The sequence below is a fragment of the Vitis riparia genome, chromosome 19 (assembly GCF_004353265.1).
Source record: "Vitis riparia cultivar Riparia Gloire de Montpellier isolate 1030 chromosome 19, EGFV_Vit.rip_1.0, whole genome shotgun sequence".
Classification (NCBI taxonomy): domain Eukaryota; kingdom Viridiplantae; phylum Streptophyta; class Magnoliopsida; order Vitales; family Vitaceae; genus Vitis; species Vitis riparia.
The window spans coordinates 12,701,414-12,772,545 of NC_048449.1; the positions used below are offsets into that span (position 1 = coordinate 12,701,414).

At 32.1% G+C, this 71,132-nt stretch overlaps 1 pseudogene; it reads right to left on the reverse strand.

The window, feature by feature from the left end:
* Nucleotides 1–5,668: 5,668 nt before the first annotated feature.
* LOC117908223 lies at nt 5,669–27,465 on the reverse strand (annotated as a pseudogene).
* Nucleotides 27,466–71,132: the final 43,667 nt, after the last annotated feature.

The following is a 71,132-nucleotide window of genomic DNA, read 5'->3' on the forward strand; positions in this document are numbered from 1 at the left end:
CCTCTTGCCATCCATTTAGTGTATTGACATTGATTTGAGCATTTAGCTCATATCTCTTACATTATTACATGACTTAGGTGCATTAGGAGTTGCACACAAGATACAAGTCATGAGTTCCTTATAAGTACATAAGTTGTCCACAATTGGTTGATGGATTTGGTCAATCCCATAAAGATTGTGGTGCACCACCTCCTAATTGAAGGGATGACTTATCTTAGCCATTAGGATGAGTTTTCCATGATGAGTGCACTAGTTTATTGATGCACATTGGACTGGACCTATGGTGAATGATGATGTAAGGCTATTAAATGTCATGATTCACCAAGCTATTATGTTGCATGGACTCTTAACCTTGAGAGAATATTGAGCCTATGTTGAAATCAATAGAAGGATTTGACATATGGGAGAGACTCTAAAGTGGTCATATATCCTTATGGATTAGGTCACTGTTAATGGAGGCTAGTGACAGTAGTTATTCTTAATAGAGGCACCTTGATATCTCATGGAATTGAGACAGTGTATCCCCTTGGGTGATCCAAAGGGCATGTGATCATGAAATTTGTGGTCACAATAATTCCTTTAGTGGAATTTGACTTATGCTTCTTGGAGTTGGAGCTAGAGTATGTCAGTTAATCATAGAATAAGTGGGATCTATAACTTAAGGATTGGAGAGGTAATCTTGATCGGTTATTAACTGACATACTCCTCATGACATCCTACTATCCACTGCATGTAAACTCCCTATGAATTGGTATTCATAATCTAACAAGGTAGTGCGATAGATTTACAAATGCCTAAGGATGGATACATGCACCCTATGAGATCCAAGGTATGGGAACGAAGTATTAATCCAAGGTTCCCAAGTGATAAGAATAGTAAGATCTTAGGATCGAACCTAGCACTAATTAAACATTTGGTATTTAGACCTAGGTCATATTAATCTAAATAGGATCCAAAGATTGGTAAAGTCTGGACTCTTTGATTCCAAAAGATTTTCTAGTTTATGAATCCTATATAGATGGTAAAATGATCAGGAGGACTAGAGCTAAGGAATATTTGGAGTTAGTGCATAATAACATGTATGGAACTTTTAGTGTTTATGCATGGGAAGGGTATGGGTATTTCATCACTTTTAGTAATGATAACTTTAGGTTTGGATATGTACATAGGAAATCTGATGCCTTGGATACATTCATTGAATTTAAGGTGGGATCGAATAACCTATTAGGTATACATACCAAATCATTTCAATTATATCAAGTTGATATGTCTAGTAAGTTTGATTCTTTTTGTTGGAGCATAGGATTATTTTCTAGTTATGTTCATCAAGGTCTCTATTGCAAAATGAATAAGTGGAAAGAAGATATCAAACTTAGATGTACATAGTAAGATTATGGATAGGTTTCTCATATTTTCTCAAATTCTTTTGGGGATATGTTTTATAGCCTGTGTAATTACTTTTTTTTTTCTTAAGAGGTGTATTAGTTTATAGGATATCTAAAAGGATTTTTGGGTTATTACCTTGATAGTCAAGATCATCAAAAGATATTTGTTAACATAAATGTCCCATTTTTTATGAAGATTATATGATAAGGAAGAAGACAGAGAGTGATATAGATTGGAGGATATATTAGAAGATAGTCCCATATTGCATAGGATACTATGGATCCAAAGGGTTAAAGACATACCATTCCTATGATTTCTAGTAAACCAATACCTCATCATAGTGGGAAGTTTATATCCCACAGATAATGATGAAGCAGTGAGTGTTTATGCTCACTTAAGGCAAGGATGTGTGATCATGAAATCTATGAACCTATAATAATTCCTTTAGTGAAATTTGAGATATGCTCTTAGTGAGTTAGAGTATGTTATTTAATCACAAAATAAGATGATCTATAACTTAAAGATTGTAGAGGTAGTCTTGAAAGGTTGATAACTTTCACCTTGTTAGACTACGAACAACCAATTCATAGGAAGATTGTATACAATAGATAGCAAGTCATGAACTTGAGCACTTGATGTCTCGTTATAAATACATAGGGTGCCATAGTACAATTAACTCTCTATAGTGGGATATTGAGTCAACTTTAGAATTGGATTCTAAGGGATATAGTACTGTCCTATGGGTTCCATGGTCTTTACTAAAACTCATCTTCCTTGATAGCATGGTTTATGAGAGTTGGATGGGTTTTTAGTTCACTTGTATGCATAAAGGCATTTTGGTAATTACATAAGGCTACACAAAGGTAACTGTGCAGTATCTTGGAACTTGGCTAATTGATTAATTGAAGCCTTATTGTGTTAATTAATCAATTAGCAACCTCTTTGAGCTAAATTAAGTGACCCACGCCCATAGTGGGCTCAAGTCACTTAAGCATGGTAGGAAACCTACAAATACCCTTCTCAAGGGTTTGGGTTTCTAATTCAATCTTGTCATTTTCTCCCTACAGTCCAGAGAGAGAACCCTAGTCTTCAACCTTGAGATTTCCACCATCTCAGTGCCTAGACTTAAGGAGGAGTCATTGAGTGGATGATTATGGGTTTGCAAGATCTTTCTTAAATTTAGAGCTTTCTATACTAATAAAAATTGATTTGGGAACATCAGAATAATACATATAACACTTTTCTCTAGATCCATGATATGTTTTTGTTTTTTAAATACCAAAGTTTTCAACTATGCTTAGATCTAGAAAGCATAAGATAGGATTACATGAACCCTAATGATCCAAGGCCTAAGAATAGAGCGATCTAAGGTTTCCTAACAAATATAACCCAATAAGTAAGAATGATTTATAAGAACTAAAATTTCTTTCAAAAAGAAAAAAAGTTTATTGGAGTAAGATAGGTATACAAGAGAAGGAAAAATGCAAAAGGAGTAGAAAAATACAAAGCAACATTGGTGCAAAGGATTACAAGCAAGAATAATGCACCAATAAGAGGAGGGTATTTTCTCTCATTGTTCTTTTAGTAACTATAAGATTAATAATCTCTCTGGTAGCTCAAAATAGTTGAAAATTTTCAAATGGATGTGAAATCCAATTTTTTGAATTGACATCTTGAAGAAGAAGTGCATGTAGAACAAACCATAGTTGGTATATATATATATGGGCATGAGAATAAAGTTCCAAAATTGAAAATAGCCTTGTACGGAATAAAACAAACACTAAGAGCATGGAATAATAGAATTGACCAATATTTTCATGATAATAATTTTGTTTGATACCTTTATGAACATGCTCTTTGCAGAAAAGTGAATGAAAAAAGTGATATATTACTTGTTTGTTTGGATGTGAATTGTTTGATCTTTATTGGAACTAATCCAATCATGTTTAGTGAGTTCAAAGAAGTAATAGGATAAAAGTTTGAGATGATTGGATTAGTCTCATATCATACTCTCTTGGCATAGACTTGAAGCTAATTGAAAAGTATACTTTTTATTTCTCAAGAAGACCATGCAAAATAAATTTTTAGAAAGTTTAACTTGAATATGTGTAATATGGTAAACATAAAAATATAATGCAAAGCTAAATTATCAAAGACCTGCAGAGGAAGAAAAAGTGGATTCAACATAACATAAAATCTTAGTTGGAACCATACACTATTTGACTCGTACAAGTTTAAACATTCTCTTTGAAGTTGGATTTGTCCGTCATTATACAGAAGCACTAATGATTATTTACACTAAGACCCCCTAGTGAATTTTTCACTACATCAACGACACATTTGATTATGACTTATATTATTCACCTTTAACAATTTTAGACTTGGATGATACAAAGAGAACAAATAGCTTTATATTCCTCATGGGAGAGATACCACATTCACTTGGACTTCAAAGAAGCAACCTATTGTGAAACTTTCAACCTATGAAGTGGAATTTGTATTGGCATCATGACATAGGTCACGAAATTTGGCTTAGAAATTTCTTGAAGGAATTTAATTTACCACACAGGAAACCAATAATGATCTATATGGATATAAAACCAACAATTACCTTATGAAAAAAATCTAATTCTCCATGATAGAAGCAAGTACATTGATACAAAATATCATTTATTGAATAGTATATGAAATATGGAGTGCAATTAAAATTTACAAAATCTCATAATCAAATTATGAAAATGTTTACAAAGTCTCTCAAGTTTAATGATTTTAGAAAGCTAATGATGCTACTTTAAAAAATCAAGTTGAAGGCATGAGTGAATATGTTGACAAAGTTTAAAATTTTAGAAAACTAAGGATGTTATTTTTACAAACCAAGTTGAAGGGAGGATGTTAGTTAAACTGGATTTAGGAAGTTTCTAAAAATTAGAATTTGAGTTAGATTCTAAAATGCTTGATTTAGTTTGTATATTTTGCTATTACAAGAATTTATATTTTACCATTATGAGTATCTATATTTTTTTAGGTGTTAATATCAATAAATAAGATGCTATGTAATAGTTGAACAAGAGCGGTGGAAGACAATAAATTTTTTCTTAATCATCTCAATTATTTAAATATCTCCCTTTACATATGTAATTACTTATGTGTGTTTTCAACCATATTACTACAACATATGTGAATCTGTTGGTTGGTCTATGAAAATTCATATAAGTTGTTCAACCTATTAAATTTTGTTAGGCTTGTGTAACAGTATTTAGATCATAGCATCTTTCCCTAAGCCCACATTTTTCTAAATATATAATTAAAATTGTTGTGTTTGCAATTTTAATGAAATATAGCATTGGATACTTAACTACATCCCACAAAATGACAAAAAAATGGTGGCGATTTCATGGAGGCTAACCATTCACCTGCCTTTAGTCAAGGATGCCCTAGGTTTTCAATAGTAAAGTAATTATCTCAATCAAAACACAAAATTTGGTTTTCTAAACAATTATTGTTCTTGGAAAACATGCAAGGAACTTAAGCATCATAAGGTACTTAAGCAATCCTAGTTGGACGTTCAGTATCTAGATCTTTTCATTAATTGGTTTTTCTCTTTTTGTGCCAACATCTATTCTCTCTCTCTCTCGAGCATGCAAGCGTAAGTGGTAGGCACCTCTTTTATGCTTTAAATTAATTGAATACTTGATCTTATTCCGCCATTCTTTTGGGTCTAACCCAAAAATTCATTTACCATGCCTTCTTTTCATGTCCTCAACTTACTCAAGAGCTCATTAGTCCCATTGGATATGATGTATTGAGTTTTAGATTTTTGAAGTAAAATTATCAACATCATCTAGCATATATACTAATAGGTTATACTCTTTTCAACAGTTTAAATTGTTTTTGTTAATAGATTATATGGAAGTTTTAACACTCAGAGAAATTGAAATGAAGCCAAATATGCAGAAAAAAGAAATGGTTGTGACCAATAGTTATATTTGTTCTCTTTAATTTCTATTGATACTCAAATTTTTAGGGATAGAGCATCAACAATCCTTGTGATGAGTTAATAATGTTGAGAAAAGTCAATGACTACACAATGTAGCTTAAAACCAAATATGTCATCAAAGAAGACATCAATAATAACCCCACACAATGATATGTTGTATAATTCATTACTTGCATCAAACACAAATTTCCTTCAATATGTGTCTATGAATAAAAGAGAGTTCTTGGTTTATATTTGACATACACGCTATATAGGCCATGCTAATAGCAATTGATAACAAGAATCTCAACACTGAAGTCCACGTAGAATCAAGTGTGCACCATATTGGGGTTGCATAGTTAGGATACTGAAAGAAGCATGAGCATAGGATGGCGAAAGTTCAAATGAGAAGTGTTGTAAGATCATTGCCAAAGCTATTTTTGCCTCCATCATTGCAAAATTTTGTCCAATGCATACTCGAGGACCCTAACCAAATGGGAAAAATGAAACTTGGTTTTTTTGTTGCCTTAAAAACTCCTTTTACAAACCTCTCTGGATTAAACTCCTTTGCATCATCCCCCCAAATTTCATGATCATGGTGAACTAGGATGGTGGGCAACACGACCTGCACTCTAGCTGGAAAACACATGTCTCCCACTTGAGTGTCCTTATAAACAACTCTAGGAAGCATTGCTACTAGTGGGTATAACCTACGAACCTCATGAAAATCATGGTAACCTATGGTAGAGAAACTTTAGAAGTTGTTGCATGAGAATCCTTACTAAAATACATTCTAAATCATTATGAAGGACACTGAAGGATAAAGCAATTTCTTAAAATAGTGATGCAGAAGAGAAAATGTTCTAAATCATGCATGACAAAATATCAAGTATGCAAAGGACATTGCATATCCCATGGATATAATAACTTAAGAACCTCATGAAAAATCATCATAATCTAGTAGAGAAATTTGAAATCGTGGCATGAGAACCCGTTCTTGAGCTACTAAGTGAAAGAAAATGTTAAGTATAAGATATAAAAACTTAAGAGAAATGTGTTTTCAATTTTACTCCAATTATGGGGAAAAAAACCAGAGTACTATACGATTTTAGTGAGAATCACTAAACTGAAGATTGGATCAAGTACTCACAATTTTTAGGTGATTTAATCCATTAGCTTCCCCTTTTTTATTCCCAAAAACCTGTAAAACCTTTTCTCTTGCACGAGCTTGCCAGTTTTGATGCTCGCTTAGCAGGACCATTGTCCATACAAGCAAAACTGAGGTTGTCTTTTGGCCAACAAGATAGAATAGCTTACACTCTTCAATGACATCTTTGACACTCATTCCAATCTTCTTGTTATTTTGATGTTCTTGAATTTCTCTAAAATTGGATTCCATTAGTATACCTAATAAGTCACTATTAGCAGTTTCGCCAGCCTTCATTGCCTTCTCTCTTTTGTTAACGATACCCCTCAACAATGCATATACTTCTTTGCTTATTTGCTTCATCCTCCTGTTCGTCTTTGTGGGTAAAAACCTGTGCGCATGTTAGTAATTCTAGTAAATAAAACATCACATGAAACAAACAGACATTAATTCTTATTTTCATCCATGCCTTCTACTTCTCCATTAATTTTTTGAAGCTTGTATAAGGCTTCAAAGGTAGAAACTATCAAGACAATAACTGGTTTCATCTACACATGTGTTGCAGTGGTATCTCATCATCTTGATACAATATCCTATGAACATAAGATTGAGGATACTAAACATCAATTAGTGAAACATACTACTTTCTAAGTGTTATACAAAAGAAGTAATTCGCTAAAAAGGGATGAAATGATCTCAGAGTTGTAAATCTAACATCTCTTATGCTTGACTTGAAAAGTAATCCATTTTGAACATAAATTCCCTTCAACCTTGTTAACCAAACACACACTTGAGCATTGTGAAACTTTCAACCTATGAAGCAAAATTTGTGTTGGCATCATTTGTAGGTCATGAAATTTGTTCAAGAAACTTAATTTACCACATAAGAGACTGATAAAGATCTATATGGATATAAAATCAACAATTACCTTATGAGAAAAATCTAGTTCTCCATGATGGTGTTGAGTTTTGAATTTTGCTTTAGTATCTGCTGGAATTTGAATTTTGAAGTTAAATTTTACAACTAGAGTCTTGCACAAAATTTGCAACATCCAAATATTTTCTTGTTTTTATTTGGTCAAGATTTGGTTTCTATTTTATAGGAAGTAGTTGTTCATCACCTAGTAGCTTGCTTTTCTGCTATTCTAATGTTATTTCAGTTACAAGCTCATGTATAAATTCAGCACTCTTCATCAATAAAATGTGTGTTCAACAGTCCAAAAATATATATTTTGCATAAGTGTTTTAATCTAAGATCAACAGAAGGAAGCCAATAATGCATGCCCCCACGATTTAAAGTATATTAAATTAAGCACCTTTCCTGTGATTCAAAGGTTGCATGCCCCCTCAACAATTGAACTCAACAAGAGCACTCAAATTGTGCATGTCTGTAACATCTTAATTGCACTTTTCCCTACCACTATAGTAGCATATCCCTTAGGTCACTCACCATGCACTGTCACGCCCCAAAACTCACTCCAAGGGCATGACGATCGTTTCACACCTCAAGCCCAATGGGTCAAAGTGGAAATGACACAAACATTCATGTTGTAACTGAAACTTTACCAATTACCAAATTCCTATTCAAGGTAGTAGGACAAAATTATAAAATCTCCAAGTATCAACTTTAAAAAAAAAACTAATACATTAACCAAGGTGTTATTGTCCAAATAACTTCAAACTCAAAATAATTCAAACTAGAATTAAGTTTTAACATTTAAACAATGTCCAAAATAAAGAGAGTTTAAACAAATGTCCTAATAAAGCCAAATTTCCTTCCTAATGGCCACTTCTCGCCCGAACTGAGGTTGACTAAAAGATTATCAACAAAGGGGGATGAGCTCAAAGCCCAATAAGAAACATTAATATAATTTCATGGATCAAACATTTTCAATTATGCTTGCAAATAGGAGATATAACATATACTTATTTTCATAAAAACTTTTGAGTTCAAAATGCTAATACATTCAAACTTTTCAACAAAACTTTCTCATATCCATTTCAAAACATTTTCTCATCAAACCAAATCGAATACATTCAAAATATCTTTACTCTGGTTATCGTATGACAAATGGTACCCAATTAGGAGGGACTTCACAATTGAGTAACTAGTTTCAAATTTGTTCCATTTAAGGTGAACAAACCCAAATGTCAACAATTATAACCCGTTGACTAAGGCCATAAAGTCAACTATTATAACCCGTTGACTTGGGTCATAAGGTCAACTATTATAACCCGTTGACTAGGATCATATAACATCAACAATTATAACCCGTTGACTAGGGCCATATAATCTAGAGTCAAATACTTTATTTCATTAATTCAAACTTACAAAACATAACATCATATCTCCTCAATTTTTCATTTTTCATAAACAAAGAAAATACTCAAATATACTTTCCATACAAAACATATATTTGATCCATGCTTAAATATAAAAATAATATTTTTACACATTTCAAAATACAATATAAAAAGAAAATTATGCTCTTTTACAAAAATCTGCATTAATTTCCCTTACATTGAAAAAACACTCAAAATCTTGAAGTATTTAACTTTGAAGGATTTCCTCCTCACTTAACATAATATTATACATAATATTGATTATTGATTATTTATCTAAATGTATAAATTTGACAATCCTAAAAATATTTTATTTAGTATTAGGGATCCTAATTAATTTCTTTTGTTAATATTATTACCATCCAATATTATTTTCAACTTCCTAAACAATAATTTATTTATCTTTTCTAACTTATCTAAATTAAATATTTAAGAATATTTATTTGCATTAAACTATTATTACTATTATTTAAATCTCCTATTGAAACTTAACAAATACCCCATGCAATTCTATTTTTGTTCCCAACAACTCCACACCAACTCCATTCATTATTATTATTTCTTTTATTATTATTATTATTATTATTAATTTCAATACCCAACAACACCTTAATCTATTTCTCTTCCAAGCCATCAACGCCCTTTTCTTCCTCATTGTTTACCAAAATACTATTTACTTCCTTTCCTAGGTCAACGTGCTGGCCATTTCCTGGTTTTTTTTTTTTTTTTCAACATGCCAAATCCTTCCTACTTACACACATCTTTCATCAATTTTTTTTCCTCCTCTCTAAAGTCAAAACTTTTAACCTCCATACTCACAAATTTTATATACTTTTCACATCCGAAACTATATATATATTTGTCTAGATCTATTCGTTTGAGTAATCAAAATTTGTCGATCTCCATTAATAAATCAAACCATGTTCATAAATTTTTAATAGTTTTTTATTTAGAAATTAATTAAACGAACTCTAATCAAAATCGAGATATTCCAAATAATATCTAAAGTGTTCAAAACTAATTAACGAATATAAAATATTAATTTAAAGATTAAAAATCTTACTTGAAAAATTGATCTTCAAACTCTGAACCTCCAAATCTTCAATCGTATACTCTCTAATCTTTCTGATCTCTATGTAAAAGGGTTTTATGAATAGAGAGGATGGGAAAAATCTAATTTATACCTAAGGGTTTTAAATACCAAAAGACTTTTTTACCCTTATTAAATTATTTAATTAATTATTAATTTCTAAATTATGATTTTACCCCTATATTGGGTTTGGGGCATTACATGCACACTATTCCAACTCTTGCAAAGGTTGCGCTCCTAAGAAAACTTATTCCAATGATTTGTACACTCACCAAAGTAATGCAAGCATCTAAGCCTTAAGTCATCATCTATACTATCAATTCTCCCATACAGATTGCATTGAAAGTCAAGTGCAACCAGCAACTCCAAGCCGACAAGTCAAGTACAAGAAAGATGGCTAGTTGACTACATTGGCACATGATATGATCCCCAACATGGACAAGAGGCAGTTCTATGAGAATAGTTTGAGCAATAAGAATGGATTGCCTAAAGGGAAACCTATCTATAAATAGAGGATTGTTTGGGGGTGTGTGCATGCACACCCCCCCCCCCCCCCCCCCCCCCTCCCCCCTACACACACACACACACACATATATATATGTATGTATGTATGTATGTATGGGGAGAAAAAAAAAGGAATGTTGAAGAGTTTGAATCTTTAATGGAGATGATATAAACCTTTTTAGAATTTAGTTAGGAATTTATTTTGGTAATTAAAGGGATAATTAATTATTTGGATAGGATTTGTTAGGTAGTTTCCTATTTCTTTCTATATATTTTCCTTATTTTTGTAGGTTTCCTACAATTATATATATAAATGATATTTTCTCTTCTTTTCTCTATGAACGAATATATGACTAGGTAAAATTAAGCTACAGGTTTCTTAATGGTATCAAAGCCAACTTCTGATTACTAGGAATAATGGTTAAAATAGCAATGATAGGTGCTTCCAATTATGATAACAACTTGAAGGAGGCAGAAAGAAAACCTATCCCTCATTAGAATTTTGTGACCAATGGTCATGGTCACTCTTCTTAGCTAATTACCTCTCACAAATTAACTTAATGGAGAAAATTATCTTTAATGGTCTCAATTTGTCAAACCTTTCATTTGTGGGCATGGACAAATTGAATATTTTATTAAAGCAACATTAATACCACAAGGAACAATTCTCATCGAGACATAGGAAGTAAAGAATGCCATGATTATGTCATGGCTGATCAACTCAATGAAACTCAAGATTAGGAAGACAAACATGTTCATGCCCATAACTAGAGAGATCTAGGAGGTTACAAAGGAAACCTATTACAACTTGATAACTTGCCCAGGTCCACAAGATAGTCATACAAATAAAATTCCAAGCAAGGTAATATGAATGTAATTCGGTACTCTAATACACTCAAAACCCTTTGGTAAGAACTTAATTTGTTCTATGATTATGAATAACATTGTGCACAAATAGTGAAAATTTCTAAAAGATGATTGAGAAAGATCGAGTATTTGCATTCCTAGTGGGGTTTAAATAATAAATTAGATGAGGTTTAAAGTAGAATTCGTAGTTGTGAATAATTCTAGCAAAATCTGATACCTCTTTACTTATCACCACCCTAGCTATAAAAAATAGTAAGCTTCACATTTTGACCAATGATCCAAAATTCAAAAGGATCCATAGAAGGTCCTAGTGTGACCATCATCTCCTTTAAATGCTTCCAGAATTCAAAATATCCATTGACAAGTGATTAACCATCATCTTTTCCAAATGCATCTTTAGATGTCATATACCCAAAGGTGTTGAAATTAGTAAGATATTGACCAAGTCTAGATATTAAGAAGAAGGTATATCATCCTCTACCATTAGAAAGAAAAAGATACATTATCCTCTACTAGTGAAAGCACATATGCTATCATCTCAACAAATCAAGCATGCGTGCAAATCTGTCTTCTTGGTCTTTTAATTGTGGTCAAGAAAATATTAAGGAAGTACTAATTTCTTCATCATCTATAGTGGTTGTAGTTGCCAATCCAATAATTGTACTCCTTTGAAAGTGGTACAAATTATTCTTTTTTATTCCTTGCATCACCACAAGTTTACTTGGCATAACTTTCAAAATCTCATCTTTTATAGTGACAATATTGAACCCTATGGGTTCTAATACTCCCATTGAGATGAGACACTTATTCATACTAGGAACATACCAAACATCATCAAATGGATGGTATCTATTATTGTTATCTCACAAGCATTATCATTCCCCATGTAAACAACTCTATCTTATAGTTCTTCAAAGCAAGAAAACATCTCCTTGTAGGAATGCATGTGAAGGTGGACCCAATATCCAAAATCCATTCATCTAAGTTATAAAACAAGGATAAGCAAACCAAAGCAAAGTTTAACCCATCTTCTCCAAACTTAGCCACACAAGCATCAAATACTATTTCTTCTTTATTCTTCTTCTGTAGCTTAGGACAATCATTATTCTGACACTACCAAAATTAAGTATAGTTGATCTAGTTATATTTACTTTTACGACAGATTTAAGCTGACGCAGATTTCTAACACACCTATTCCACCGCAAATTGAATTGTCCATCGCTTATATGTAACTATTTACCAACGGTAATTGCAATAACAAATACCTGTAGGCAAAAATATTATTGCAAGGGATTTAAACTATTGCAAATGTTCAACTAATATACTTTGTCACAAAAGCAATTTACCTATTTTTTTTTTTTTTTAAAAGTGAAATTTCATAAATATTTTTTTCTATGAAAATTACTACTCACTAAAATAGTTTTATTATAGTGGATAATAATACCACACATAATTTGTTCCAAAAATAATTGTTGTCTTATGAATATAAAATATTTTCACCATAGTTCTATGATAAATATGATCTAGCTAGTGACAAAACAATTTTATGATTATTTTTTTAGGTTCATACAATATTTACATTTTTTTTTATCATAATAGTTTTAACATTTTTATATTTTTTAACTACTTTTTATTGTCCATTTTAGAAAGAAATAAATTAAAAATTATTGATATATATATATATATATATATATATATATATATATATATATATATATATATATGTTTGTATGTATGTATGTATGTATGTATGTATGTATGATATAATTTATGATATCGAATAATAATATTTAAAATTTAAAAATACATTTTATAGAGATTTATCTAATTTGAATGTATTCAATAACATAAAAAAAATGATAGTATATGTATAAGTATTTTTATTTTAAAATGTTGATAATTTTATTTATAAATTTATATTTATTCTATATTTAATTATTATACAAAATACACAAGAATCATAATTAATTAATTTATAATAATATATATATATATATATATATATATATATATATATATATATATATATATATATATATATATTAATTCATGTATGTATAATTTATATATAATATGTATTTATATATAGATAATATTTATAATATAAATGCATAAGGATAGAATATTTACATTTATGAATCTTATATGCATTCTTTATATTGCACATAACAAAGTTAACTTGGTGGCACAATTGCTTCCTTTCAAACTTGAGGTCAAGGGTTCAGTCTCGAGAAACAACATCCAAGCCAATATCCAAAACTAGCAAGGAGAGGAGTGTTCAAGATGCTCCATGTGAATGTAATGAAATCGAAATTTCATGACAACCTAAAATCTTTTATTATTTACATTTCTCAATCAACTTAATCCATTGGTAATAGTGATGGTCTAAATCCATTGGATAGTTTTTCACTAAATATTTTTTATTGGCAGCAAGAAATTCCCATCGATAAACTTTTTGCCTACACTCCTTTCCTTGACTACCATGCAAGGGGATTATCGGTTGGTAAATGTTTATTTAGACCATGTATATTAGTCGAGAAAAGTCAAATTTCTTGTAGTGTGATGACCCTTGTCATGAAAAAGCACACATTCATCTTTTGCAAGTATACATTTAAATTAAGAATTGTCTCATTTTCTAGGTTTTCAACTTTGAGATTAGGCATTAACTGTTAAAGCTTCCAATGATATATCTCTATGATCGTTTTGCAAGCTACTTTTGAGTTAACTATATTACAAGGTATATGTGCAACATTAGGTTGAATTAGGGCACAAGTAATGAGTACCACATGTATGCTAGGTGAAGTTTTAGAGTTTTGTTTTGTTTTGTTTTTGTTTTTGTTTTTGTTTTTTTGTTTTTATTTTTTGTCAAGGTTAAGGATTTGAGTAACTGAAGCCTCAATAAAGTCTTTGAGGTGAGCACAAGGAGTGTTGCATGGGGGCGTGGAAGAAGAATGTAAGTTACGTGTATCTTGTTTTTAGATTTAGTAGATTGTTTATGGTTGATAGACTGTTCATGGATTTTTACACCCAAAAGGTTTTAAGCTGTTTTTTCATGTTATATTTTGTGTCATATGTTTGATTAATTATTCTTATTCAAGGAATTGATGAAAACTTAATTATAATTGATATAGCTAGGTGTTTAGGAATGTTTCTATTTAAAGTACTTTTAATTGAATTATTTTTTTAGAAGCATTTTTTTAAAGAATCTCCTCTCAAGCACTTCTCCAAAAAGCATTACAAGTGATTTTTAACTTTTTAAAGAATGCTTTCTAAGTTTTTCCAAGCGTATAGTTTTTCTCTAAAAGAGTTTTTTTAAATACTATAAGCATTTTCTAAAAGTACTACTAACTGGACTCTTAATTTTTGAGGATATTTCACTTAGACAGCCCATTCATCCCTCTCTTTATATAGTTTTGTGTCTCAAGATTAAAAGCTCTCTCCTTTATTTTAACATAATCTTTGTTTGAAGAATTGTTCAAATTTTTACTTGACTTTTGTTTTTAATATGTCTTCCTAGGCTTTTAATGATCCCATAAATTGGTCAATGACTATAGAATCCAAATATTTAGGCTTTTCAATAACAAAAAAAATAAAAGATGAAAACTTTTTTTTTAGTTACACAAATACCATTAAACTTTCACCATTTATTTTTACTTAATTTACATATGTCAATATTTTTGAAAAATAATAAAAGATTCTCTTATATTTAAACTTTAAAATTCACTTTTAAAAGTATGAAATTGAACTTTAAAAAAAAAAAAAAACCTTATCAACACTTTTATATTTATTTGTGATATTTATGGTTGCACTTAAAATCATTTGAAAGGTGTCTACATCTATTTTCTTAATAAATGAACTTAAAAGCTTTCTTGTCTTTCTTTCTCTCTATTTAATTTTGGGATAGATTGGTTTTATCCTGTAGCTCCTTGTAGTTTTTCTCTACAATCTCTTATATATCTTGCAACCAAATAAAATCTTTGTCTTGATATTCAAATCATCAAAATTGTTAAAACTGTCTTTATTGAGTTAAGACCCTTAATTGAGTTATACGTCTTTTGAAAAATAAAATAAAATAAAAATCGTATTATACGCATAAATTTTGTGAAAGTCCTGCAACGTACAGGGGTAGGCCTCGAAGTTACAATGATAATTCATTCCACTAAAAAATTTGATCTCTACATTTATATCATTTTTATTTTTGGAGTAATATGGATAAATACACAAATAATAGTACTATTAAAAGAGATAAGTAGAGGAGGAAATTAAAAGAAATTTGTTGTGTTTATAAAACTTTAATTCAAGTATCATATACACAACTCCAATTACAATATGTTTTAATTCACTTTTAAAAACTGAATCAAATGTAATTTTTGGAAACTTCTCGAAACTCAAATTTAGATTTCAACATGTGATTGAATGATAGGGATGATAAAAAAAATAAGTAAATAAAATATATGTAATATTATTGTATATTATTAATTGCTTTCATACCGATGACATCTTGCTAAGAAGAATAACCACCAACAGTCCATTATAATAGTTTGTAGGTATAATTGAAGCCAGTACACGTACATGTGAGATACCATATTTTTTAAGAAAGACAAGTCGGTTTGCAATTGATGTTAATATCTTTCCAAGGCAGAGACATCATTTTGTAGGTATAATTGAATTTGTTAAACTTAAAGCCCAATTGACATTCTTTCAAGTAAAATCATTTTTAACCTATAATGCTCAACACTTTTATTATGAGAATCATAAAAGTATCAGAATCATAGAGAATAAGAGAAAGTGATTCTATACTGTTGTTGATAATATCTCACATGACCATAAAAATGTTTTTAATATTAGTAAATTATCAAAAAGGACATCAAATTTAATTACAACAAGGAAATATTATAATAAACTAATACTTTTTCATGATAAAAGAATATATAAATATCTATATTACTAACAAAAACTAAAAAATAATAGTTCTTGTGATTACAAGAAAATTTCATAAAATATTTACAACATGATTATGATTAATAAACAAACATCAATCATAATATAATCATTTTCAAAATAAAATAAATTATTTGATTATTTATTCACTTAAAAATAATAATTTTTTATTACTACAACAAAATTTTGAAAAATACTTACAAAAAATATAGATTAATAATTAAAAATTGAATAAAAACATATTAGTTTAGTTACTAAAAAAAAATAGTAATTAAAAGTAAATGAGAAGACAAATTTTCTCAGTAAAAAAAAGGAGAAAATTATATTCTTTTAATATTAGTGTTATAATAAAACATCAACAAGATATAAGAAGACTAGCAATTTGATCACATTCTTGAATGATAGAACTATCTTTCTCAACTCGTGAATCAACTCTACTTTCTTTTTTATTAAGCAAATGTAACCCTTAATCATCATCATAAGGTTTAAATTTCATATCTATTCTAACATTAATCATTATTAAGTTGTAAAAACCATCAAAGTAATAACAATGTTGACTTATTTTTTAAGAGGAAAAACTATGCATTTCTCATATTGTTCCACATCTATTCTTCAAAAAGGCAAATGTTCAATTGTTTTCCTCAAATATGTCTATGGTTAAATATTTCCTTCTTACCTCCTGGTAAACTACTCCATCGAAATCTAGAAGATGATAACACTCGCCCTCTAAGGGCCTAATTATATATCCACTCATTTAAGGATAACCAACATTGAGTAAATAATCTTTACCAACAAAACAAAAACAAAAAATTATATAAGTGTGGACCCCGCATTTCGCTCAATGAGTTCCCACTCGATGGAGTGACTCACTCTTTTATTTATCTGGTGAAAATTTTATTTTTCAAAAAAATACTTGGAGTTGCCACTTATTTTTGTTTTATTTTTTACGGGAAAACAAAATAAGAAAGAAAATTGACTCCTTATTTGGAAAAGACAGTCTGTGGAAAACCAAAGTCGGGTCCGGGGATCAGGTTACCTATTAGGAAGGTACAGTGGTGAGCCGTAGCACCCCTTTAAGTCCCTAAAAACGGGTCTCTACTAAATAAGGTGAAGCGAGTGTGGCAATTGATAAGGAAATCAATGGATACAAATGAAATGATCAAATAATAAAATGAATTACGCATAAGAACAAGCAAAGTGGGAGCAAGATTGTACCTTAGCAGCAAGTAATAGTGCGCTATCATGGAAATAAGGTTAGCTCAAATATAAAATTATCACATGCATATCAAAGAGCAAGACAAAGATCAAACAACATTCATTAAGCATAACAGTTGGCAATTAGAAGAGAAAACACATGTAGGGCCCCCACCAAAGCCCAATTTATCTTACATGAATTAGTTCTACAAATTCCATTATTTTGTAATTATGAAAATTGCATGTTCATGCTTATTTAAAAAATCAAGGAAAATGAAAAAAATTATTTTAAAATCAAAGAAAATTTGATAAAAGTGCTTACCTGAAAGGAAATGTAGAAAGTTTATTTAAAAATGAAATTTTTAGCAACTTAAAACCTTAACGAATGATGAGAAGTGGTAGAATTAAAAAAAAAATTGAAAATTGGAGTGAAATTAAAATTATTTGAAAGAAAACTAGAGTTTTGAAATTTATTTGAAAATTGAAGTCTCGAAAATCATTTGAAAATTGGAGTTTTGAAAATTAAATTTAAGAATTGGAATTTTGGAAATTAAATTTAAAAGAAATTGGACTTTTGAAAATTATTTGAGAATTAGAGTTTTGAAAGTTAAATTTAAGAATTGGAGTTTTGGAAATTAAATTTGAAAGAAATTGGAGTTTCAAAAATTATTTGAAAATTGGAGTTTTGAAAATTAAATTTAAGAATTGGAGTTTTGGAAATTAAATTTAAGAATTTGAATTTTGGAAATTAAATTTGAAAGAAATTGGAATTTTTAAAATTATTTGAGAATTGGAGTTTTGAAAATTAAATTTGAAAGAAATTAGAGTTTTGAAAATTAGTTTTAAGAATTGGAGTTTTGGAAATTAAATTTAAGAATTGGAATTTTGAAAATTAAATTTGAAAGAAATTGGAATTTTTAAAATTATTTGAGAATTGGAGTTTCAAAAATTAAATTTTGACGTATGAGGATAAAAAATAAAATAAAAAACAAAGAGGACGGTACGTGGTCAGTGGAATTCGCATGCCAAAGGTGACCATGCAATGTGTGCGCCTGGGATGGAATATCTTATAAATTAATAATAATAATAATAATAAAACAATCTCGACCTTACATGCTTTAATACTATTTACACATGAAATTCCATCACCACTATGCAACAACAATTCTTAAAATAACGTATTTAGTGAACTTTGGAAAATCTTATAACATAGTAATAATAATAATAATAATATAAAAGAAAATAACATACCTCAAAAGAATTGGTAATGATGTTATCAATTTAATCATGGTTGTGCCTGAGGTTGATGAGAACATGTGAGTGCTTCTCTTGTGCGTGCTAGAGATGCCTTAAAGTGGGTGCCACTGAGAGTTGACTATCTAACCTGTATTTCATTACATAGCATGAAGGGATTTAACATACCAAAAGTGAATAGAATTCTCACAACAGGGAATAATAGACACAAAAGTGACCACATTTGGCTGCATATTGGCTTGGAGCATTTACTGGAACATTTTAAAGGCTTCACTAGACTTTTGGTTCTAACCATAGGCAGAGATCATAGAGTTCCAGATAACAACATTCTTTTCTGCTGCAGAATCAAACAAGTTTGGCAATAAACAAATTCCTACCACCAACATACATTGAAATTAAAGTAGGCGTAAAAAATTCATCCGAAGAAAATTCATCAATTACCCTTATACAATTCTTAAAATATGGCCAATAACGACCAACATTTCTTATTTTATCAAGGATCTCCCTAAACTATGAATCACTTGATTTTATAATATCTATAGCTATAAGACAAACAACATCTAATATAATCTCAAACCATCTAAAAATAAATTCATTGGAGTGCTAAAATCTTTCTTAGGTCATCATGTTGCCAAGTGTATGACCTATTATAGTGAGAAACATTGCTAAAGCCTCTATTAAGGGAATATCTAAACCTTCTCTTAGACCATGTCTTTTAATAAGTGTTTCTAATAATTAATGCATACATGTTTTTCCATCTTAAATTGCTCAAAACTCTAATTTCAAAAAAGTTCTACAAGGTTTTTATTTTATTATTATTTTATTATTTTATTATTATTTATTTATTTATTATTATTATTATTATTATTTTTTTGTAGTTAGTATGTGTTACAGGTACACCAATTGATAAAAATCATTTCACCATTGCTTTCATCTTTAATATTATGATTGCAACTATTATTATAATTAGAAAACATATATACAAAAAATAAAAATAAGAAATACATTAAAAAAACCAATAATTTATATTTTATGTTAATATAGCCTAAACTTATGCATGTTTACTAAAATAAAAGGATTTTTTATTTAAAAATTTATTTGAACATGACAATTCAAGAGTAGTAGTAGTATGCAAAATAATAGCATTGAGAAGTAATAAGACCATAAATACATGTAATCATATAATTCTATTTTTCCAATAATAATAATAATAATAATCTAGCTCATGTGGATCACCCAAGGATAGGACTCCTCCCATAACACCCCTATTTTCAATCCATTTCTATTCTTAACAGTTTGACTAAACAAAATTTTAAATTCAAAAGTGTTGTGTTGAGAAATCAAATACATTATAAAGCTCATCTAATTAACAACTTGACTGAAACAAAATTTTAGATTCGAAAGTGTTGTGTTGCGAAATCAAATACATTATAAAGCTCATCTAAAGCTCACAACTTTTAGAGAAAGAAACAATTAAATATACCATGTGATAGGCATATTTGTCTTCCTCACTCCAAAAGTTCACTCAATACCAACATACAAATCTAATTTAAAACAATATTAGGTAAAAAAAAATATGTTTCAACATTAGAATAAGAAATAACTCAGATAGTCAAACATATTTCTACTTATGTCATGCAATTTGATCAATTGAGTTTTTTAATGCAAGAAACATCTCATTATTTTCCTTGACAACTTAAATAACTATGACTTTCATATACAACTTAAGGTCATTCTTCACTTCAAGCATGCCACATATAACTTTTATTATTTTAACAATGCTACAACCAGACTTATCTACTCTAGATGTAACTTTAAAAATGGGCTCTAACTGTATAGTAAAAATACAAGATTTGGTTCCATCTCTTATCTTCTTTCTTCTTCTCTCATTTTGCCATGAAATTTATTGCCTTGGGGTTCTCCAACAAAAGTATTCAATTTATTATATTTCATGACCAAAATATAAATTAACCAAATGAGCTTAGTAAATAAATAAAAATATATCTTCAATTTATTATCCCACCATTCATTTTTAGCATTAGTGGTTTGCCTCATAGGTTCCACCTAAGGCTAATCTCTTTATGAATCAAGGCATTCCAAAGTTGTCAATCTTTTTTTAAGAGAACTTAATATATTCTTAGGTTGCTTATATTGGTAGGTTCTTCTAGTTAGATTGTTGAATACCTTTATCACATTTTTCCATCCAATTTACTAAAGTAACTATTTGGTCTATTTTTAGCCAAAATCTTAGCAACACAAACTGATGCATTAACAACAATATCATTCAATTAATATACTTTGCTTTATTTATCATTTTCTTTACCACTTGTTTGTTGTAGTGGTCGAACAATACTGCTAGACATGTAATAACAATGTAAAGAACAAAGAAGTATTAAAAGAAAATGTTCTCAATGTACTTTTATATTTTATAGTTTAGACATCTAATGAGACCCATAAAAAAGTGAATCTTAAAGAAATGGGTCAACTAGAAGAAAATGAATCTTGGAATACTGAATTGGAAAGACTCACATTCATGGAATAAATTAATATACTATATCGTAATTTTATTAATTCTTTTCATTAGGTTGCTCAAAGTTGAAAAAGAATTCCTCATGAAATGGATTAAATAATTTCCTCATGAAAGAATCCAATCATGGCCTCATTATGAAGTACTGAATTAACTCAATGAACTTAAATATCATCTAATAAATTCTTTCATGGGTTTGTTTTTATAACTTTAATGTTACCAATATAGAAAGAAATGAAACATGTTTTAAATAATGTAAGAAACTATGGTAGAAAAGTGGAAAGATTTAAGGACAAGAGGCTTTATATGAACTTTAATATTGTTAGTAACAGAGAGGCAAATGAGATATCTCAATATTAAATTATGCATAATTAGTATAATTTTTTTAAACTAAATGAAATGGAATTCAGGAGGAAAATAAGTAATTAGAGTATGAGATAACATGAATGGTTAAAATTGTCAATCATTAAATTTAAGATAATTGTTAATATTTCACTACATTTTCCAACTCCATGAATTAAAGCAAATGGAGGAAATGAGTTGGATTTCTTAATAGTATTAAGTGTTGGATTGACAGAAAATTAGGGTGCTAGTGGACACTTGAAATGAGGACTAAGTAACAATTGCATATCGCATTTTACTTATCCAACATAGTTCAAATTTGCAAAACCCACTTCTTATTTAGTACTTTTATTGAATATGTGGGTATAGTTTAACTTCAAATCTAATATGAGTGTACTTTGAATTTCTTAAAGCTTACATATTTCTGCACATATTAAATCAAAGAGAAAATATTAATGTTTTTTACAATTACAATTTATCAAGGTTTAATTCCTAAACTTTTAAAGTGGGAAAAAAAAGGTGAGAGGGAGAAAAAGGGAAAAGAAAAAGAAAGAAAAAACAAAAAGAAGAAAAAACTATTAAAAGGCATTAGAAGCCTAAGATGGGCATATCCATGATTTGAGGTGCAAATGGGGGTGACAATTCATGTTGGTGGATCGTGTACGTGTTGTGTCAAATCCTAGGTATTCTACCACATAGCTCAACCCAACCCCGACACTACTAATAATCATGTCAAAAATATAAACCTAAATACTATATAATTATTAAACAAGTAAAACATTGTACAACCTGTTTGATCCATTTAATATTCAGGTCCTCTTATTTAATGATCAAGTTAAGTTAGGTCTTCTATATGTCTATATGATTAATGTCTTAAGAAAAGATGTTTTTGACTCAATTGACCTATCTATTTAAAAACAAATTTAAAATGAGTCAAATATGGGTCAAACATTTTAAAAATATAATTAAGTTAATAGCGGGATTATAAATAGTTTAATTTGGGTCAAATTCATGTTATGCAAGTTCACCAAAAAATTACTTATTTATTAAACGAGTTATGTATGTCAACACGAATTTTACCTAACTCATTTATACTTGACCTAAACCCATGAAAACATGTTAGGTTCATGTCGTGCTGGGAATCGTATCAAACTTTGTCATCCCTAGGTGTAAACAACTCCAAGACCCTATTTTTAAGGAGAATATATATACTTGAGATTGCTACATTATTCAGACTAATCCACACCTACTTATTAAGGGGAAAAAAAAAATAAAAGAGCACAAAGATAGGGCATAGGATGATAAGACAAGGCACAAAATGACAAGACGTAGAATGGTAGGACGTAGGATCATAAAAATCCACTTCAATTAATATTTCCATAAATCAAGAGTAATCAAATATTAAAATATTTTATTCTCCTAATTTAGGATATAATATTAATTCTAAATAAACAAGAGCAATCAAATATTAATAATATTTTATTCTTTTAATTTAAGAAATAATATTTATTTTCCTTAATTTTAGGATATTTATTATTTATTTCTTCTATAATTCACAATGCATTCTTGTATAAATTTATGAAAAGAAATAATAAAATTCATCGCTTCTATTGTCAAATTATCAAATTCTTCTTGGTATTAGAGTTAGGGGAGGAGGCTCAAACTTGGGTTTTCTCAAAAGATGGTTGAATACCCTAAAAGACTTGACCTATCCACACAAACCATGTCTTCCTTGTCATTCAAATTCAAAAAAATAAAAAATAAAAAATCCTTAGTGTTCTAGCTTTCCACCAATATTCTTTCTAATTTGATTTCAATCAAGCTAAACACAACAAATTTTCTACTACAGGGAAATCAAATCATCCTTTAGCTTGTGGATTCGGTGTTTGAACCTTTCATCAATGTTCTAACCTTTCATTGGTGTTATTTCTAGTTTGATGTCAATCAAGTTAAACACCACAAATTTTCTACTATGGTAAAATCAAATCATCCTCTTAGTTCATGGTGTGTTCTCCGACATCTCTTAGGTGGAGAAAGACATGCAAAAGAATTAAAGATGAGGAAAGCAAAAGTTTTATCCTACAATACTAGTGATCAATCAATAATAACATATTTGTTACTTCATGAGTTATTAGAACCATGACAAAAGACATTTTCATTATGATCCTTGGGGCAAACAAGATATATGAGGTATAAACTTCTCTTAATGAGTAATTGCTTCATGTTATAGTTGAGAAAAAAAAAAATCATCTCTTCAAGAATACTTAAGAGAATTCAAAAATATATATGATAATCTCACGGCAATCAAAAGCAAATTTTAGACCAAGACAAAGTTTGTTGATTCACTCGTGGTTTAGGATAATGGAATGATTTTTTTTTTTTTTTTTTAATATACTATGCTTTTCTAGCCAATTCATAGTAACTCTTTAGGGACATAAGCAATCACTCACTACAAAAGAGATGGAAAGAAAATTTTCCTAGAGTATGCACAAGTTTTTATTTGGACAACATAGTTATGGTCATAATGGTTGAAAAGGTAGAAATTTTAATTTGAGGCGAAGAAGCTTTACACTTCCTAGTGTTACAATTTATATATTTTTTTAAAATACTTTTATGATTTTATCAAGTTCTTGTCAAAGGATGTCTTCACCATGTTTGGAGATAAGTCGGGTGTGCATATTCATTCCCACTCCAACTTGAATGGGCATATTAAGGGAAAGAATAAAATAAGACAAAAAGAACATAGGATGACAAAAAGTAGGATGATAAAAATCCGCTTCAATTAATATATATTTCCATAAATCAAGAGTAATCAAATATTAAAATATTTTATTCTCCTAATTTAGGATATAATATTTATTTTAAATAAATAAAGAACAATCAAATTTTAATAATATTTTATTATCTTAATTTAGGAAATAATATTTATTCTCCTTAATTTTATGATACTTGTTATTTCTTTCTTTGTATAATTCACAATGCATTCTTATATAAATTTTCTAAAAGAAACAATAAAATTTCATTTTCATTGCTAAATTATTAAATCCTTTACTAATGACCTTATGATTAAAATCTTGTTTGTTTGGTAAGCTATGAATTTTAATGATATTCCATCATTTCTAGGCCTCTCAAACCTTCAATTTAGTAGGGTTACAAAACATAATTTCTCAAACAACATTCTTTCCATAGTCATATCTCTAGCCTTGCTATAACCTAAGACCATCAAGGACCAAGACATAACATTCTTGTCTGCCATCTTCTCAAACAACTCAAATGTTGTATTTATCTCTCCTACCGTAACATACCCATCAAATATTATATTCCAACTAATAACATCTCTATTTGGCATTTCATCAAAAGCCTTGCTCACCTTTTCTTGATCCACATGGGCATAAATCACTCTCAACTATTAACACAAACAACATAGAGTTTAGCTAATTACAAACCAAACTGATATATCACCCCTAGTAGTTGTAATTTCCTTCATTAATTGCCCTCCCATTTCCACATCTCTTTTTTGACACAACCCATAAAAAAAAAAGGTCATGATATTTGAGTCTAGGTAGGAGAATGCACAAATCTCAGTGCACAAAAATTTGATTTCAATTATTCACAAAAATTTAATTTTATTCATGGTAAAACATTATTACAGTAAAATAACAAATTGAGAAGAAATTCCTAAGAAAATATAATCAAAGGAAAACAAGGTAATCAAAAGACTCATATAATTTTTTACTTCCATTTTCTAAGTAACTAAATAGAAATGTGGAAAGGAAAGTACCTCCAACTATGGATGTAAAGAGTCATTGTTAATGAGAAATGGGTGAGAATTGGAATCATGAAAATAGTAGAAGAAGACTGCTTGGACTATGGAAAGTGAAGCCAAAAGAGAATGCTTGTTGAAAAGGAAAGAGTGGGTTATTGGGTAACACTTAGGGTTATATTAGGTATATTTGAAAATTTTAAAAGTACTTTTTAAATAATCACCTCTCAAGTGTTTTTTTCTTGTAAAGGTTTTTAGAAGTGTTTTTGAAAATCTTGCCAAACATCTATTTTTCACCCAAAAACCTCTCTTAATTATTAAAAATGCTAGACGCTCTTCTTTAAAATACTACTAAACAAGTTCTTAATAGGATTTTATTTATTATCACATGTTTCTTAGTCTTTAACCAAGGATATTATATACTATATAATAAAAGCAGGGATACAATTTTATTCTAACTATTTTTCAACCTTATTTTCTTTAATTATCTAATGAAATGTCATTTTATTATCGTTCATTGATTAACCCATTAAGAATGGAATTACTATGATTTCACCCCAACTCCAACTCTCTTTTCTAGAAAAAGGAAAACTATTTTTTTTGGGAATACGTATGGAAAGGTAATGGCATAGATGAAGTTGTTCATGGAGATTGATGGAAGTGATAGAAGCGAGATCATGCTAGGGTTTTAGAGCCAAAGAGGATCGGTTGGCAATGGTGTAGACCCTCCATTTTATCCCCCTAGCACACGCCCTATTAGGTGATCTTTTAGTATGCTATAGTAGTTCCTGGGTAGCCCACGTTACTCGTACAACTAACCTTTTTGAGTCACCTCGAAGACTCTGGTCAAGGGATTTATCCGACCCCTTATTGTGGCCTAGGATTTTCCTTTCTTTTTTGGACAACTCATTTAGATACACTTTTAGGATAACATATCTAGGCACACTCGGCCCATTTAGATGCACTTGGCCCACTTAGGCTCACTTAGGCCCACCTAAGCTCACTTGGGCCCATTTTGGCACGCCTTGATCCACTTAGGTTTACCTAGTCTTGCTTAGGCCACCTTTTAGATATGGTTGCATGGCTTGTATGACTAGCATGTGCTTGATTTTATTTTTTTTTATTAGTTTTATTCATTTACTTCTTCATTTTTTAGAAAATTGCATGAGAATTGAGATTTTAGTTTTTCCTAATTGCTTGAATTGATATTTCATATATATTTATATATTTAATTTATTCATTTACTTATTTTTGTAGGAAATTGCTTGAGCTTCATGATTTTAATTCTTTTAATGCGATTGATATTTTAGTTTTAATTACATAATTTTAATTTTTGATTTTCAATTACAAGATTTTTTTTTTATCCTACTTTTTAAGTTTTTCAAATTTTACTATTTTATTATTAATATATGGTTACTAACTTCTATTTTCTTTTGTTTTATAGAGAGGATGTCACTTTGAAAGGTGAACTTACCATTTTGAAAAGGAAAAGAACCCTATGAGCTTCTCTTTTAAAGAACATGATTCCATACATTGTTTGAGGATTAATTAAGTGGGCAGGTTGCATAATTCTCTGTAGACACATAGACCTAGACATTCTTTTTATTCTTATTATTTCCTTGATTTTCTACTCTTCCATATATTCTCTGCAGGCTGCCATGTAAAAATGGAAACATGTTGCATATAAGAGCAAGGTCAACACACAGCCAAAGGAAAGGGTGGCATACCTACCATACAGTAGGCATTCAGAATCACAATTGGTGGAATTTTTAGAAGGATGCTCAACTTGCCGTTCTGAATATGGCAGAACGCTAAAGTGAAATAAGGAATGAGATATTCGGTTAAGGAAGATTGAAGGATTTTGGAAGGCTGGTCAAAGGGACATTCAGGATGTTTTTGGAAGGAAGATTCTTCAAGCAAGATCCAGCAGCACACAATAATCAAGAGTGGGGTTTTATCTTTGGGAAAAGCACACAGCACACGCTGGATGGGGGGATTTTTCTCCAGCAGACACAATTGAAGATTTTCTTGAAGGTAGTATAGACACACTACCATTGGGGAATTTTCTGGTGGCACACATCATTGAGGCTTTTCCAACAGGCATGCACCATAAGTTTGCAAAATCGACCATGCTGCCAGATTTTTAGAGCAGCAACTGCACTGCCAGATTTTTAGAGCACGCACATGGGGTTAAAAAAATAAAATAAAATAAAATTCCCCACACAGACTAACCACCGAGAATTCATCTTCATTGGGACACACTTTCCACAGAAAAATAAATAGAACCAGTTGCCATCCACTTTGGAGAGGAAAGCGGCCTACACCTTTGGACTTCGAAACAGCCCCCATGCATTATTGAAAAAGGTAAGTTAAAGCTTTTTTATTTAATTTTTTGATGCGTGAATATTAATTCGTAATGGTTTTAGAATTTTAGTTTTTTTTATTTAATTAATTCCATGTCGATATTTTCCTCTGTGTGCTTTAGATTTTTTTATTTTAATTAATTCCATGTTGATATGTTGGTGTTTTCAAATTTTTAAGTTTAGTTTTTTTCAATTCGTCCCATTTAGTTCAAAAGTTTTTAGGTTTTGTTTTGTTTATTTATTTATTTATTAGGTTATTTGTTTTATAAGAAAACATGTGTGAACTTTAAGATTTCAATTAGGTATGTGAAATGTGGCAGATTATTAGATATGTTAGCGGCTTGAATTTAAAAATAAAAGAGTTAATAAGTGAATGTGAATTGTTGTGAGATGTTAACTTAGTGGTTTAACTAAAGAAAGAAAAATCAATGAATTGAAATAACACATGTTGCCATGGATTGATTGGTGTTGGTGGCCTAGTAAAATATAAAAACCAATGAACTGAAATAGTGCATGCCAACCTTGGATTTATTTGTGTTAGTGGTATTTGTTGAGTGAATAAAAAATAAAAATTTGTTTAGGAATGTTTGGTTAATTAATTTAGTGAATCTCATGTTTGTGTTTGTGTGTTTCCGAATTCGTTAATTTTGATTTTAATCCATTAATATTCAATTTTATGGTTGATTATAATTTTAGTTAGCTAATTGAGTTAATAAAATGTTATTATTTTCCTGTTTTAAGTTTAGTAATTTTAATTTTGATCTATTAATATTTAGTTTGAGTGTATTAGAGTTTTAGTCAATTAATTTAGTTAGTCACATGTGATTATTTTCATGTTTTAAGTATGGTAATTTTGGTTTTGATCTATTAATATTTAGTGTGAGCTTTCTGTAATTTTAGCTAATCAATCTAGTTAATTACATATTATTGTTTTCATATTTTCAAGTTTGTCAAACTTTGGTTTTTGATTCATCATATTTTGTTTGAGTGTTAATTTACTTTAATTGATCCTATGTTATTATCTCCAGATATTAAGTTTGTTGGTTTTAATCCTTGATTGGTTTTTATCTTAGTTCATGCACTTCTTGAATTCTAGATGTTAGTCTTGATTAATATTTTTGTTAGTTTGTTTGATTTGGAAGTCATTAATTTATTGTCTTAGTGATTGTTAGTCGAATCCTTTTTTTGAAGGCCATTGGAAACCCATGAAGTGTGGAGCAGTATTTTTCACGTTCGTCCCCACTCGAACAACGAGACTTGCTTTTATTTGTGCAAAATTAATTTTTGGAAAAGTCGAAGTCACCAATTATTTTATTTTTATTTTAAAGTGAAAATAAAACAAGAAAGAAAACCCTAAAAGGTGACTCCATAATTTTTGGAAAAAGTGTCTTTGAAAAACTCAAGTCTAGGTCTGGGGATCAGGTTACCTATTGGGAAAATACCTCTAAAAGGTAGCACCCCTCTAAGCCCTATAAAGGTCTCTACTAACTACGTTGAGGGAAATATGGCAATTAACTGGTTAATCATGGATAGCTAGGTGATTTTGAAAAATAGCATGCTTAACAGGAAAAACAATCACAATCATGAAGAAGATTTAGGGTGTGTACCTGGACTGTTTCTTAAGCGCTATCACAAGACATCAAAGTTAGTTCAAGTAGTATATCATCCAACACATGCGTTTTATTAGAAATAATCGAACAATGAAACATGTATATCAAAACACTAAAGCACTATCAAACATAGGCATAATTCACAATGACAAGCATATTCACAGAATCTAGAAAGTGGGTGATAGGGGACATACTTGGATAGCATAGATAACTCGTTATACGCTTCCTCATGACATAAGGGGTTCAATAATAAATAATAAAATAAGAAATCCTAGCATGCTTAATATCTAATTAGCATAACCAAAATTATCATAGTATACAAAATCATCAATTATCACTTACATCTTGAATATAATTCCTAAAAATAAATAGACATGATTACAACAAATAGCAAGAGTGGTAGCAAAAATAAGTTTTGAAAAGATTTTCTTATGTAGGGGTCTCACCAATTCCCAAATCGATATACACGAATTTAGCCTAAAATTATCCCATTCATTTGGGACCACAAGCTTTGATTTGTGTTTTGTTCAAAACATAAATTTTTATTGAAAACCGAGAAGGATGAAAACCGATCAAAATATGGTTGCATATTTTATTTTTATTTTTTAAAAAGAGATTTTGATTCTATAGACTCAAAATGAATTTTCTTTTTGAATAGATTTTTTAAAAGGGATTTTTTGAGAAAAAGTGTTTTGTTTTAAAATAAAAGAAATTAATTTTTAAAATAACAAAACATAGAAAACAAAATACCAACCCAAACAAAAGGAAACGAAATCACAAAATAAAGATTTAGACAATATGCCAATTAAAATAGTGAGAGTAAGGCTAACCTTCATGGGTTTCTAGTAGCCTTCAAAAAAAGAATTTGACTAATAATCACTAAGGCAACGAACTAATGACTTCCTAATCAAACAAACCAACAAAAATATTATCCAAAACTAACATCTAGATTTCAAGAAACACATAATAAAAAAAGAACAATCTAGGATTAAAGTCAACAAACTTAGCATATGGAGATAATACTATAGGGTCAATTAAGGTGAATTAACATTCTAACAAAATATGATAAATCAAAGACCAAAGTTTAGCAATCTTGAAAATATGAAAACAATAACATGCAATTAACTAGATTGACTATCCAAAATTCCTAAAAACTCGAACTAAATATTAATAGATCAAAACCAAAATATGTCATACTCAAAATATGAAAAATAATAACATGTGATTGACTAAATTAATTAACCGAAACTCTAAAAACACTAAAACTAAATATTGATGGATCAAAATTAAAATTATCATATTTAAGACATGAAAATAATAACACATGATTAACTAAGTTAATTAACTAAAATTATAATCAACTACAAAATTGGATATAAATGGATTAAAATCAAAATTAACGAAATCGAAAAAAACACAAACACATTCAAACTAAAAAAAAAAAATTAATACTAGATTAAATTAGAACTAAAAACATCAACATCATCTAATAAGATTGGTTAAACTATCAAATAGAAATTGCAAATACATTTAAACTAGAACAAATAAATAAATCAGCAAATTACAACTAAACTAAAATTAGAATTAAAAATATGGAATTCACTTAAGAGGATTAATCAAATAATTAAATTAAAATCATAAATGCATTCAAATTATAAAATATTAAAATTAAACTAAATTGAAATTAAGCTCTATCTAATAAGACTATTTAAACTAATGAATTAAAATCAACAAATACATTTAAGCTAAAAACATATTAAAACCAAACCAACTAGGATTAAAAACACAAACTTTATTTGACACGATTATTTAAACTAATGAATTAAGATCAGTAAATGCATTTAAACTAAAAACAAATTAAGATCAAACTAACAAGAATAAAAAAACGCAAACTTTATTTGACACAATTATTTGAACTAAAGAATTAATATCAACAGATGCATTTAAACTAAAAACAAATTAAAATCAAACTAATTGGAATTAAAAACATAAACTTTATTTAACATGATTATTTAAACTAAAGAATTAAGATTAACAAATGCATTTAAACTAAAAACAAATTAAAATAAAACTAATTGGAATTAAAAACACAAACTTTATTTGACATGATTATTTAAACTAAAGGATTAAGATCAACAAATGCATTTAAACTAAAAACAATATAAAATCAAACTAATTGGAATTAAAAACACAAACTTTATTTAACATGATTATTTAAAGAATTAAGATCAACAAATGCATTTAAACCAAAAAAAAAATTAAAATAAAACTAATTGGAATTAAAAACACAAACTTTTGTTTGACATGTTTATTTAAACTAAAGGATTAAGATCAACAAATGCATTTAAACTAAAAACAATATAAAATCAAACTAATTGGAATTAAAAAACAAACTTTATTTAACATGATTATTTAAACTAAAGAATTAAGATCAACAAATGCATTTAAACTAAAAACAAATTAAAATCAAACTAATTGGAATTAAAAACACAAACTTTATTTAAATTATCATATAAATTAAGATAAATTAGGATGAAACTAATGAACTGCAATCACAAAAAGAAGACATCTAATTTAAGAAAAATAAAAAAAATTATACGAATTGATATTCAAAAGAATTTATCACAAAAAAAATTGATTAAACTAACGAACTAAAATCTAAACTAAAAAATGCTCTATCGAAAACGAAAACTAACCTGTGTTGTGTCTGAAAAAATAGTCTCTTGATGATTAAAGTAGCAGCCCGATCTCCTTCTGAAGTCCTTTGCTCTCCTCCAAAATTCTGTGTGTTCTCTCTAAAAAAGTTCCCTCGCATGTTCTCTCTATCTCAAAAATTCTCTTGTGCGTGTCCTCTCTTTTAAAAAAATATCTACATGTTCTCTCTACCAAAAAACTCCTCACTCTAGAATTCCTTCGTGTGTCCTCTCTAAAAAAATTGCTCTTGTGTGTCGATCTCCAAAAAAATCTCCCATCTCTTCCATTCCTTCTATCTTATTTATATAGCAGCCCACCCTATGGAATATTTTATTTCCTTTTTGGAGATGTACTTCTAACCTTAAAGGAGACCCAACTTTCTAAACTTCTAATGGCACTTTCTATTTCAACTAACTTAATAAAAGAAACATGCCAACCCAATGAATGTTGTCTGATGGGCCCTTGGTCATATTCCCCTTCTCTCTTCCAACCAACAACACTTGTAACTTGTAAAGTTGCATTGGGGACTGGTTTATCTGAAAGCTTGGATGAGAATGGAGACCGAACTCCTTCTTAGGTAATGTAGAGCTTCAAAATTTCTAGAGAAAGATTTTGTGGATAACCAAAGTCCATGATTTCATCCAATAGCTCATAAATTAGAACAAAGTTGTTACGAATAGCATCTTCATCGAAAGCCCCACCGAAATAAGATTTGAACAATGCAACAGGCTTAGCAATAAACTTGAATGCACAAGTTACATTGGCATTGTTGCTGACCACAATCATAATGTACACATTGTTGATTCTTTTATAAAAGGAGTAACCTCCAATCTACCGCATAGGACATGTGCTAAGTTCTTTTGTTTGCATTATATGGATTCGAAAGGCATCCACCATGTTTCCCTTAACATCGTCGTGATATAGGTAATTGATGAGGACATCGCTCCAGAGATTCAAGAAATAGATAGCGGAAATAGCCACCAACATCTCCGATCCAGTGGATCCGATGCCAAACAGATCAAAGAATGGGATTCAGATATGCGATGGTTGAGGCCTTGTTTCAACGACGTCGTTTTGATTGGGTTAAATCTCAAGCTTTGGAGATGACGAACTCAAATCTCCCAAATGAGAGTTGCAGTCAATGCTATTGATCTTGTGTTCTAAATGCAGTGTGGGCAATAACCCCGACGGATCTGTAATAGCATTTAGGGTTCCAATGCGGGTGAGGTGGAGAAAGGGATGACGACTGTGGCAGGGATTCACAATGGGGGGAGAGGAAAGAGTGGTAAGAATGTTCTTACTGGAGATATCGAGGCGGGAGAGAAGAGCTCGAGGGGAAGGATCACGGTCAATGAAGGAGGTGAGGATATGGGTACCGTCCTCGACTACAGCGCGGAAGGAGAAGAAGAGATTATGTATGAAGGTCAAGTAGTAAAGGTGGAGGCAGAGGATTGGTCATGGCGTGAGATGGAGCTACGAGGCGAGTCTTCCGTTTCTATCTTCTCTGCGAGTGTATATGGGTCCCCCACCTTGTAGGCTGCTTCTCTTCAGCAGTGACTCCCTTCTCCTTGATCGCTCCAAGTGACATGCAAAATTAAAAAAATAAAATTGGAATAAGAAAATCCTATGATTGGAAATAGAATAAAATAAAATAAAAAATCAAATCATATGCCATAAAAAATCTAAGATGTCAATTCATGGAATTAAAGAATGTATAAATAAGTGAGTAAATAAAGAAATAAATTGATAAGGGTATAAAAATAAATATTAGACATATGCCATTAGAAAAAATCAAGAAATTAAATTAATGTAACGGATCATAACAATTTAAATGTCAAACTCAAACCTTAAAATATATATATATATATATATATATATATATATATATTCATTTAATGCAATATATAGTTAAGCCAATACTCATCTTGTCTCGAAAAAATAAAATCAAGAACATGCCTAAATGAACTATGCCAAAAGAAGTGTCTAAGTGACCTATTCTGAAAAAGTGCTTAGCTGGCCTCGGGTGAATGTGTGAAAGTTGAAAAGTGTCTAGGTGAATCTAAACGGGTTAAAGGGAACCTAAATAGGCCTAAGGTGGTGCCTAATGGGCCAAGTGTATCTAAATAGGCTTAGGGTGAGACTAGGTGGGCCTAACTAAGTCTAACCTAAAGTGCACCTAAGTGAAACTTAATCTAAACTTGAAGGACAACCAAGGTAGTAATGTGGAACTGGATAAACCCCTCAACCAAAGTCTCAAAAGTGGCCTTGAGAAGGTAAGCTACATGACTAGGAATGGGCCATCATGTGCTAAAGGGACAAAATGGAGGGTCTACAAATATGCCCCTCTTTGGTAGAGATCACAAGTGTAGAGAATGTGAGTTGAAATACGAATAATGAGTGGAACGAAGTGAACTATATTGAAGAACTAAAAAAGGACTAGAGATTTTGTCTTAGCACATGACGAGAGTAAGATTAGAACACGGGGCTATAATGACAAGGATGGAACAACTATACGTGGGAGGAATGACAGTAAAGAGATAAAGGTATGTGATGAGTAGCACAAAGATAGAAAGGGATAAAAAGAATGACTCAAGGTCATGGATGAGATAAATGACTCTGGGTTGTGAGCTTAGGGCTTTAAATGGAAAAAAATGACTTTGGGTCATAAATGAGAAAAATGACTTTAGGTTGTGAGCTCAGGTCTCTAAATGGAAAAGAAATGACTTTGGGTTGTGAGCTCAGGGCTCTAAATGGATAGCTGATCAGGATGCTTTTCGGCTCATGGTGTCGGGTCGAGGCCACTCGCAAGTGGCTAGAATGGTGAAAACAAAACATCTCAAGGATGTGAAGGATGTAAATGACTTTGGGTCATAAGCTCAAGGCTCGGGATGCTATGAATGACTCTAGATCATGATACAATGGGTAACTTAGGGTTACAATGAATAGCTTAGGGCTATGGATGGAATGAATGACTCTAGGTCATGATGCAATTTGTAACTCAAGGTTACAATGGATAGCTTAAGGTTATAAAAACAGCTCAGGGCTGTGAGCTCCAGGCTCTATGAATGATCATCTTGAAGGAGAGTGAGATATGCAAACTCCAGGTCAAACCACTCATGGGTGAGCAAATGATGAAGGCTCAGCTCAGGGCTGGAAAGACTCTGGGTCTTAAGGAAATGATAGCTCAAGGCTATCAAGTTCAAGGCCTATAAGGAATAGATAGCTCAGGGCTATGAGACTCAAGGTCTAGAAGGAATGGATAGCTCAAGGCTATGAGTCTCAGGGCCTAGAAGGAGCAGATAAAGAAGACCAACTCAAAAGTGGGTAGGAAGTAAATGAGATCAAAACTGTATACTCAAAATGCCAAGGGTCGGACTACTGAACTCAAGAAGGGAAATATGCCCCAATATCTAGGGTGCTCGCACTACTGAAACAACCAGTAAATCAATCATCTACCGAAATCAATTGGTTAGAAATCAATGCATCATGACAAACCTCTGAAAAATTTAGATCGAAAGAACTCTTTGTGTCTGAAAAGCTGCTCTGTCGATGAATCTCAAAGTGTGTATATCATGGCTCATCTAAAAGCAAATCTCAAAGTGCTACTGCTCATCTAGATAACCTAATATGCAAGACAACAATGGTGAAAGCAATCTATCTCAGGAACATCTGGCTAACAAATCTACCCATGCTCCTCAAGTGAAAGCTGATGTGATCCATCTCTATCTCAACGAATCCATGTAGGGAGGTCTTGATACAATCAATCGTCGGAAGCTCCAGACTAGTCTCAATCTAAAACCAAGTTTGTCGTTGTCTCAATCTCAAGGATACTCAAAGAAAATGGGGAAATATGCCCCAGTATGAGATCCGAAGTCAAAGTTATGCGGTAAATAACCAACACCTATCATCCATCCTTGTACTATTGCCTAAACAAAATCTCCCCAAGGAGAGGGGAATATGCCCCAATATGATATCTGATGTCGAAGTCATGAGATAAACAACCAACAATGATCATCCATCTATGTATCGCTGCCTAAACATAATCTCACCAAGGAAAGGGGAGTATGCCCCGGTATGGATATTTGATATACGATAAAGAATCCGTCAAAATCAATCAAACATCTCTATAACCGTAAATGGGAATAGCCATACCGTCCAACAACAACTAGGAACCTCAGAGAAAAAGGGAAATATGCCCCATTGTGAATGTCTGATGCACGACAAAATGATGAATCCGATATCATCAATGAACTGTCTCCAAACTCAAAAATCCATCAAACATCAATATGCCAAGCAAGAGAGATACCAAATGCTTTCAAAAGTATCCTCCATAAGAGAAAGCATAATAATGACTATACTTCAACCAATCTACAAAAACCAGTCCAAGTGAAGACTATCAAAGATAACGTCTGATCTTATGGCCTCAAGGTGGTCTTAAGACATGGGACATAACGTAGGCCAAGGTGATAGGGTGAAAGAAATGAAGGGAAACTTGGCTCAAATACCCAATGATCAAACCCATACCCTCATGTACAAGATGTAATGCATAAAAAAACCTCATGAGCCATGGACTTAAAGGTAACCAAAGGAAATGTCGATATTGAAACAAAAGAGAGGATAAGTGGTCAAACTGTCAATGAAACATGTGGATGATGTGTAGAAGGTATCAGACTAGAAATGTGTGTCAATATGTAGGGAATGGATAAAAGGTGGAACGAAGATCTAGAAAGTGGTGATGAGATATAAAATAAGGCAATAAGAAAGTGGAAGGAATGATGATCAACCCATATCTGTACAATAAAGAAAAGTCATATCACCAATGATTGAATGGTGGTTAAGACAATGATTCGGAGACCCTAGTAAGAAGTTCAATCATCTCTCATACCTAATACATATCAACCATGACCCAAGAAGCATAGGATCTCATAGAACTCTCACATGAACTCTCGACACTCCAAATGCATAACAAAAGTGGCTCAAAGAGTGAAAACTCATATAAAAATCTCACAAGAATCCAAAATGACAAATATACCTAATAAACATACCTTAAAAGGAGACATAAGTGTCCAATGGAGCAAAATACCATATACGAACATATCATTGGGTTGTTTTTTTTTTTTTTTTTTTGAATGCGCATGTTTTTATCATCAATAAATCGAACTCCAATGGGAAATATATAAGGAATGAACAAACTCTCTCAAGTCACTAATGAATACATGAACCTCATCCCATGAGACAACCTCTCAAACTGAAATCTCTGAATCAATGCCAGATGATGGGATGAATGGAGTGATATGATTGCCCTCTTTGCACCAAGAAGTGAAAAATCATCAACACAAAGAAGATGAGAGATAAGATGAAGCAAATAATAATAAAAACAAGAAAGAGAATGAAAATGTGATAATAGTAAAATAGAACAAACAAAGTGATAAGGAGATGGTAACAAGAATGAGAAGATAGGCCTATAAGTCTAAAGTTCATGAGACTTTCATAGCAAAGCATGAATATACATCAAAGGGCCCTAACCTGAGTATAGAAATGGTAATCAAGTCTATAAGAAATAAATAAGGCTATAACATACCGTGTGAGGCTCAATGGGCTAGCAACGATCTAATATATTAATAAAGGTGATAAAGTGTAAGGCTAACCAAAATGATGGCCACCCATCCTACGACCATAATCTCAAACATAATACTTCTTCAGCTAATCCACATTTGTAGGCTTTGAAAATTGGTTTCCATCTAAGTCAGTTAACCATGCTGCCCCTTTTGGAGTCAACTCTCGAATAACATAAGGCCCACTCCAACTAGGTCTGAACTTCCCTCTAGGGTCTCCAACTAAACCTCTGAGAATCCTCAAAACCAAATCCCCATTTTTGTAATGGTCTAAGCTTAACCCGTTTCCTGAAGGCATGAGCCATCTTCCTCTAATAGGCTTGAACATGGTCCGCTGATCTCAATCTCCTCTCATCTAAAAGGTTAAGCTGATCAAAAAGAGCCCGAGCCCACTCTGTCTCAGAAATCTGCTGCTCAAGGACTACTCTTAATGAACCCATCTCTGTTTCAACTGGGAAAATAGCCTCCATACCATACACTAGAAAGTAAGGTGTAGCTCCCGTAGAAATGCGAAAAAGAGGTACAGTATGCCCACAGTGCAAAAGGGAGTTTCTCTAACCAATCTCGAGAAGTCTCAACCATCTTCCTCAAAATCCTCTTATTGTTCTTATTTGCTGTCTCTACTGTCCCATTGGTTTGTGGCCTATATGCATAAGATCTATGATGTCGAATGTCATACTTCCACAACAAAGTATCTACCTCAGCTTGAAAGTGCACCCCTCTATCTGAAATCAACTCATGAAGAATCCCATAGCGAAAAATGATGTGTGACCTGATGAAACTGGCAACTCTAGTAGATGTCAACCTCGCATATGATGCAGCCTCCACCCACTTGGTGAAATAATCTATGGAGACTAGGATGAACTCATGACCATTGGAATATTTTGGTGAAATCTTCCCAATAATATCAATACCCCATACTGAAAATGGTCATGGTGAGGTCAAAGCATGTAACTTTGATGGCGGTGCATGAATGAGATCACTATGAATTTGATACTCTGGGCATTTATGAACAAACTGAGAACAATCTGTCTCCATAATAAACCAACAACACCCTGTCCTCATAACCTTACGGGCCAACATGTGTCCTCCCATATACAGACCACAAACTCCTGCGTGAACCTCTCTCATCACTTGGTCTATAAAGGCTTAATCTAAACACAACAGAAGCATACCATCAGCTAATCTCTTGTATAAGGTATCTCCACAAATCATAAATCTAGTGGCTAACTGTCTTAATGCTCTCCGATCCTTAGCTGTGGCTACCTCAGGATATGTGCCAGATCTAAGAAACTGATAAATGTCATGATATCAAGGTAGATCATCTTGGACCTCTGTTTCTCCAATCAAACAACAGTAGGCGGGTGCAGACCTCAACTCAATTAGCAATGGATGTACAACTACATCGATCAGAATGTCCATAGAAGAAGCTAGGGTAGCTAAGGCATTGGCAAACTGGTTTTGTAATCTAGGCAAATGAACATATCTCAAGTCATCAAATCTCGCAACTAGTAACTCCAAGTAAGCGTGATACGACTTAAGCTTCACATCTCTAGTCTTCCAATCTCCTTGAATCTGTCTGAGTACCAAATTAGAGTCACCAAATACCTCAATTTGTATAATGCCAAGCTCCAATACAATCTCTAAACCAAGGATACAAGCCTCATACTCAACTATATTATTTGTGATAAGATGTCAATCAAGGAATGCCAAACAAATAGACCTCGAAATGTGATCATCCTGAGGGGATACCAACAAAACACCTATCCCATACCCTGACTGATTGGCTGCACCATCAAAGTACATGCACCATCCTGATAAGCTAGTCATAGCAATAAACTTCTTATCTAGAAAAATCATCATCAACTGGTCTATCCTTAGATGTCGGTAGTGAGGCTAAGTGATCGGCGACAATACTTCCCTTAATAGACTTTTGAGAAACATATTGAATATCGAACTCTGTCAAAAGTACGAGCCATCTCATCAGTCTACTAGTTAATACAGGTCTATCAAATAGATATCTCAACAAATCTAGGCGGGATATCAAATGCACTGAAATCTTTGTCATGTAATGCCTCAATTTCCTGGTAGTCTAAGGTAGTGCTAAGCAGAGACGCTCAATCATAACATATCTCATCTTATACTCTAACATCCTCTTACTTAGATAGTAAATAGCTCGCTCATTCCCTGAGTCATCAAGCTAAGCTAACATACATCCTAAGGCCATGTCTGAAACTGACAAATACAAAAGAAGTGAAAGTCCCAACATAGGAGGCATTAGAATAAGAGGAGAAAGCAAGTACTCCTTGATCTTCTCAAATGCAAGTTGGTAATCATCATTCCAAATTGTTGGCTGATTCTTTCTCAAAAGACAAAAAAATGGGCTCACATATGTTTATCAATCTGGCTATGAATCGACTGATGTACCGTAATTTGCCCAGAAAACCCCTGATATCTTTCTTAGTCTTTGACACAAGCATGTCAAGTATGGCTTTGATCTTATCTGGGTCGACCTCTATGCCGCTCTCACGAACCATATGCCCCAATAATTTCCTAGAAGTCACTCCAAAGGTGCACTTCTTGGGATTCAGCCTCAATCTGAATTTTTGGATTTTCTCAAAGAATCTCTCTAGAGCTTCTAGATGATTTGCTCTACCTCAGGATTTCAAAATCATATCATCCACATAAACTTCAACATCCCTATGCATCATGTCATGAAACAAAGTAGTAGCCCTCTGATAAGTGGCTCCTACGTTCTTCAACCCAAATGGCAAAACCCTGTAACAGTAGGTACCCCACTCAGTAATAAAGGTTGTCTGCTCCATATCCTCTAGAGCCATCAAAATCTGATTATACCCTGAAAACCCATCCATGAAGTCAACATTGAATGGCTTGAGGTGCTATCAACCAATAAATCAATATGAGGGAGAGGAAAGTCATTTTTAGGGCTAGCTTTATTAAGATCTCTAAAGTCAACACATACTCTAACTTTGCCGTCCTTTTTGAGAACAGGGATGAAATTAGCCAACCATTCTGGGTACTCAACCACTGATATGAATCCAACACTGAGTTGTTTTTGAATCTCCTATTTCACCTATAGACTCCAACGTGGATGCAACTGTCTTAATTTCTGCTTAATTAGCTTGGCATGTGGTATGATAGGTAAGTGGTGTTGAACTATAGAGGGATCGAGGCTAGGCATGTCCTCATAAGACCATGTAAAGACATCTAAGTATGATCAGAGTAAATAAATAAGTCTATCCCTCTCATTTGTAGATAAGGGTGAACCAATCTTCAGCTCTCTAGGCTGATCCTTTGTGCCAAAATCAATAGTCTTAACATCCTCTGTAACTGGTGAAACTCTCTCATCCATGGGGTCTGAGTCATGATAAAAAAAGCCTTTCGCTAAATAGAGCTGTGCAATCTCATAATTTATATCCAATATCTGTGGAGTGGGTGAGTAGGGTACAAATATAGAGATACTATCATAAGAGATAAGCAAATACTAAAAAAATACTCAAATCCATAAATGAAGCAATGGAAACATTGTCAGAGCGGGAGACAAGTCCCGATAAAACATCAAAGGAAAGAGATGGGTCCACAAGGTCGGGCGTTCCCTTAATTGGGCTAACAGTGCCCTCAAACAAACTACCATCATCCTTTAAAACCTCTAGAGCAGGAATAGTCTAGGTCTCCTCAACAACCTCAATAGTAGACACCCCAAACATATCAAATGGTGAAACTGGTTGAAGTTGAACAATGTTGTTGATCTGAATCATGGTTATCATGCCCATCTCATCTCGGTACTCATCATAGAGAACAACTCCATTAATCATCTCAGTGGTATCGACGACCACTCCCTCATTAATGACCTCCTTTGGGCAGCATGGAAACAACAAACTAGCTCGATCTAGAGACGGAGGAGCAATTGCCATAGAAACAGGAGTGCCAGGAGCCCCATCACTCAATTGTGACTGGTGAAATAGATGTTGAAGCTCGATCTCTCTATCTATATGAACCACACTATCAATCTCCTCTAGACGGGGTTGAATCTCTGATCCTTTGACAAAGTAGTTAGTCAAACTCATCCTATAAGATCGAATAGGATAATCAAATGGTGTGTGAGACAAACGGGCCCTCACTCTCTCCTTGCATAGTCATGCCATGTATTGGTAATCGACCTCAATAGGAATGAACCCAAGTTCAAATGTCGTATCATGGCCAATGGTAGCTATAAACTCACTAGGTCCCTGCTGATGTCATTTTAACCCCATGTCAGGTAGAAAAGTCATACCCCTCATCATTTCAAGAATCATTGTGTGTTGATCAAATGACATGGCTATAAAATCTTTGCAAAAATCCTCAATCTCAGGAGTTTGTATCTCATCAAAAGTAAACCCAGTTAGAAATAGGTCATCCTCACTGTGACTGGTCTGAAGTACTGGCTCAGAAGAGGCTAACATATCTCTGATAGACTGTACCGTGATGACTTGTCCATCATGAATGAACTTCACCTTCTGATGAAGGGAATAAGGAATAACTCATGCTCTATGAATCCATGGTCGGCCTAGTAGTAGGTTAAAAGATGTAGGAATCCTCAAAACTTGGAACAAAGTAGAGAATGTGGCTAGACCAATCCATAAATCAATCACTAAGGTACCCATAACCTCTTTCTTGGTGCTATCATATGCTCTGACCGTCTAAGTAGAGGGACCAAAATCCGAAGGCGTGAAACCAAGGGCTATAGCAGTGGTTAAAGGGCAGATGTTTAGGGCTGAGCCATTGTCTAATAGGACAGATGGAACTCTATAGCATGAACAACCAACTGTGATATATAGAAGACGTATATGGTCTGAACCATCAGAGGACAAATCATCATCTGAAAACACAATGCAAGTGGCTTTGCTGGTCGTCATTATATGAATCAATCCCTCTAGAGTGGTGGTAATCTCTACTCTGATCTAACTCAAGTCTTGAATCAAAGCATCTCTATGAGTACTAGATGATGCTAATAAGCTCCAAATAGAAATACGAGCTTGAGTACTCTATAATTGTCTCAAAACCTCATCATCATCTCTCTTAACCTTCTCATGAAAGGCTACACCCTCAAATGGTTTGACTGCTAGTGGTGGTGGTGGAACTATCCTCCCACTAAGAGTCACAATCTGTATCTCTCTTTCCTCTGAATCATCATCCTCTGGCCACAAAGTGAATGGGACAGTGATATCCTAGTATCTGATAACCAAAGGTGTAGAATGAACCAACTAGAATAGCGCCCCATCTGGGATCAAACTGAATGGTGCAAGAACCCGAAGACCTAATGAAACCTCATCAACCTCACTACTATCATGCAGAACAATTGGCTTGGGTAATCCATCATCCTAACTCAACATATGTATACTGTCATCCTCTATAAAGTCTATGTGATGGATATCTCTTGGAGGTGGAGGCATTGCATGTGTAGAATGGGCAGGAAGAGGGTTAGTGGTCACACTTGGCTACCCCGAGTTAACCAAACCCTGGTCTAACAAGTCCTATATAGCATGTCTCAAAGCAATGCAATGGTCTGTATCATGCCCTAGACCTTGATGGTAGGAACAATGTAAATCCATCCTGAAACGAGGTGGTATGGGTTGGGGTAAAGGCCTGGGAGCTAACTGAGTCAATAAACCACTCTCTATGAACTTATGGAAAGCTTGGCTCAAAGACATACCTAGATGGGAGAACTGTCATGTCGACCTTTGTACATAAGTAATGGTCTGTGGGGCTTGGGGTTGAGAGTATGACATAGGAGGTCTCTCTATGAAATGTGTAGCAAAAATAGGCTGTGAGACTGGATGTAGATAATTAGGAATGATGGGTCTAGAAGGAGCAGGTGATCTATACTGCACATGAGGTGAGGGTGTGTAATAGAATCCAGAAGTCTACCCAACTGTCTGATAAAGTCTAGGAGGTCTCATCCTTAATGAATTGATAGCACTTACATCTCTTGGTCTTTGTCCTCCTGAAGTCTTCTTCCCCTTAAAGTCAGTAGGAGAAGACTCGGGCCACAATCCTCTGGCAATGCCCTCCTCTATACCATACAAAGCCCGTACCAAAGATCCAAAATCCTTGTAGGGAAATCCCATCAAGTGTTTAGCAAATCTAGGCTGCAAACTCCTCAAAATCATACTAATATGATCATTCTCTGAAAGACGATCGATAATTTGTGAAATCTTCTCCCTCTAACGGGAGATAAATGAAGTGACTAACTCCTCTGGCCTCTATCTCAATGCCTCAAGCTCTCTCCTCAAAACATCAATGATAGTGTTAAATGCAAAATGTCTCAAAAACTCCTAGGCTAGATTATCCCAAGTCCTACGGCGTAATACATCCAATGAAGCGAACCAACATTATGCTGCACCACTCTGGAACATAGGGAAAAGCATAACCATTTGGGTCTCATCCAATCCGTGGGCCCTCATAACCGTACTATAAAGCCTCAAATGGATATGGGGATAACCTATGCCCATGTATCTCTCAATCTCAAGCATCCTAAACTTGGTCGGTAAACTAGCCACTAGTACTCCATCAAAATCCTCCTAAGTAATAACTAATTTTGAAGCCTTCATTTGTCTCAACCTCTGCTCGAGTCTATCCATACGTGTATGTGGGTCCTTTGAGGTCGGGATAGGCAATGTGATAGGAGGTGGGGCTACCTCGGTCTGACTATGCAGAGTGAAAAGTATAACCTGTGGTGCTGACTGACTGGGTGGAGGAGATAGTGGAACTGTGGTATCAAACCTGGTACTCTCCTAAACTAGGACCTGTTGGGACTGTTGCCTGATTACTACTCAAAAAGTGCTATTTCATAGCTTGTAATTAACTCTTTTAAACACTTTTGAGTAGTAGTTATCACCTTTTAACCCAATTAACATATTAAGGACCCTTGCAATCAATTCTAATCAAATTGTGTTAAGTTTTGGTGTTTTGATAGCTTTTTGATCACCAAAACAATCCGAGATTGAGGAGAGTTCTTTGGAATCCATGGCAAAGCAATGAAAAGCTCAGAAACATGAAGAACTGAAGCTTTGAAGTCCTTTGCCATAAGCAAATCCGGAATGCAAGGAGTAAAAGATGTCCAGACAGGGCGTCTGGACACACCATCAGAAGGCGGCAGAACGTGGGTTGTGTAGTCAATGATCCGGACAACATATCCGGATAGGATATGCTATCATCCTGGGTGTGATGTTCGCGAGTGCCGTGTGCTTCCTCCCTGAGGGAGTCCGGATAGGAGAGCGTGCCAAGTGTCATCTTGGGGAATCCGGATGGAGTTGCTCCAGATAGCAATGCGCGCTCTGTGTCATCAGGGGGAGGGGTCCCTACACCTTGCACACGCAGACGGTCCCCCTTGCGACGTTTCACCTTCTCCGGATATCTCACATCTGGAATTCTGTCCGGCCAACATTCCACCTTCTCTGGATATTTCACATCCGGCACCTGACGCCGGATGGGAGAGGAGGGCGTTTCAACTTCCCCGGTCAGACATGTTCGGATCCTCTGATAGCGCTTACCCGGAGAGTTTCGCAGCCATTTTGCACAGTGTCGCGGTGTTCTCCTGAAGCTTCCCGACCGATATTTTGAGATATTTTTCTTTAGATATTTGATGTCTAAATCCCCAAACTCTCCTTGTATCCCACCTATCATAGGATTCCTTAGTCTTTAAGCAAGAACAAAGGGGTGAATAACCTCTTATATATAGTTGTAATTTTCTTTAAAAGAATATCTCTGGGGAGCTTATTCTCAGAGACGCATCCTTTGTATAGTTTTGAAAGGAAGTAAAATACAGAGCACTTGCTCTGCTTTTCATATATATATTTTTTTTCTCGTTCTTTTTATTTCTAGCCAATCAAACTCTGAGGATTTTTCCTCAGAGGATGAGAGGCTAGGCTCTTCGTTTCTTGGAGTGAAGAAATCCGGGTAAGTTTCCTCATGCATAAATTGGAAGTTTTGTTGTTTTAGTTTTTAATGAAGAGAAAGTATGACCCGTTCATGGTTTTTATCTTTTTAGTTAACTTAAAATGCCTTTAAATCACCTGGGTCAACACTTGGTAAGGCAAGTGATCTCCGTCCATGGAGATGCACTAGTTTACCTCTTGCGAGCTTTTGGGAAGTGACTTGAAGGTAGGATTTTCTAGAATTGCCAACACTTGGTAAGTTTTTGGATTCTAAGGAGACATCCATTAGTTATCTCTTGCGAGCTTTTGACAGGTAATCCAAGGTTAAAGATCACCTTGAATGGCAAATGCTAGGTGAGAGGCACGAGCAATTGCAAGGTGCATCAGTGAGAGGGATTTATTGTTTGAACCCATTAAGGGGAAACATCTGTACCATACCGATTAGAGAATTAACTATATGTTAATTCTCTAATTCGAGGAAAAGAAACAAGTGACTGGAACTCCTTTTTGTATAAGGAACCTGAGCATAGTGATCTAAACTCCAAGAAACACTTTTCTTTGTAATTAAAATCAGTTACTATTATTTTTGGTTAGCTTAAAACCAATCCTTTTTCAAACATCTTTATGTTTTCTTTTAAAGCTAACCTTGAAATGAAAAGGCACCAATTCAGCTCTTGAATTAATATCAATTGTGAAGTGAAAACCCATCCCAGTGAACGACCCTAGAGCCACTATGCTATGCTAGCTAAGGCTATCGTAGTACATGGTGTAATAGGTTATAAATTTTGTTGATTACTCCCTTCTGAGGACCACAATCAAGGGACACCAGCTGGACACGTATCAAATGGTACCGCTGTCAGGGACCATTGAGAGGACATGAATCAACTGAGACACCAATTGGGAATGAATCACTGTCCATCAATCATTTGGCTAAGATTAGCTATAGCCTCCTGGATTGAAGCCATAACTGCATCAAAATGGTCAACAATAACTTTCTGTGAGTCCATATCTCTTTAATATGATCTCTGGTCTAACTGGTCTGATACTCTAGTCAATCTATCTCCAACTCTAATCCATGAAGGTGAATCCAGATCGGTCACAGTAAATCCTCCTACAAATATGGAAACACTAGATAAGGTGCGATACGAATGTGACTCTATAGGAATCAACTGACAAGTGCATAAAAGTATAGCCCAAATATACTCAATCTGATACCCATCTTTGATCACACCAAAAGGAGACTATGGAAGGGATAACCGAACCTAATCGTGACCAAGACAACTCTGAAGGTCGACAGATGCACCTACGTGTAGGAATGAAATTTTAATTGGGTCTAGGTTAACTTACAAGGTTGAGGTGGCTCTACAGGATAAAATGGGTGGGTTAAAGGATCCCTAGCAGAAGTTATTGTACCCTTCAACGGTACGCAACCCTCTGCACGCCTCCAAGGAAACGAGGTACTTCCATGCAAGGTGGTCATCACCTCCACACATGCACTTCCTCACTTTCCCAGGGGGTTTCTTAAAGGTGAAGGCTCTCCTATCTCTCAATACTTAGGGACAATCTAAAGTGCACAATGAAGGATGTGGGTGCATCCAAAAAACCTAAGATCTAAAGTGAGATAATGAACAAAGACAAGCAATCATACAATCATGCAAGAGAAAGGGTTATCATGCAACAAAAAATCATGTGAAGCAAATAAATATCAAACAATCAAAGTTTTATCTATCATATGTGAGAGTGAATCATGATGAAGTGAGCAAGCAATCAAGTGATCATCCTAGGCAATCAAACATGTTAAGATAGCAAACCAAACAAGCAAGCAAATCGAATCACCTTGTCTAAAAAGGGGGTACCCTCTAATCGACCAATTAAACGCCACATTTTCCTCAAATAGTGTACAAGCTTGATCCTAAAACTCCTCAATGGAGTCACCAATTTGTGGACCTGCATTTTTCACGTGTGTCCCCACTTGAACGGCGAGACTCACTTTTATTTGTGCAAAATTAATTTTTGGAAAATTCTTGCCATTTATTTTATTTTTATTATAAAGGGAAAATAAAACAACAAAGAAAACCCTAAAAAGTAACTCCATAATTTTTGAAAAAATCGTGTCTTTGAAAAACCCGAGTCTAGGTCTGGGGATCAGGTTACCTATTGGGAAGATACTTCTAAAAGGTAGTACCCCTCTAAGCCCTATAAAAGTCTCTACTAACTAAGTTGAGGGAAATATGACAATTAACTAGTTAATCATGGATACCTAAGTAAGCTAAGTGATTTTGAAAAATAGCATGCTTAACAAGAAAATCGATCACAATCATGAAGAAGATTTAGGGTACGTACATGGACTGCTTCTTAAGCACTATCACAAGACATCAAAGTTAGTTCAAATAGTATATCATCTAGCATGTGTTTTATTAGAAATAATCGAACAATGAAACATGTATATCAAAACACTCAATCACTATAAAAATAGGCATAATTCACAATGACAAGCATACTCATAGAATATAGAAAGTGGGTGATAGGGGACGTACCTGGATAGCATAGATAACTCATTATATACTTCCTCTGGACATGGGGGTTAGGTAATAAATAATAAAATAAGAAATCCTAGCATGCTTAATATCTAATTAGCATAGCAAAAATGATCACAGTATACGAAATCATCAATTATCACTTATATCTTGTATATAATTCCTAAAAAATAAATAGACAAGATTACAACAAATAGCAAAGGTGGTAGAAAAAATAAGTTTTGAAAAGATTTTCTTATGTAGGGGTTTCACCAATTCCTCAATCGATATACACGAATTTAGCCTAAAATTATCCCATTCATTTGGGACCACAAGCTTTGATTTGTGTTTTGTTCAAAACCAAAATTTTTATTGAAAATCGAGAAGGATGCAAACAAATCAAGATATGATTGCATATTATTAAATTTTTTTTTTTAAAAAAAGAGATTTTGATTCTAAAGCTCTAAATGAATTTTCTTTTTGAATAGATTTTTTAAAGGGATCTTTTAAGAAAAAGTGTTTTGTTTTAAAATAAAAGAAATTATTTTTTAAAATAACAAAACATAGAAAACAAAAATACCAACCAAAACAAAAGGAAACGAAGATCACAAAATAAAGATTTAGACAATCATGCCAATTAAAATGGTGAGAGTAAGGCCAACCTTCATGGGTTTCTAATGGCCTTAAAAAAAAAAAAATTGACTAACAATCACTATGGTAACAAACGAATGGCTTCCTAATCAAACAAACTAACAAAAATATTATCCAAAACTAACATCTAGATTTCAAGAAACACATAATAAAAAAAGAACAATCAAAGATTAAAGTCAACAAACTTAGCATATGGAGATAATACTATAGGGTCAATTAAGGTAAATTAACATTCTAACAAAATATGATAAATCAAAGACCAAAGTTTAGTAATCTTAAAAATATGAAAACAATAACATGCAATTAACTAGATTGACTATCCAAAATTCCTAAAAACTCGAACTAAATATTAATAGATCAAAACCAAAATATGCCATACTCAAAATATGAAAAATAATATATGATTGACTAAATTAATTAACTGAAACTCTAAAAACACTAAAACCAAATATTGATGGATCAAAATTAAAATTTCCATATTTAAGACATGAAAATAATAACACATGATTAACTAAGTTAATTAACTAAAATTATAATCAACTACAAAATTGGATATAGATGGATTAAAATCAAAATTAACGAAATCGGAAAAAACACAAACACATTCAAACTGAAAAAAAATAATTAATACTAGATTAAATTAAAACTAAAAACATCAACATCATCTAATAAGATTGGTTAAAATATCAAATTGAAATTGCAAATACATTTAAACTAGAACAAATAAATAAATCAGCAAATTAGAACTAAACTAAAATTGGAATTAAAAATATGAAATTCATCTAAGAGGAGTAATCAAATAATTAAATTAACATCATAAACGCATTCAAATTATAAAATATTAAAATTAAACTAAATTGAAATTAAAATATATCTAATAAGATTATTTAAACTGATGAATTAAAATCAACAAATACATTTAAGCTAAAAACAAATTAAAACCAAACCAACTAGGATTAAAAACACAAACTTTATTTGACACGATTATTTAAACTAATGAATTAAGATCAATAAATGCATTTAAACTAAAAATAAATTAAGACCAAACTAACAAGAATAAAAAAAAACACAAACATTATTTGACACGAATATTTTAACTAAAGAATTAAGATCAACAGATGTATTTAAACTAAAAACAAATCAAAATTAAACTAATTGGAATTAAAAACACAAACTTTATTTAACATGATTATTTAAACTAAAGAATTAAGATCAACAAATGCATTTAAACTAAAAACAAATTCAAATAAAACTAATTGGAATTAAAAACACAAACTTTATTTGACATGATTATTTAAACTAAAGGATTAAGATCAACAAATGCATTTAAACTAAAAACAAATTAAAATCAAACTAATTGGAATTAAAAACACAAACTTTATTTAACATGATTATTTAAACTAAAGAATTAAGATCAACAAATGCATTTAAACTAAAAAAAAATTAAAATCAAACTAATTGGAATTAAAAACACAAACTTTATTTAAACTATCATACAAATTAAGATAAACTAACATGGAACTAATGAACTACAATCACAAAAAGAAGACATCTAATTTAAGAAAAAAAAAATTATACGAATTGATATTCAAAAGAATTTATCACAAAAAATTGATTAAACTAATAAACTAAAATCTAAACAAAAAAATGCTCTATCAAAAACGAAAACTAACCTGTGTTGTGTCTGAACTTGATGATTAAAGTGGCAACCCGATCTCCGTTCGAAGTCCCTTTCTCTCCTCCAAAATTCCATGTGTTTTCTCTAAAAAAGATCCCCCGCATGTTCTCTCAGTCCCAAAAATTCTCTTGTGTGTGTCATTTCTTTTAAAAAAATATCTACGTGCTCTCTTTGCCAAAAAATTCCTCCCTCCAGAATTCCTGCACATATCCTCTCTAAAAAAATTACTCTTACTTGTCAATCTCCAAAAAAGTCTCCCATCTCTTATGTTCCTTCTATCTTATTTATATGGTAGCCCACCCTATGGAATATTTTATTTCCTTTTTGGAGATGTATTTCTAACCTTAAAGGAGACCCAACTTTCTAAACTTCTAATGGCACTTTCTATTTCAACTGACTTAATAAAAGAAACATGCCAACCCAATGAATGTTGTCTGATGGGCCCTTGGTCATATTCCCCTTCTCTCTTCCAACCAACAACACCTGTAACTTGTAAAGTTGCATTGGGGACTGGTTTATCTGAAAGCTTGGATGAGAATGGAGACCGAACTCCTTTTTAGGTAATGTAGAGCTTCAAAATTTCTAGAGAAAGATTTTGTGGATAACCAAAGTCCATGATTTCATCCAATAGCTCATAAATCAGAACAAAGTTGTTACGAATAGCATCTTCATCGAAAGCCCCACCGAAATAAGATTTGAACAATGCAATAGGATTAGCAATAAACTTGAATGCACAAGTTACATTGGCATTGCTGCTGACCACAATCATAATGTACACATTGTTGATTCTCTTATAAAAGGAGTAACCTCCAATCTACAGCATAGGACATGTGCTAAGTTCTTTTGTTTGCATTATATGGATTCGAAAGGCATCCACCATGTTTCCCTTAACATCGTCGTGATATAGGTAATTGATGAGGACATCGCTCCAGAGATTCAAGAAATAGATAGCAAAAATAGCCACCGACATCTCCGATCCAGTGGATCCGATGCCAAACAAATCAAGGAATGGGGTTTAGATCTACGATGGTTGAGGCCTTGTTTCAACGATGTCATTTTTATTGGGTTGGATCTCAAGCTCTAGAAATGACGAACTTAACTCTCCTAAACAAGAGTTGAAAATAGCGCAATTGATCTTGTGTTCTAAATGCGATGTGGGCGATAACTCTGGCGGATCTGTAACAACATCTAGGGTTCCGATGTGGGTGAGGTGGAGAAAGGGGCGATGATGGTGGCGGGGATTCACGATAGGGGGAGAGGAGAGAGTGGCAAGAATGTTCTTACCTGCGATATCGAGGCAAGAGAGGAGAGCCTTGGGGGAAGGATCGCGGTCGATGAAGGAGGTGAGAATATGGGTTCTGTTCTCGACAACAGTGCGGAAAGAGAAAATGAGCAGATATGCGGATGTCAAGCAGCGAAGATGGAGGTAGAGGAGTGGTCATGGCATGAGATGGAGCTGTGATGCGAGTCTTCTGTTTCTGTCTTCTTTGTGAGCGTATATGGGTCCCCACCTTACAGGCTGCTCCTCTTCAGCTGTGACCCCCCTCTCTTTGATCGATCCAAGTGATATGCAAAACTAAAAAAAAAAAAATTGGAATAAGAAAACCCTATGATTGGAAATAGAATAAAATCAAATCGAAAATCCAATCATCTACCACAAAAAAATCTAAGATGTCAATTCATGGAATTAAAGAATATATAAATAAGTGGGTAAATAAACAAATAAATTGATAAGGGTATACAAATAAATATTAGACATATGAAATTAGAAAAAATAAAGAAGTTAAATTAATGCGATGGATCATAACAATTTAAATGTCAAACTCAAACCATCAAAAATAAAAAAATATTCATTTCATGCAATATAGAGTCAAGCCAATACTCATCTTGTCTCGCAAAAATAAAATCAAGAACATGCCTAAATGAACTATGCCAAAAGAATTGTCCAAGTGACTTATTCTAAAAAAGTGCTTTGGTGAGCTCAGGTGAATGTGTGCAAGCTAAAAGGTGTTTAGGTGAATCTAAACGGGTACAGGAGAACCTAAGTGGGCCTAAGGTGGTGCCTAATGGGCCAAGTGTATCTAAATGGGCCTAGTGTGAGACTAGGTGGGCCTAACAAAGACTAACCTTAAGTGCACCTAAGTGAAACTTAATCTAAACTTGAAGGACAACCAAGGTTGTAATATGGAACCAGATAAGCCCCTTAACCAAAGTCTCCAAAGTGGCTCAGAAAAGGTAAGCTACAAGAGTAGGAATGGGCTATCAAAGAAACACTGTGGAACACTGGAAGTGAACTTAAAGACATGTTCTAAAATGACAAAATGGAGGGTCTACAACATGAAGGTTGGCCCTACTCTCACCACTTTAGTCGGCTTGGTTGTCAAAAATTTTATTTTGTGATTTTGTTTTCCTTTGGGTTACCTATGTTTGATCCTTGAGTATTGTCATTTGTAAATTATTTCTTTCATTTTAAAAAGAAACCTTTTCTCAAAATGTTCCTCATTAAAATGCATTTCAAAAATTCATTTAGAGTCCTTAGAATCAAAATCTCATTTTCTTAAATAACTTGCAACCATGTCTTAATAAATTTGCATCTTTCTCAGTTTTCAATAAAAATTCTAGCTTTGAGTAGAATACGAATCCAAGCTTGTGGTCCCAAATAAATGGGATAATTCTAGGCTAGATTTGTGTATATCAATTGGGGAATTGGTGGAACCCTTATGTAACAAAAAATTTCAAAACTCTTCCTTGCTGCTAGTTTTCACTCAACCACTGACTCTTTAGCTTTCAAATTCGTTTCAACAACTTCAGAATATATATATTTTACAAAAAAAATTCCATATCTTGTATGATTTTTCTCACTTCTTGAACTTGAATTTAAAATTTCATTTGAGTTAGAAAGCAATTCTGGAATAGAATATATAAATGAGTTTTTAGGAGGGCTCTATTTTCACCCAGTTCTGGACACTTGAAATATTTTTCTAACAATAAAATAACATATGACTTTTTTAATTTGATTCAATATTTTTTCTTAATTCAAGACTTCTTGAAATTGATTAAGAGATATAAAATATTTTTAAAAATATGCATTTTTGAGGCAGATATGATTTTTCAAAGTTGTACCTACTGTACATGATGGAATCTAGACATCTAATTAGTTGGAGTGTTTCAAAAATATTTTTGAGTACTATTCGACCCTGGATTTATTTTTCATGTGCTATAGACCTTTGACCAATGTGTGTGACTTTTTGTATGATTTTATGTGATTTCTTATTATTTTTAAAAAATTGATTTAAACATGCCACTTTTTTTTACCTAACCTACACTTTGTGGAACTTTTGGGGTGTCTTTGTTGCAATCTGTCATTTGAATGAGTGTTTGGTTTTTGGTATGTTGTTCTAGAATTGTAAGTGTTGTTTCCTAAATTTTTTGTAATTAAATTCAACTCCAAAATATTTTTTTAGAAATTTCTTTTTGATGCTCCATTTTATAATTGCATGCTAATGATCTTGTACATTACTCTAGCATTTTTGGAGGAATTTTATAAATTGTGCATGTTATCCAGGTACACTTTCTATCACTTATTTTTCAGAATTCTATGACCATGCATGTTGTTGTTAGCCTTATTTATGTTTGATTCCATCCTTGGGTGCCTAGATGTTTGTTCGATTTGCTCAAATAAAATACATTTCGTGTGCTAACTTTAATGTCTTATTATAGCGTATGAGAGGCAGTCCAGGTACACATCCTAACCTTCCTTTGCGATTGTGATTTGATTTCTTTTTTGGCATGCTAGTTTTGAAATAACCTTAGCCTACCTAGGTACCTCCAATCAATTGATTAATTGTCACTTTTCCCTCGACTTAGTCATTAAATACCTCTTTAAGGCTTAGAGGGGTGCTACCTCTTAGAGGTACCTTCCTAATAGGTAACCTGATCCCCAGACCAAGACTTGGGTTTTTCAATACTTGCTTTTCCAAAACAATGGAGTCACTTCTTTAGGGTTTTCTTTCTTGTTTTATTTTCCCTTTTAAAATAAAATAAAACAACTGGGGACTCCAACTTTTCCAAAACTAATTTTTCACCAATAAAAAAAGTCTTACCATTGAGTAGGAACACACATGAAAAATGCAGGTCCATAGGTGGGTCTTAAGGGAATAGATGGAGAAGTTGGGAATTGAGGTTAGATTTGAGGTTAAGGTTAAGGTTAGAGCTAGGGTTTCATCTATGGATGGTAATGAAGATACATATATAGACATCCCTTGCAAAATCTACCAATATGATTAGTTTCTACTATATAATCAACTGAAATTTGAATCAATTCTCCTTCTCAAATTATGATAATATGATTTTAGATGGTTTTTTATAATGATTTCTTTTCCTCTCAGTGAAACTATAGATCAATTCTATGTTACAACCCGAATAAAGGATCCTTAAGATCCCTTAATCTTTAGTTTCTATTTCTATTTAGTTTCTATTTAGATTAGGGAATAAAGGATCCCTAAGATCCTTTAGTCTTTAATTTCTATTTAGTTTCCTATATAAAATAAGAAGAGTGTAATGGGGAAAGAAATGGAAAAATAATCTTAATAAAAAAAAATTGTTCTCTCAATTTTGCATCTTCTCCTTTAGTCATAAGAATTGGTATTAGAACACGGTCTAGGCACCAATCATGGCGAAAAGGACTAGAGTGTAAGAACAACATAGACTTAAAGATACTATTAAATATTTGAAAGAATCGTTGGATAAACAGGAGACTACCTTATTAGAACTATCAAAGATGGTTGCAATCATAAAATTGAAATTCAAACACATAAATTCAAGAATAGAGAAGTCAAGTAATGGATATAGTGTTTCAATCAATAGAAACATGATAGACTATTACTAATATGTCATAAACTCCATTCAAACCAGATTTTCCAAACTCTATTTTCCAAATTTTAAAGGTGAGAATTGGGAATTAGGAAAAGGTTGGATTGGCTTCCTTACATTTAAAACGAAGGGCCTTAGAAAGGTTTCAAGGGTATGAGGCTAGTAACAAGGAAATCAATTGGACACAATTTTATATAGATGTTGTTTCTAGGTTTAGCCCTAGTGTTTATGATAGCCTTATGGGGCAAATAACCAAATTGAAATAGGTTTCTATAGTTAGGGCATACCAAAATTAGTTTAAAGTATTGATGACCAAAACTAGCTAGTGGGTTATCAAAGAAAATTTTTTTTCCAGTGTTTCATTAGTAGCTTGAAAGAGGTAATTAAAAATCAAGTAACTATGTTTCAACCAATCACACTAGTCCAAACCATCAAGTTAGTCTTGTTGTAGAAATGAATAATGGAGGTAATTCTCAAGGAATTCAAGGACTCTAATGAAAGTGGGGAGAGTACAGTGAGCTTTACAAGAATCATAATGAATCATAATAAAAAATTACCACCCCTTAAGAAGATTTTAGACGTAGAAGTGTAAGAGAGATGAAAAAAAAAAGTTTTGTTATTATTATGATGAGAAGTATGAGTCTAGTTATAAATATAAAATGAGACAAAATTTTCTATTAAATGGTCAAAAAAGCGAAGGGAAAGCAACATGTGAAGCTAAAAATGATATAAAGAGGATGATCTCGTGGTTTTAATCAATGCAATATTTCGTTCAACATCTCATCAAACCATGAGAATCTGTGGCAACATAAACAAAAAGGTTGTCACCATACTAATTGATTTAGGAAGCACCCATAACTTCCTTGATCTCATAGTGGCCAAAAGAACAAGAAACTCAATACAAACTACCAACCCCATGAAGGTGGTAGTAACAGATGGAACCAAAATTACTAGTGATGCAATTTGTAGGCAATGTTAGGATAGAACCCTTAAAAGCATGACATAATGTAATAGATTTGGAATTCATTATTTATTTAATGATGCTCCATTTTCACTTTTATCTATCCTTATTCCATGTATTATACTTTATAAGCATTTTTGTCAACATCATTTGCATTGTACGTGACTTAGATGCATTAAAAGTTGTACAGAAGATCTAAGTCATGAGTTCTTTGCAAATAGATGACTTATTTACAACCAATTCATGGGTCTAGGCAACCCATTAGAGGTTTTAGTGCACCACTTCCTAATTGGAGGAATGGTTGGTCTTGGCTATTGGGATGGGTTTCCTATGATGAGTGCACTAGTATGTATGAATGCACATTAGACAGAACCTATGGTGAGTTATGACTTAAGGCTATCAAGTAGTCATGATTTCACCAAGTTGCTTCATTATGTTGTTTCTTAACCTTGAGAGAATATTAAGCTTGTATTGAAATCAGCAGTGGCTTTGACCTACGAGTGAGATAGTAAGATGATCATATATTCCTTATGGATTGGACCACTGTTGATGGATGCCGGTAGAAATAAGTATTCTCAATAGAAGTACCATGATATCTCTTAGCATTAAGATAGTGTGTCCCCTTGGGTGATCCTAAGAACGTATGTTCATGGAAACTATGGCCATAGTAGTTCCTTAGATGGAACTTGGCATAGGCTCTTTCAAAGCTAAGATATGTCAATTTAACACACAATAGGAGGATTTGTAATTCAAGGATGGTAGAGGTAGTCTTAAAAGACTGATAACTTTCACCTTGTTAAACTACAGACACTAATTCATGGGAAGATTGAACACAATGGATAGTAGGTCATGGACCCGAGCACTTGGTGTCTCATTGTTATTTACATAGGATATTGGAGTTCAATTGATTCTTTGTGTGGGATATTGAATCCACTTTAGAATTGGATTATGAGGGAACCGGTATTCTTATGGGCCCTAGTGGTCCCTACTTTGAGTTCATATACCTTGTTGGCACGGATTATGAGTATTCTCAATAGAAGTACCATGATATCTCTTAGCATTAAGATAGTGTGTCCCCTTGGGTGACACACTATCTCAATAGAAGTACCATGATATCTCTTAGCATTAAGATAGTGTGTCCCCTTGGGTGATCCTAAGAACGTATGTTCATGGAAACTATGGCCATAGTAGTTCCTTAGATGGAACTTGGCATAGGCTATTTCAAAGCTAAGATATGTCAATTTAACACACAATAGGAGGATTTGTAATTCAAGGATGGTAGAGGTAGTCTTAAAAGACTGATAGCTTTCACATTGTTAAACTATAGACACTAATTCATGGGAAGATTAAACACAATGGATAGTAGGTCATGGACCCGAGCACTTGGTGTCTCATTGTTATTTACATAGGATATTGGAGTTCAATTTATTCTTTGTGTGGGATATTGAATCCACTTTAGAATTGGATTATGAGGGAACCGGTATTCTTATGGGCCCTAGTGGTCCCTGCTTTGAGTTCCTATACCTTGTTGGCACGGATTATGAGGTTTGGATTGGCTTTAGGTTCACTTTTGTACATAAGGATATTTTCTTAATTATGCAAGGTTGCACAAAAGTAAGTGAATAAGTTCTTTGGATTGCGCTAATTGATTAATTAGTAGGCCTTGTTAGGTTAACTAATTAATTGGACCCATTTTGGGTTAGATTAAGTGACCCAAGCCCTTAGTGGACTCAAGTCACTTAAGCCAAGTAGGAAACCCTATAAATACTCCTTTAGGGGTTAAGGTTCCCATTGTTTTTTCTAGAGGTCCATCTTCCATCTCTGGAGAGAGAGAGAGAGATTCATAACCTCTACTTTTCCTTCTGTTCCCACTGGAAGTGTGTCAAGATCAAGTTTTGAGTCATTGGGCGGAAAACTTTGGGTTTACGAGACTTCTATGATTTTGTTCTTCATCTTCACCTCATTGATTTGATTTGGGAACATCCAAATCTAAGGTATGGCTTTCGTTAACACTTTATGAATCCCTTTAAAGTTTTAAAATGCTATTTTTTCGTTGTGCATAGGATGTAGAAAAAGACTAGGATAGTTATTCATGTTCCTAACCTGATCTGAGCTTAGGAAATGAAGAGATCCAAGTTTTTCCTATAAGGCAATTGACATGGAACATGCAAGGGAAGAAATTTTAGATAGATTTGAGGCTTATACCTTTGAGTGGGTGCAATATGGTATTGGGAATTCAATGGCTAGCTGAATTGGGACTCATATTGTGGGATTTCAAGAATTTAAAAATGGAATTTATTATTGATGGAAGGAAATTCGTGTTGAAAGGTACAACTATAGGTTCCAAGAAGTTAGTTTCAACAAATCAAATTTAAAAGGATTTAAGGCATATGTCTCAAGTATCTACAATTCAAATTTTCACTATACAAGGGAATGAGGAAAATAAAGTTGAAAATGAATAACATGGCAACTGTCTAACTCATTTCCAAAAGATATAACATGGAAAGATGCTTACAAGATTCAACAAAAGTTTCCATAGATTCAACCTTGAGGACAAGGCTTCTTTTGACGTGGGAAGGAATGTTACAACCCCAAATAAAGGATCCCAAGATCCTTTAATCTTTAGTTTCTATTTCTATTTAATTGGAGAATAAAGTATCCCTAAGATCCATCAATCTTTAGTTTTTATTTCTATTTAGTTTCCTATAGAAAATATGGAAAGTGTAATGGAGAAAAACATGAAAAAATAATCTCAATAAGAAAAATTTGTTCTCTCAATTTTGCATCTTTTCCTCATATCATAAAATTCTACATGTGGATTTTCTCCTTTTGAAGCTCTATATGATACAAAATTAATTCTTTTTTACTCAAATTTCAAGTATTTATTTATAGAAATGGGTATGCTTTGACTCCCAATGAACACATTTTCTCAATTTTTCTTCCTACCTAAGTGGAAAAAACATAAGGCCATTAAACATGCTTTGAGATTAATTGTGGTTTTGACAAGCATTTCATCTATAATTCATTTATGCAAAACTAGGTATAGTACAAGACCTCTTAAACAAAGTTTCTAGTAGTAATGAATTGAAAAGAAGCTGGGTGAAACAAGTTTCTACTCACCATCCCAAACATTCCTTTAGATGTATTGTATGGTAGAGGATTATTCTTTTATTATTATTATTATTATTATTCTTGTTTTCTTTTCCCTTTTAATGGTTTGTAGTAGATTCAAATGGCATTATAGAAGTAGAATTTCCTAATTTAATTTGTTGGACAAATTTGCTTTGGTTTTACTATATTTTGTGTTTTGAATACATAGAAATCGAAATATAATAAGAAAACAATTATAATGTGTTTTTAAGGGGAATTTTTTTATCTTCTATTAGTAAAAAAAAAAAAAAAAAAAAATCAACAACTATAATAATATAGACATTTGCAATTTTTTTAAAGTGCCTCTATTAGGACATTGAGTTTTATTTGTATGTTGGTAATTTTGTTCCAGTTTATTGTTTGCCTTATAAATCTTTTTAGATAGTGGCTTACTTTCCATTGAAGATCAAGGATTGCTACTTGTCCAATTGGAAAGTCATAGGCACGTTTAAAAGGTTTGACTTAAGGCAAATCGGGGTTTTAAAGGGTATAAATAAGAGCATTATTCTTTTTCTGGGACTGCTCGAGTGCTTGACTAGCACTCGAATGCCCAAGGTGCTCAAGCAATGGTTAAGTGTGCTTGGCCTCAAGCTCTCGAGTGTTCATGCTGATTCTACCAAAGATTAGCATAATATTTACAAAGATTTCATGCAAATCCTATATGGAAACCTTGAGATACCAACTCTCTTTAGCCTCTAAGCTTGTATATAACCCATTATGCCCATTTTAAGGTTAGGAGATTGATTTATTGTTGCTACTAAGAGAGAGTCTCCTGGAAAGAAAGCCTAATGAGCCACACAATTCCTAATCTCTCATTTGAAGGATTCATTCAATAATCTAGGGTTGAAAACTTGCATCCCTTCAATAAGGCTAAAGAGTATTTAGTGGAGCAATTAGAGATTGTTGTATCATATACGTGGATGAAGTTGTAGGTATTAGAGGGTAAGCCTTTAGGATAAAACAACCAGGTAAATTTGTGTTACTTGATCTTGTATAGTGGATTTTGATTAGTAGTCTTAGACCTTGTGGTTTTTTTATCTCCACCGTAGTATAGGGATTTTTCATGTAAAAATCATTGTGTCCATTGCTATATCTTGTGATTATCATGATTGTTTAGATTCTATTTATCTCTAATATTATCTCATAGGGTAAAAATTGAGTATAACATATAATCTTTATTTTAGAATTCTTTTAATTACACTCATTCACCTCTCTCTTCTCTTTGGGTGTTACCCTACTAGACTTGGCTTTTTTAGTCTCAAAATCTATATTAGCATTTTTTTTTTTACTTAAGTTATAAATGGAAAAAGTTATAAACTCAAGATAACTTGTTAAAAAAGTAAGAAATAATAAAAGGACTTGTGTTAGAGCATAAATAACTAATCTGTTCTAGGCTTAATATAGCTCCAATATCAAATATGAATACTTAATTATTTTTTATATAAAAAATAAAACAACTTTTCTAGAACAACACAAGGCACTAATGCATATAGTTGGTAACAAGTTGGAGAAAGAAAATAATGTGGAGAAATAAAACAACGTGTAGAAATAAAACAACTAGGAGAGAAAGAAAATGACTAATAGAAAAGGAAATAGAGAAATTATAGAATGTAAGATAATTACACTTATTTTCATAAAAATAATATATTCTAATACATTAAATAAGAATTATTTTCCCAAAAATGTACTCCCCATGAAAATGACTTTTGTGGGTTTTCTTTTATTTATATTTTGTAAATAGTGCATATTTACATAATTCCCTCATAAATATAATATAATCATCTATACCTGATAATTAAGGAAATTGAAAATATTTACATACTAAGCAAGGATAATGAAAATTAAAGAGTATGTCCAAAGAGAACAAAAATATTAAAGATAAATTAAAACTCTAAAATGCAAGCCTTAATCTACACATATAGGCCAACATCTTAGGATGTATTTGATTAAATAATAATAATAATGATTAAAAAATAGAAAAAATTATGGGTCCCATTTTTTAGGTGTTTTCAATAACATAATTATAAACCCCTTAAAATTTAAAATCATTTATTCAAACCACTTTATTCATTTAGCAACAAGGACTTAATTAATCACTAAGATCAAACACAATGATTTATAATTTTTATAATTTTTTCTTCCATTACTATCATTTTCTTTTTTAATAAAATGAAGATTTCTATTAATAAATTTTTTATAATAAAATGTAACTTCTTTTAAATTAAAACCATTTATTATTAAAAATTTTATTTTAATTCATCTATGAGATTATTTTAACGAATTTTTTTAGAATTTTAATAATTTTTTTGTTTCATATTTAAAGATAAAAAAATTATTATTAAATAATTTTATTCATTATAAAATTTATCTTTCTTTTCTAAATCAGAATTTTTGTCATGTCCATTCATATAATAAAATTAAAATTATAAATAAAAAAACCTAATTTAATTGATAGCACCATGGAATCTTTCCATGCACACTCATGCAGCCATCAGTTCCCACGGCAGCCACATGTCTTCCAACGAGTATATTCCCTTTCTTTGGCTCTCCATGTGTTTGTGTTCTATTTTTATTTTTTTATTTTATCTTAATTAGTAGTTCACATAACAAGCATGACAAGGATGAGTAGATATGTTACTTCTAACACTAAACCCACTTAAACCAAAGTGAAGTATGAATGCATTATGCAAGTCTAAATAATGGAGAAAGAATAAAAACAAAGGAGAATGCATGTAAGATGTGTATATAACTATAAATAAGGATTAAAAATGAAGGGAAAAATCATTGAGAAGGGTGAACCATGGGTGATAAGCCACTTAGTTCATCATTTGGATAAATATTAAAAGTTAAAGAGTATAAAATGTCTACGTATGTCGTCATTTTTTTAAGTTAAATATATTCTTATTGTTGTAAATTAAGTAATGAATGTCACCACATTTATTATATTAAATTTTCATTAAAAGCCTATAAAAATGTTTCCTATCCCTTGTAAAATTCATCCTAAGCAAAGAAAGAAATTTTCTTTCTCTCTTATTTTATTTTTATTTTTTATTTTCCATATCTTTCATTCTTTCAACTCTCTTAATTCTCTTTTATGATTCCTTCCTTTCCATTATATATTATTATCAAAATAATATATAGTTGTTCTCTACTTTTATTTGCGTTGCATTTATCCTTCTTTTACAACACGTTATTAGCACGAATTGCTCTGAAAGTAATTCTCGTATCTTAAACTTGAAGTTATTTATATAGAATAAAATTTTACATATTTATATTGCGATTGTTAAATTCATTTAATTTGTGTTATATATTATTAAAAGTTATAAGCAAATTATTTAATTTTGATTGTAATAAAAAGTCATACCAATGCTATTAATTTATAACTAATTCTATTAATATTGTTTTGTCATATATCTAAAGTTATTTGATAATGTCAAATCTCACAAAACTTGAATTTGTGGCACTTGACATTTCGGGAAAGAACTATCTATCTTGGATCCTTGATGCTAAAATACATCTTGATGCAATGAATCTTGGAGCTACGATTAAAGAAAGAAATCAAGCATCCTTGTAGGACTACTCAAAAACGTTGATTTTCCTTCGCCATCATCTCTATAAAGGTTTTAAAAATGAGTATCTTATAGTAAATGACGTTTTTACTCTATGGAGTAATTTGAAGGAAAGATATGACCACCAGAAAGTTGTGATTCTCCCAAAAGCTCAATATGATTGGATGCACTTGAGGTTGTAGGATTTTAAAACTATTAGTGAATATAACATAACTCTACACTTTTCAAAATCAACTCTCAATTAAAGTTGTGTGGAGAAAAAAAATCACAAAAGAAGAAAGGACTTTACTATATTTCATGCCTCGAATGTGATCTTACAGCAGTAATACCAAGAGCATAGATTTAAAAAATATTCTGAATTAATATCATGTCATCTTGTTATTGAACAAAATAATGAGCTTTTGATGAGAAATCACTAGTCTCATCCAATTGGATCTTAACCGTTCCTTGTAGTGAATGCAATATCATCCCAAACTCGTGGACATGGACGAGGACAAGTAAATGGTCATGGTCATGGAAGGAATCCCCAATATAATGGTTATTATAGTAATAATTCCTCAAATCCTCATAAAAGGAAAGCTTCATTGCATCTCCAGAAGTGAAATAATATTGAGGCAAAACAAGAAAATGGGAAATGTTTGCAAGATAAACCTCTAAAGAACCATGAGAATAATTGTTATAAATGTGGTCTGAATGGTCATTGATTGCATACCTATTGTATACTCAAAAATTTGATCGACCTTTACCAAGCATCAATAAAAGGAAAAGGAAAAGAGATAGAGATGAACTTTACCTATGGTGATGGATTGGACCTAACCTACTATGACATTGATTTCTTTGGAGGTCTTAGTGAAAAAACACACTATTTAATAAATGATGAGAATGCTAACATTGATTGGTGTTACTTTATATATCAAATAATATATTATTATGTCTTATATTTATATCTGATTATTACATTTTCTTTTATATTGTTATTTATAATATTATGCCTTGTTTTTTTAATATTAGTTGCATCTAAAATCCACGTGCTATTTGGTCTCAAGATGACTGAGGATGATGTATGTCTCGTAGATTGTGAAACCACATACACAATTCTTCGAGATAAAAGATATTTCCTTGAATTAACATTGATAAAAGCTAATGTATGTACCATAATTAGTATTACAAACTTAGTTGAAGACTCTGGAATAGGAAACATAATGCTACCAAATGGAACTAGATTTCATATAAATGATGCTTTATATTCTAGAAAATCCATAAGAAATTTGCTCAGTTTTAAATATATTCGCAGAAATGTACATCATATTGAAACTATGAATGAAGATAATGTAATTATCTTTACATTACTTCCATTATATCTGGCCAGAAGCCTATAATTGAAAAACTCTCGGCTTTCTCCTTTAGGTTGTATCATACAACTATAAAGCCTATTGAATCATATTTTGTCATGAACCAGAAGTTCAACAACCCAAAAGTTTTTATCTTTTGGCATGAGAGACTAGGTCACCTAGGGTTTTCAATGATGCGTCAAATAATCAAACACTCACATGGCATCCACTAAAGAACCTGAAGAGTCTTTTGCATAATGAATACTCATGTGCTGCTTGCTCACAAGGTAAATTGATAGTCAAACCATCTTTTACTAAAGTCATATCTGAGTCACTAGTCTTTTTAGAAAGAATACATAGGAACATAAGTGGGCCTATCCATCCACCATGTGGACCAATTCGTTATTTTATGATCTTAATATATGCTTCTCCTAGGTGGTCACATGTTTGTCTCCTTTTTACATGTAATGTTGCCTTTGCTAGACTCCTATCACAAATGATCAAATTATGAGCACAATTCCAATGTTATCCTAATAAGATAATATGTCTTGATAATGTTGTCGAATTTACTTCTCAAACATTCATTGACTACTGTCTATTGGTAGGAATAAATATTGACTATCTTATTGCTCATACTCATACCCAAAATGGTTTAGCAAAATCCTTCATCACACGTCTCCAATTAATAACTCGACCATTACTAAAGAAAACTAAATTACCTACTTCTACCTAGGGACATGCTATTATGCTTGTTGTAGCTTTAGATCGTATTCGACCTACAACTTACCATTCCCTTCACAACTCGTACTTGAAAACAACCAAATATCTCACTTATGAATCTTTGGTTGTGCAGTATATGTACCAATTGCACCTACACATTGCACTAAAATGGGTCCCAAATGAAGACTTGGGATTTATTTAGGTTTTAATTCTCCATCTATCATAAGATATTGTAAGAAAAATTAGGCTAATCCAACTTAAGGTAATCACCTTAGAGAGGGGAGGAGTGAGGGGGTGAATAGAGTGATGGTCTCTTTTTGCAAATTTAAAGTATATAAATATAAGAGATAATTATATGCAAATATATAATAAAACAATATAAAGACAATTGCATATAAAGTATAAGAGTAGGAAAGAGAGAATGCAAACACTGGATTTTTATAGTGGTTCAGTGTAACCCAACTTACATCCACTCTCCTCTAGCTTCAGTCCCAAGCTTGAGGTTCCACTATTTCAAGGCTTCCAAATCAAGCCTTTAAGCAATACAATTGGATTATAGTTCCAATACACGCTCTTGGACTTTTGGCTCCAAACACCCTTTACAATCCTTAAGAGATACCCCACTCTTGAACAACCCCTCAAGTGATACCCTACACTTGAGAATTCCTAAATGATATCACACATTTAGACTTTTCTTCTCAAAGATTTACAAATGAAGATAAGATTGAAAGGTGCACTAATGATATGCAAGTTTTAGAACAATGGTGCACTCAAAAACACTATCTCAAGGCTCAAATATATTAAAGAAGGGTTTAAACTCTTGAAACAATGAAGATTGAAACCTTTCTATAGAGGAAAAAAACCAAACTAGCCATTGAAGGTTTGACCAATCGAGCTAGGGGTCAACCAGTTGACTAGCCATTAGCATTTAATGCTTAGTAGGTAACCGTTGGATCTTAACCAGGCCTCGATTAGTTGAACAAGCGTTCTGGAAGAGAGAAAAGGTTTTTGCACCCGTCGATCGGTTGAGCTAAACAAGTCAACTAGTTCCGCATCTGGTTCAACAGGTTGAGTCATTTTTGGCTCAACAATCATCATTTTCAACTTAAAACATTTTAAACAAGTTTGAAAAACATTTGACATAAGGTTTTAGTTGAAAACATGAAATTATTAAAATTTAAAGGATTTAATACAAAATTAATTTTGGATGATTTTGGTGCATAAATTAATAATGTAATGCATAAAAGACCTAGTGCATCAACAACCTTACAAAGAGATCCTAGAAAGTTTAGGTCATGAAAAACACTTCTTTTTTAAGTCTTTTTCTTCTTATTGATTACTCTTTATCTTGATTTTGTCTTTTTGATTGACACTTTGGAAATATTCTTGCCTAACCACACTTGAAATATAATCATCAGTGTCAAACCTTGTTTTGTTATCATCAAAATTGAGATTAACCAAACCTTGGTTTCACAAATATCTTGAACCTTTAACAGTCGATGTTTTTATAGTCTGCTTTGCAGATTGTCATTTTAATGAGAGTGTTTTCCTGTCATTAGGGAGAGAAAAGTCAATTCCTAAAGAATGGTGAGAAATTACTTGGAATGCATCTACTATGTCCCATTTTGATCCTTGTACAAATCAATATGAACTAGAAGTTAAAAGGATCATTTATTTGCAAAATCTTGCAAACCAATTACCAAATGCATTCATTAATACAAAGAAAGTGACAAAGTCACATATCCCGGCTACAAATACTCCAACACGGATTGATGTCACTGTAGAACAGTTAACAAATGAATCTAAGATATGCTTGAAGCATGGTAGACTTGTCAGCTCAAAGGATATAACTCCCTAGAAGAGGAGAACACAAGAAAAACTTTGTACTTTAGAAGAGGTCGTTAAAATGACTGATCAGTCTAAAATTGATAAATCTATAGCCCCAAAAGAGGCACAAATAATGCAAAAAGCACCTGAAGAGGCACATATTGAACAAAAAGCTCTTGAAAAGGCACATATTGAACAAGAAGCCCCTGAAGAGGCACAGGTACCTAAAAATTGTGAGATTTTAGTAAGTTATGTACACATGGGAGTAAAATGGGATTTAAATAATATTACAATTAACAATTTTTTTCACTTTTCAAGTGGCCCATGTGTCATAAGAAATGATGAAGATTCCAAACCACGAAATATGGAAGAATGCCGATATAGAAATGATTGGCCAAAAGAGAAAGAAACTATGCAAGAAAAGTTAAACTTATTAACAAAACGAGAAGTTTTTGGACTTATACTCTAAACACTTGAAGAAGTAAAGTCTGTTAGGTAAAAATGGGTATTTGTATGACAACACAATGAGAGTAATGAAATCATAAAATATAAAGCGCCACTACAAGAAAAATGGGAAACAATGACGTTTTTTAAGCGTCAAGAAAGGTAACAGATGACGCTTCTCTAAAGCGTCCTTTCCGCCTCTGTCATTGTATGTCTTAGGCAACAATGACACTTTCAGGAAGCGCCATCTTTGGCTGAAAAAAGCCCACCAAAATAAAGGTTCTGTTTTTGGCTGAAAGATGACTTTACAAAACTCTAAATCCGATCTTCACCGTTCAAATTTAAGATTAATGACTTATGAACCTCTCCTCCAAATTTCATCTCAATCAGACCATGAACAAAGCGGCATCGGACCTTTGATGAAATCTGGGCATGATGTAAAAAACCGTTGTTTTTCTCTCTTCTCCTCTTTCTCTCTAATGACTTTCCGAAACTCCAAATCCGATCTCCACCGTTAATATTGAAGATACATGAGCCACGAACCTCTCCTTCAAATTTCAACTCGATCGGACCACGGACGAAGCGGGATCGGATATTTGATGAAATCTGGGCATGATGAGAAAAACCTGCGTTTTTCTCTCTTCTCCTCTTTCTTTATAATGACTTTCCGAAACTCCAAATCCGATCTTCACCGTTCAGATTGAAGATAAATGAGTCACGAAACTCTCCTCCAAATTTCAGCTCAATCGTACCACAGACGAAGTGGGATCGGACCTTTGATGAAATCTGGATGAGAAAAACTTGCGTTTTTCTCTCTTCTCTTCTTTTTCACTAAAAACGGTGGCTCTCTCCCTTCTTTCTTGTCTTCCAAAAGTTAGGGTTTTCAATGGAGACTTTATAACAAATTCTAAAATACCATGCATGTCCTTTTTCAATAAATTAAAAATAGTATTCTTTATTTCATCTTTCAATAATAATTTTTATATATTGAACTCATAATGAATTTATATTGTTTAATTATTTGATATTTTAGTTTGATGTTGGTTTAATTTGAATATTGATATTTAAAAAAAAAAACTAATTTAATAGAATGAGCTTAATAGATTGTATTGATACAAACTATAAAAAAATTAATATAAAATAATAAAAAAATAATTTATTAGGATTTTATTTTATTTATATCCAATTTTTTTAAAAAAAACCTTAATGTAGCAACTTTATGTCATTAATATTAATGTCAATTTACCATAATTAATTTATAGAATAAAATTCTAATATCAAAATTTGTATAAGTTAACTTAAAAACAAAAATTTTAAAAGTCAATACAACTATGACACTTGTTAGGAGCGTCATTACATACCCATCAAATAATGATGCTTATAATAAGTATCAAGGTAAATAATAAAACTATGATGCTTCTTATAAGCGTCATTATATACACAGTTATAAGGAAAAAGATGACATCAAATAATGACACTTATAATAAGTATCAAGATAAATAATACAACTATGACACTTCTTATAAGCGTCATTGTATACCCTCAATAATGACGCTTTTAGAAAGCGTCATAAAATAAAGCGTCATTAATTTCAATGTTTGTAGTAGTGCGCGATTAGTAGCACAAGGTTTCTTTTAGAGACCAGGTATTGACTACGAGAAAACATACTCTCCCATCATGGATGCAATCACATTTCGTTTCTTAATTAGTTTGGTAGTCTCATAAGAACTAAATATGCGTCTCATGGACATTATTACAACATATTTATATAGATCCATAGATAATGATATATATAAGAAAATCCCAAGAGGATTTAAATTGTCTGAAACAAATAATACAAAGACTTGTAACATGTACTCAATCAAGTTAGAATGATCCTTGTATGGATTAAAGTAAGTCGGACGCATGTTGTACAATCACCTTAGTAAATACTTACTAAAAGAAGGGTATGTGAATAACCCTATATGTCCATGCATCTTCATTAAGAAATCAGAAATCGGATTTGCAATTATTGTAGTGTATATTAATGACTTAAATCTTATTGGAACTCCTAAAGAACTCATAAAAACAAAAAAATTACTTAAACAAGGAATTTGAGATGAAGGATCTTGGAAAAACAAATTTTCTATTGGTATGCAAATCGAGCATTTTCCAAATGGAGTTTTAGTACATTAAGAAAATTTTGAAGCATTTTTATATGGATAAAGTGCATCCTTTAACTTCTCCAATGGTTGTCTAATCATTTGATGTGAAAAAGGATCCATTCCGGCCTTGCAAAAAATGTGAAGAATTACTTGGTCCTAATGTACCATATATTAGTGTTATTGGTGCACTTATATATCTTGCCAATTGTACATGTCTAAACATTCATTTTTTTGTCAATTTATTAGCAAGATACAGTTCCACTCCAACTCGAAGACATTGAAATGGTATCAAACATATATTGTGCTATCTTTGCAGAACTATTGATGTGGGTCTATTTTACTTAAGGGAATCAAGTAAAAATTGCTTGGATATACAGATGCAGGATACTTTTCATATCCACATAGAGGTAGGTCACAAACAGGGTATATGTTTAATTGCAATGATACTGCTATTTCATGGAGATTTGTCAAACAAATAATGATGGCCACATTATCAAATCATTCAGAAATTCTTGTAATTCATGAAGCAAGTTGTGAATGTATATGACTAAGATCTATAATCCAATATATTCGGGAACCATGTGGATTCTTATCTATCAAAAGTGACTTGACAATATTATTTGAAAATAATGTTGCATGCATTGCACAAATAACAGGGGGTCATATTAAAAGAGATAGAACTAAACACATTTCATCAAATTTCTTTTATACACATGAACATCAAAAGAGTGGTGAAATTGATGTGTAACAAATATGCTCAAGTGATAATCTAGTAGATTTATTCACAAAGTCATTGCCAACCTCAACATTCAAGAAGTTAATACACAAGATTGGAATGAATCAACTCAAGGATATCGACATGAGGGTGAGTATGCTTGTAAAAGGGTGTTAGTGTACTATACTTTTTTTCCCTTCATCTAGGTTTTATCCCGTTAGGTTTTACTAGCAAGGTTTTTAATGAGACAGTCCTAACATATCAAGAGCAACTTAAAGAATTATTAGAATATTGTACTCTTTTTCCTTCGCTAGGTTTTTCCTATAGGGTTTTTTACTAGCAAGGTTTTAATGAGACATATTCTTCTAATGTGATGGACATCCAAGGAAAAGTGTTATAAATGAAGTAATGAATACCACCACATTTATTATATTAAATCTTCATTAATATTATTTATGACTTCCATTAATATTCATTAATGGAAGCCATTTGGAAAGCTTATAAAACAGTTTCCAATCCCCTATAAGATGCATCCCAAGGAAAGAAAGAAATCCTCTCTCTTATTCTTTATGTCTTTCATTCTTTCAACTCAATTAATTCTCTTTTATGGTTCTTTCCTCCCCATTATATATTATTATTAAAATAGTATATAGTTGTTCTCTGTTTTTATTTGCATTGCATTTATCCTCGTTTTACAACACTTATTTTTTTCTTTTCTCTATTTTTTTCTTCTTCTAGTTATTATTATTATTATTATTGTTATTGTTATTGTTATTTTATAAACATAATATAACCTATCAAAAATAATAATAATAATAACACATATATAAATAATATAATAATTAATTTACAAATTATTGTTTCATTAGTTATTATTATTGTTATTATTATTATAATTATTATTTCAAAAAATTTTAAATATTATGTATAACTTATACAATAAGAATAATAATAAAATAATTTTACAAATATTGTTGCATTCATGTATTGAAGACAAAGTT